This window comes from Schistosoma haematobium, chromosome 1 (genome assembly GCF_000699445.3).
Source record: "Schistosoma haematobium chromosome 1, whole genome shotgun sequence".
NCBI lineage: Eukaryota > Metazoa > Platyhelminthes > Trematoda > Strigeidida > Schistosomatidae > Schistosoma > Schistosoma haematobium.
This window is the reverse complement of record NC_067196.1, coordinates 12,986,104-13,058,192: the sequence shown is the minus strand read 5'-3', so window position 1 is coordinate 13,058,192 and position 72,089 is coordinate 12,986,104. Positions and strand designations below refer to the sequence as shown.

Below are 72,089 nucleotides of genomic sequence, written 5' to 3'. Positions count from 1 at the left end.
CTGTATTTATTTAGATCATTAATACTGATATAAAATGGCTATATCGAAGTAATCAGCACAGGGTACATATATACTGAAAGAGTCTGACCAAAATTCAGTCAACAATATCAACTACAGGATAGTTCAGACGCTTTTTAGTAATACAATCATATTTATTATTCTATCCTCATATATGAATCAATACATGATTTCTATGCTCAGTTCCAGCACAAGTAATAGAATCATAAGTAGAAAACCATTTTTTAGTAATTCCCTAGCATTAACGAATGATTGTAAGTTATTTGCATTATCTATTTTGGTTATATTTAGGAATGAATCGATGAGTCTTTATTGGTAGGTATAAAATTCATGATTTCGTAGACATAATAAGACTAATTTTTCCAGTACTTGATCTTTTACGTTTACTGAGTTTGTTTCTAATATTCTGATGTTCAAAAGAATACCATGAGCATTCAGTCACTGAGCACTCTTCTAATTTCATCTGTATCGAATGCCAACTGTTCTAGTGAGTTCTAGTGAGAATTAGTGACCAGTGGAGTTCAACCAGTTCTGTTTTGAGATAGTAGCTCACTGAAGACAATGGTGGGTGTGTCTCTCAATTTCGTGGACTAGTTGAAGTTAGACATTAACACCGTTGGATGTCTGCCGGCTCAGTGGTCTGGTGGTTAAGTGCTCGCGCGCGAAACCAGTAAGTCCTAGGTTCAAATCTCACAGGGGGCGAGGTCGTGGATGCGTTCTGCTGAGGAGCCCCAAAATAGGACGAAACGGCCGTCCAGTGGTTCCAGGTTTTCCATGGTGGTCTAGCTTCAACTGACTAATGATCTTAACCACTAAAATAATGGATATATCATGATTAGAAAAAAAGTAGAAAAAACAGTCTTATAACAATTCTAACTACGTAAAAGCACAGCTTAGGGACGAGTTTAAAATAAATGTGACTAATTTACAGTTACTTTCTAGCCTACCAGAAAATAGGTTTTGTAAATGGATAATTTATGGAAAAGAAAACAATACTATTTAAGCTGTAAATAGATTTTACATAAATAATAAATATATTAACGCCTTCCCGAAGTTACACTGTCAGTAAATAAAAAACAATATAAACTCGTCTTTTTGGACAAAAATTGTCTATCTTTTTGGACCACCTAAACATGTTTTTAGGAGTCCCAACATTGTATCTAGTTAGCGTTTAGTATTTAGGGTTAGGATTAAGGGATCGGAGTTAGAGTTCTCATCACGAACTAACATCAGTCATGATGCAGAAATGCTCTATAATCAGAAAGATAGGTGGAACTTTAATAAAAATCGAAGAGGAATAATCTGATTAGTTTGTTCATGAATTATAGTCCCACCGTCTTATGGTTTGTCGCAAAACTAAGGTGTACAGTTGAAAGTTAGCGATAACATTGATTCACTCGTTGAAAGTAATTGACATAGACAGAAATGGGCACTTGGTACATTTAAATTAATATTTTTTTTTCCATGGTGGCAAAAACTAGGTTCTATCATAATTTAAATATTTTGAGCATTATAAAAATGAATTTTGCACAAAAGCCTGTAATTCACATTCTCATTTTTGATTAGTTTGCCCCTATCTTATCCTTACACCTTTAACTCAGTTTTATTCTTCTAACTAGTTCAATAGAAAAACTAAATCATCATGCAATTATTGTGAGAACGTTCAGTTTTGTTGCTCTTGATAAATAGAAAGATGTTGTGTGTGCAGTATTGTATGTGCAGTTTTAACTATATGCGGGGTATTTTTCAGTTCATTTAATGAGTACTGCATAAAAGCTCATAATTCTCATTTGGGAAATTTCATATCACACTCTAACATTTATTTTATTTGTATTTTCTTCCAGTAATTTGAAATGTACCACAGTTGCGTGCTCATGGAAACAGACACTTGTAGTGTTGGATAGAAATAAAATAGAATCCCCTTGTAAAATGTTTGCTCTTTGATCAACGGAAAAATGCCCCAAAATGAATGAGACTGAACACGTATTAAATGTTGGAAAAATGATGCATACATCGCTCAATGAGGTACTTTTTCACAATTGAAATAGAATGGTTCTATAGGAAGCATTGCTAAGGTTGATTTTACAGAATTGATTATAAACGTTAATTATTTGTATTCACATAATATTATGAAATGCTTATAATGTGTTACAATGGTAAATACTCGAAACTTTAAAAGATTAGTATATTGCAGTTATTTTTATCATTTCCCCTCAGTATATCCTATGAAAAACATTGCATTTCATTCATTTTATATGTAACTAAAACATTAGTTTTAACATATAAACAGGTAGAGAACTTTCGTGACGGAAAACAGGTAGTTGACTCTGATGGTTAAAAATGTTTGTGAAATGTAATTCATTTGTACGAGTTGTTTCCACCTCCCTGATTTTGATGTAGTGAACTGCAACTGGCATGTATACAATCCGTAAGAATTGTCTCAATATTGCCACCAGTCACAAGCACTTTGAAACAAAGTCGGAAAGTCCTGTTGTCTCAGAATGAAATCAACCCTGGTTCGCAGACACATTCAGCTGACAAGCTCTATGTAGGAGAAAATGTAAATCCTATCTCTCTCCACTATCCAACTCTAAATCAAGAATTAAATTATGACCGATGGAAATATTGAGGCGATACTCTGAGAACAGATATATATAGAAAGCGACTGATCGATTGCAGTTCAAAACATTAACACCGGAATGATTTAGATAATTCTTACAAATAAACTGTTGGAAGTTGGATATTCTTTATCACTCTGCAAGGGATCATCATGGTTTAATCTTATCCTTCGTAAATATATAATGAATTGAAGCTAAAGTTATATGTCATTCAGTTAAAATTAGATAACATAGGAATTAGTATACACGTGAGACAGGCTATAGTGCCATATCTTAAATTAGCACAGCAAAAGGATATCAACATGATTAAAAATTATGGGACTGAAATAGTATTATGAGACAAATGCGATAGACCATTTATCATCCCAGTGACAGTGGCGAAAAATTAAAGAGAACAATTAGATTTGCAATGGTTTTGAACTTAGTTAGCAATATCAATAACAGAATAAACCAAAATCATCACAAATTGAGTTAAAATTCATGCCCTCTGTACGAGTGAATAACTATCGGAACTCAGTAGCTAAATGTATAATGCATAAGTTACTGGGTTAAAATTCTGGAGTTGCTATCAACTTTGCGGTGCAAGTAGTTGATGTCTCCTAGAATACAGTGATCTTGAGTGCTGTTAGCGGTATGAGGGCGGTTATCACTTCCCGGTTGCCCACACCGTGGAAGGGTTTTTCTGGAGGTATCTGAAATAGAACTTGGATTATAGGTTGTCTTATTAACCTGAGGGCGTGACCGCAATGCCCAAGAAAAAAACTGCTTGTGGTCGGTCACACACGACCTTTTTATAAGTAATTTTCGTGTTAGCTCCATACTTGCTGAGGCCTTACCGCCGAAGACGGATATCCGTGAAATAAGGCGAGATGTGCATTTTTAGGGTCGACCTTTTCTAACCCCACTCCTCCTTGTGGGAAAGCAGCATCGCTGTCATGCCGTATGTCTGAAGAAAACACATTACTGCTGTCACACCTATGTACAGTCAGCAGTACGACTTCGCCTTCGGACCTTAGGTTTGTTGCTTTTAGTCTTACCGCTCTTCAACCGACCTGTTTAATATAGTAGGACCTTGAGGAACGATTGTTACAGCCAGTATAGCTCATTTACTTCATCACGACTCCTAAATTGGACGAAATAAGTGTCTTGGATTCCACTACTAGCTACATTCCATCTCTGTTTTTTCGATGTATTTTACTTATCTCTTTTCATATTTAAAACTGAGAAATGGGTAGAAAAATGTATAATTTAACAGAAAATTCATCCAAAGAACTTGAATTCATGCATAAGAAACTAAAATTAAGTATCATTTTAATAAACAACCTTATTTTAAAAAAGAAACCAAAACAAAACAAGCACATTATGGGAATGTAATTAATCTGTCTAAATGTTTGGATACTTCGTTTATTGATGAATGTAGCAAACAAAATTTCAATGAATTTTGAATATCGGTTAGACGCATGTAATAAATTGAAACGATAATGCTAAATAAATGGTATTTCTTTTCTTTTTTTTGTTTCTTTTTAGAACTTTGGGATAAAAGATTAAGGCATGACTTTGAAAAAAAATTACGTAATACGACATAAAAGTAAAGTAGACATGTCTTATTTATTGTTACAATAGACAGTTTCCAAAGCGGAAATCTATCAAGGATAATTGACTACATAAAATATTGTTAAGACAAGTTTAATACTTATGTACTGATATAAACAAAGAATCAACGGATTCAAGTCAGTTCTTAGACTTGTGGTTTTTTCAAAATGAACCACAATTATACTGAAAAAGTATGACAAACAATTTTTGATTGAGATCATGAATCGATTGATGTTAGATCATCATCGAAAACCTGGAAGAACCATTTCGTCCTATTGTGGGACTCCTCAGCAGTAGAGACAGGTATCTATCTCAGTACAATGGAAGATGGTCGCTCAGTTTCGTGGACTGGTTGAGGTTAGAGAATAACACCGTCAGATGCCGGATCAGTGGTCTAAAGGTTAAGCGTTTGCGCACGAGACTGAAGGCCCTGGGTTCGAATCCCGTGAGCGGGATCGTGGATGCGCACTGCTGAGCAGTCTAACAATAGGACAAAACGGCCGTCCAGTGCTTCCGGGTTTTCAGTGGTGGTCTAACATCAATCGGTCCATGATCTCAATCAAAAACTTATTAATCTCCACAACCCTATACTGATGACAAATAATTTTCCGATTTCAGGGTAGGATATAAACTATATTTCAGATATGTTCTTAGTGGGACAGTCATTACCAATGGAACCTCATCATTTTGAGAATACATATTATTGAACTCCAATTAAATGTCTTCAAAAGCCAAGGGTTCAGCTAAATAATCGAAGCTTTATAGTAAAATTCTTGACAGATCAATAGGTGTATACAGCTGTGGATAACCCATCAGCCCCAAATATCTCGTTAGTATCCCTTGATTTTCAATATTCACCTCAAAACAGTATAACATAATTACAGATTGAAATAATCTCTACAAAACCATTTAATCTAAATAATAATCATATTCACTTGGTATTATTTTCTATCATCTGAAGTGAACATCAACTCTAGGATGCAGGTACGTCCAGCTAACGAGTCTCAAATAGAACGAAAAGCACGTCTTGGATTCCACTGCTAGCTACCATCCATTTTTGTTAATAATCATATTGTTTCTTAGTAAAGTACCTGATCGACTGATGATTGCCTCAACTCTTACAAATTATATAAATAAATAAAATAAATAATAATAATCATGTTCCATAATCATAAGTTCAAATTAACCACCAGAATTAGTGACTGATTTCCAGGTTTATACATTATGTTAAACATAAGATATAGATTTAGAATTGTTGACAAAATCTAATATGTTAACAGTCATACATGTTTAATTGAGCAGTATAAAATGTATATAATGTGTGGTAGTATGAATGAATGTGATTGGTCATTGAGTGTGATTTACTTTTCTCTGATTGATTTATACTCCGGACTCACTGAGAGTGACTGCTTGTAATTGCGTAAAAATAAAGTGTAGCATTATTCTGGTTCTTTATTTTTTGGTTATGAATTATGTATCTGATGTAGAATGATCTGATCTTTGTACAGTGAATCGTTTAAGTGTTCAATCTAGCAGTATTATGAAGTTGGTCACCCAGACTATTTTTAACTACCATATTATTATAGTAGGGTAGCATGCCACAAACAGAAAAATACATTCACTCCCCGTTATATTAATATCAGGTTTTGTAGATAAATAGAAATTATCAAATGAAATTTCCGGATAGCTATAGGTAATGTGAAGTTAGAGAAAAGTGAACGCTAATTTGATCCACTAGACTATCAAATTACAATATAATGTGTGAAATAATATTACAAAACCAATATCGGGCAAAACGCAACTATTATTTATGATTACAAATGCAATTCATTGAATACCATCAATTTGTTTGAAACGATGAATACTTTTCACCGAATATATTCCATTAACTCATCTGTATATTCAACATAACATTTCATTGGATCATCTTTAAATGAGAACATGTGTAACAACGTAGTGTTTTTTCTTCATGAATTAAATGAGATAACTTATTATAATTTATTATAAGTATGTGGTTTTGTGGAGATGGTAGAATTTTCTCAGTTTAAATCATGAATTGATCTTAGCTAGATCACCATTAAAACCAGAGAGCAAAATACATGTGTTTCGTCCGAGTACAGAACTATTCAGTAATGATCATCCACAATTCTGACATAAGAAATCAAAACCAAGGCATTTTATTACGTAAGCAAACTCCTAAACTCTAAACTACTGAATACGCATCCATTTGTGTACATGTATCACCTCAGTCAATACACGATATTATTCAAACATATTCCAATGGATACTATGCATAAATGTCTCATAAAATGGCATGATTAAACTCTAATTGTCACAGCTTATTATTATTATTATTATCACTAGTGACTGGCTTTATGAGATATTTCCTGGAGTTCTAGTGAGAACCAGTAACCAGTGGAGTTTAACCGGGTCTGTTGTGAGATAGTAACTCACTGAAAACAATGGTGGATATGTCGCTCAATTTCGTGGATTAATTGAAGTTAGACATTAACACCGCTGGATGTCGGCCAGCTCAGTGGTCTGATGGTTAAGTGCTCGCGCGCGAGACTGATAAGTCCTAGGTTTGAATCTCGCGAGACAAGATCGTGGATGCGTGCTGCTGAGGAGCTCCACGCTAGGACTAAACTACCGTCCACTGCTTCCACCTATTGAAATTATTATTATTATATCCACAAAACCCCTTCTGACATTATTATTACCTTGTAAGTATAAACAAAATGTTTTCAACAACACTTAACATGTTATTTTTACATAAACTTATTATAAACAATAATTAGTTGATCAGCATGAGATATTACATCATTATTTGTAATCTATTTTCTGAATACAATTATTACTTATGTATTCATTATTATTGTTTTGTTTAAATGTTGAATTCTATCTCGGCATGATAGTAACATTTGTTATTGTTGTATTGAATACATTAAAATACTACTTAGAACAATATATCGACATATTACAATCATTTTATCACATTATAGATGGACACTTATTTCAATGTATCATTTAGTGACTTGAACCAATTACTTTTATTTACTTATTCATCAAATAAACTTCATTATCATAACACATGGTCACCATGGTAAATATGAATAATGGAATTTTTTTTAATGTAGGAAATAATGAAAGTTAACATGATTTTGATTGATCTATTCCAGTTCTCTTTTCAATTAATGAGGCGTTATAAATAAATGATGTATTAATGTATTCATAACAGTGATCTAATACAAAGGATTTGAAATGAGGAAATCCCTGTAAAGATATAAGAACAAGATTGTAAGTTTGATTTACTATATTTTTGAAGTGTATTTGGATATAGAGTTTGTTGATTTTAGGATTGCTACTATATTCTACAAGACGCTAAGACGAAATCATATTTATTCCAATGCTAAAACTTTCGGACGTCATACAATTAATTTTATCGTCCTATCAAATCTCGATTTGTTGAACTAGTATGGAATACATATATTTGAGATGTTATTCATCGTACGAATTATATTTAGATGAACGTAAACAATTTAAGGACTGTGTTTTTATTGTAACTGAAGAGCAGTTACATGAGGCTAAAGTCAGTTGTCCAGTAGGTTAAGCGTTCGCGCGCGAGACCGAAGGCCCTGGGTTCGAATCCCGTGGGCAGGATCGTGGATGCGCATTGCTGAGGAGTCCCACAATGGGACGAAACGTCCGTCCAGTGCCTTCAGGTCTTCTATGGTGGTTTAACATCGACCGGTTCGTGATCTCAATCAAAAATTTAACAATCTCCACAACCCCTATACTGATAAAGTCATTTACTTGGAAACTTTGAAACCAGTGGACGTAAATAAGTAGTTTCCCAAAGAATCTCGAAAAATATTTATTTAATCACTCTTCTATCATCTTTTCGTCAATCGATATGCAGGCCCTATCATTAGGCCCCAAATTCCATAATATTCCAGTTTTATTAAACCATTGATGTGTTCATATGCTAAAATACTGTTTCACAACCCTTACTTCAATACGATGAACGAGACCATCGCTATTATCATTTTCCGTTATCCTACCGACTAGAGTTGGAAGTTTCATTATTGTTAACTATAACGAATTTCAGATAAATTTATATTATTCAATCATAAATTGGTATGTGACTTGTGAAGGTTATTTAGGTCACGAATCATCTTTAATTTGATGAACATTTGAAGCCTGAAACATTGAATAGCAGTCGCATCTACGATCACACAAACGTGAATCGAACCTGAAACTTTCGACCTCTTGTGCAAACCTCAAACCTCTAAACCATCGAGGAGAGGTACAGTGATGTAACAGTACGATTTCGATCAGTTTGCGATATACTAGAATGGAACTGCCGTCCAGTACTTCCAGGTTTTCAATAATTGTCTCATGATTTCAATGAAATCAAATTAATTATCGATGTATTGTAAAAATCATCATCATGATCAGTGCGACCGTAAATTATAATGATATACAATCCAAGTTATTTGAATTCTATTTTATACAAGTAAGATCGTCTTTTTACTGTGAAACATTGAAGATGAAAATGGCATTATTAATAATAAGTAAAATCAGAAGAATAAAACTTCTTGAGGAATGACACATTATATTGAAATGATATGTTGCTACTATGTTATTTACGATTCCGTTACTAAGAACTGTTTACCTTGTTTATTTTTTGACACTAAAACAATAAATTGATCGAAATTAAAGATTTACAATAGTGATTGCTGACTCAGTGGTCTAAAGATTAAGCACTCACAATTGATTGATCACTGAGTGGTGATCAATGTCATGTGTGTCAAGTCCTTATTAGTGCAGATCGAATACTATGGATCATCACCCAGTGATCAATCAATTGGGATTACATCTCAGTCCTACAGAAGGTCGGTCGCGGCTTGCATAGCTCAGTGGTAATGTCTCTGATCATGAAGCTGGGTGACACGGGGTCGAATCCGTCCGGGAGCACCAGTTCCCTCAAGACTACTGATACACCTTGCTGTCGAGTGCCAAGTAGCACGAATCCTGGGTTCAGCGTTTCCTGTCGACTACCTCCAACCACCATCTAAAGATTAAGCACTATAACACAAAACTGACGTTTATGGTTTATCTGTCAAATAACAGGTTCAGTGAGCGAAATGACTATAGAAAACCAAAACATATTATATGGGTCTTTCGTCCCAGCATAAGTATTCTCAGAAATGTTCATCCACGACGCTGATGGAGATCGAATTTACGTTATAAACTACCGTAAACTGTCAGATGGTAACTATTGTTCAGTAGCTTGAGGGTTACTTAGAAGTTGTGCTTAATAACAGTATTCTAAAGTCATATTTATACGAGTACATATGTAAAAAGTAGTTTTTATGGCTATTTTTAATTACAGCATAGATATATAGATAATGGCAGCCATGATTAAAACATGGATAAGTCGTGATTTGCTTTCACATATTAAATTGTAGGCATAAAATATGTTATTCCTGAATATATACATACTTCTTTAATGTTATATTTTATCTAATAAGATGCCTATTTCGGTATAACAGATTACTGGGAACTTGACTATTATGTAACATATAAATTGATCAAAATCGAATTCATTTAATTTGTTGTCATTAACTTGACTTTCTCAAAATAAAGTATTTCACATCAAAATCCGTGTCAATATTTCAAGTATGATAGTTAAACGCTATTGTGAATTTCACTACTGAAGATCGTAAGTCCTAGTGTAGTGAATGAGAAAACAAGTGGGGACAATTGAATGTATTTAAATACAAAATTAAAAGAACGTCTTAGTAAAATCTGAGAACTATACAGTAAATACTTTATTTGCAAAATGTCAATCAATCGTCTCATACTTGATTGTTCTTTCGTCTCTATACCAATCATTCTTTGTTCTCGTTCTCTTTTCTGACTCCAAGCATTTTATTTTTGATTGATGATACATACTACTTATATCTGTTGACATCAGTAGTATACACCACACTAGAAACATTTTCTCACAATCTAATCTACTTGTTTTTTTTTTCACTTTGTTCACTATGTCTAGGTCCTTCATGTTGAAGATTTGCACAGAACTTTATACAGATTAGACTACTATAGGATGAGGATAGTTTCAATCGTATTATTATCCAAATCTGTATTATTATTTCTGAAGACGTTTAAGGTTTCTTCTGTTAAACTGAAATGAATTGCATGTAATATATTTAATCATCATTACAAAGTTTTGGAGATTATTAAGTATAGATTGATATAATGAATAGATCAATGTTGGACCACCTATTGGAAACTATAGGAAGTGAAACTCAGTCATGGATAATCACTACTAATTGTTAGTGAATCGTAATTTTTTATCAAATTAAATCAGTTTACTTTGTTTTATGAACTTAACGACTTTATATAACCAGAAAAATGTCAAAAATGTTAAATTAAAATCAAGCTGCTCTTTGACATGTCTTCGGTAGACGGTATTTTTACAGCTGACTAAATTTTTCACTAATAACACAGTAGTACTAACGTGTACACGATCCTTGTTACTAACGAAATTGTTTACATTATTTGCTAAAATTGTGTATGTAAGAAAAAAATCGGATTTAACTCGTAAAAGTTGGACAGATAGTTATATGATGATCAGTGAGAAATTCATTATTTCGATAGAACAAATGCTTTGATTCGATGAAAGCATTTATCGTGGGATTGATTGTTGAACATGTATTAAAACAGTGTTAGTTGGTTTAAGAGAACTAATAAAATACTGTGAACTTAGAATCTGTGCTATTTAAAACTCTACAGTCATACGTTTATCTAATTATAAAATTAGCTACTTCTTCTGCCTTTTGCTATGCGACTGTGGAGTTCTATACATTCAAATTTCGTTCGTTGAATATCGTATTCCGTATCAGCCCCAAATTTTCTGGTACGACTGAGGGTGAGGAGGGTCCACTCTCCCTCTTGAAATGCTCTCATATGGCCACGCGTATACAGCCACTGTCAGGAAGGTCCTACCCACTTCCTTCTCATGGTGAGGATGCTGCTTACGAAAGTGAGAGGACGAAAAGCGAATGTCCGGTGCCTTAACCGGTTGATGGATACAGAGGATCCACTTACGGTAGTTAGGAAACCCTGATTCTAAACCAGTGGTGTATATGGTCTCCAGGATCATAAGGAAACAAATGACTTATGAACCAGTTGTTGGTCACTGGCTACCATGGGACTGTATCCCTTAACGTTGCTTCACTGCCTTGTGGATTAGACCTTTAGGTCATACGCTTGGGGTGTGGCCGTCTAAGAAAACCACCTGCTTCGGTTTGAGCACCCGAACAGTATCATAGCCTTCACACAAATCGAATAATTTATGTGGTGTTTATCTGTTTGGTGTCTCCTTGTACCAATGTTTATATGTTTATGTGTATTCTATATTAATCAAGTAAAGAACTTGACAAACACATTCACGATGAAGATTAAATAATCAATTGAGTAATCAAATAGATTAGATACTTTTATAAAGAATTTTCCAAAATATAGTTCAATAATCAAAATAATTAAATACTTTTTCATTAATTTTATAGATTAAAAACTGCTGTTATACTACACTATCTCTGAGGCAAGTCACCCTTTTAAAATAATTTACTCTAAAGTTCTAATGACGCAAGATAGTAATGATGATAACTGTATGTGAATCGTTATTTCTATAGAAATAGTAATTAAGAATAATTATAGAATGAAATGTGAGTGAAAGGTTTCATTTCGTCTATATTTTGGTTCACACATTATACTTGTGATGTACTGTATAAACAGTCTGACTTACATAAGTTTGATTAAATAGTTACATTAAATTTGATAACATTTATGTATATTTATGTAAAAATGAAATTCGAAACATGAAATTTAGCGTTCTAGATTAATCTACCGATACTAAGGAAATGATATTAAACTAGCACCTTTAATGAAATCAAATTAAACTAATTGTAGGAAGAGAGTTAAAGCAAAAATTAGTTATAAAATAGAATTATAGTAACTCAATAGTTGAAATCATAAGACCGAAAGTCCAGGGTTCGAATCCGCTAATTGGGATCAAGGATGCGCACTGATAAGGAGTCTCACAACAGGACGAAAAGATCGTCCAGTGCTTCCAGGGTTTAATCGACTCAGAATTTCAACTATTAAATTATAGTAACTCATTAAGGCTTTTCGCTGTTTTTAAAGAAACGCGAAAATTGCATAACACTACAATAGAATATAGACGAAATTGTGGTTGTCAACCTAATTGTCGATTATAATAATGATAGTATAGTTGAAGCGATTGTTAACGTAAACGTACATGTAATCTACATAAAAGTATAAAAGTACCAATCACATTAATATAACATAGGTGTTTCCTTCTAATATGGAAGTTGTAGACTTCTTCAGTGAATGGTCTCTAAGTTCATTCTTGAAATTATTTTCAGATGCATAATTGTTTTTAACTCATTCTAAGAAAAACTTCCAGAACAGTTATGTTTACTGTTACTATTATTATTAGTGGCTTTATTCACTATTATATCTTTGGTATAATATAGAATTCTCAGCACTAAATATTTCAACAAGTTTCCTTTTCTTATTTCTTGATCGAACTAGTGATCGCCAGTTAGATGATGGCAGTTCAGAAACTGACGTCTGAATAATGTTTATTCATTTCAATGAATATTGTCACTGATTGTACTGTTAGGAAAATGACACGTTAAACAAATATTGACCGATAAGATGATACCATTTCATGTCCATGGATAGCATTAGCCTTAACAGGATAATTTTTGGGATATTTTCCTGAATATCCCAACAAAGTTGTACAGTGAAAGGTTGTAAACTTCTCATAAACGCAGGTGTCATTACCAAGGTTTGATTTGATAATTTCGAATAAATTGAGCATTGGGTTGACGGTTATAAATATATTATTTTTATTTATTCTCATAAACGCGCCTGAATAGGTTATGTGATTAATAGACGTAATGATGTATTATAATAAACAAGCAAACTGATAACTTGATGAAATTTTTAGATGAGAGAGACAGGTAGCCTAGATATTCAAGTATGCTTCCAATTGCTGTTGCATCAGTATCTTAATTATCTTGACGAGTGCGAAAGTGAAGAACTGTGAGAGATGTTTCGTAATAGCACTACTAAAAGGCTTTAATTTATTAACTTAAGAAACTTCAGGACATGTTCTTAGAATTGAAAGTTAACTCTCCATTCTGTTCTACGGAAATAGTTACTTTGACAGATACATGTAAATTTATAAACGCAGTTGGGAGTAAAATGGAAGAGGTACCTATAGATCTTTTATTATTGTAAAAAACATATTGGTTTACACGAGACAAACAACTTGACTTCAGGAACTGTTCAGGTTAATGTGATTTTTTTAAATCTTCTGTTTAATGTCACTTCAGAGTTATTATCTTTGAATTCAGTTTGAATAAACATGAGCTTTTTTTTATGGTTCATGTGAGGATTTTGTCCTCACTTTTCCCATTTTTCTTAATTATCAGTGAAGCTTTGGTCTTTGAAGCTTCACATAAACTTAATATAAACGATCGATCTTTTTGTCATACTCGACTTAACAAAGATTTCAGGATAAAAGACTTCTAAGTATGATGAATATTGATAACTTTGTTCCATACCGAAAACAAGTTATATTCCGTGACGTTTAAATTATATTCAGGCTGATCAACAATCTCTGCCAGATATTCAACGATGAGTAAATCAGGGTGGAATTACGTAGGAACTGAAATTTCCTCCAGGATTGTAGATTCACCCTTTCGACAATTGAAAACTAGAGTAATCTGGATATTCTATCGTTCTTCTGCTTCAAACTCGTACCATGCATGCTCTATCAAGTCACTTAAACTGGTGGATAGTGTTAACATTTAATCGAGGACCTTGGGAACTCAACAATGATTGTTACTTACACATTATTCATTATTAATAATGATAAATATTTTGTTTTGTTTTTACTTAATTACATTTAAGGAACATTTTAGTCACAGTGAGTGATGTATTCTATAAGAAAATCAATTCTGGTATAAACGATTGTACTGAGAATAAGCGGATGATATATTCCTGATTTGCAATGGTGGATCAACATTCAACGATTCATGATTTCAATCAAAAACGTAACAATCCCCACAACCCCGTACTGATAATTACCATATGCTCACTGGTGAGTAGCTTCATGAGGGAATTCTCGGAGTTCTAGTGAAAAGCTGTGACTAGTGGAGCTAATCCGTGTTAGGTAGAGATAGGTATCTACATCAGTACAATGGAAGATGGTCGCGCAATTTCGTGGATTGATTGTATTTAGGCATTAACACCGTTGAATGCCGGTCCAGTGGTCCACAGATTAAGTGTTCTTGCATGAGACCTAAGGTCCTGGGTTTGAAACCCGCGTGAGAAAACATGAGTGCGCACTGTCGAGGATTTTCGTTATTTACTAGGACGAAACGGCCATCCGGTGCTTCTGAGTTTCCAATGCAGGTCTAACATTCATTGATTCGTGATCTCAATCAAAAATATTTATGTATATGCTAATTCATAGTAAACTAATGTATACGATTAATGAAAATTTCCACAGTTTTAAATATGATTGAAATTGATCTGTGCAAAAATCAGTTGGTTAAGTAAATTTTACACGAATAACAAACAATAATGTTTCTTTTTTCACGTCTATGATTCCTTATAGACGAATGATGAATATTGGTATGACGAAAAACAAACACACACATATAATGCAGATATTATTTATTTATTTTTCACTGACTGAAATCATGAGTCGATTGAAGCTAGACCACCATGGAAAACCTGGAAGCACTGGACGGCCGTTTCGTCCCAGTATGGGACTTCTCAGCAGTACGCATCGATGATCCCGCACCCCGCGAGATCCGAACCCAGGGCCAGTCAGTCTCGCGCCAGGCACTTAACACCGTTGGATGCCGGCTCAGTGGTCTAGTTGGTTAGAAGGATCTCCACAAAACCCTTCTGATTATTTATTTTTATCACTTACGTGACGTAGTCATTGACTAAATTAAACTAACAATCATTTGTTTATTTATTTATTCGTTGATTGATGCACAAAAAGTACCAGATTGAGTGTTTGTCAAATGAACTGTATTGTCTTTTCTATTCGTGTTATTGTTTTCCTTTTGAAAGCAACATTTTCTTTTCTTTCTAGATAATACAGTGATGGGAGAATGGATAAACAAGGAATGGACTAGTCATTTCTCATTATATTTATTGTTCCAAATAAGGTGTCTATACGATAGATAAACAGAGATTATGAATATAGGGTATAAGACAGATAATGTACATTGACCGAAGTTACCATGAGACAACAATAAAATGTGATAAAAATAATAGAAGAGATTAAAATAATGTAGTATTACTAATAAACGAAGACTGAATCATAGGAATATGTTTTGAAAGGCGTAGAATGAATGTATATGTATGAAGGGATACTGGAATTGAAAATCGAAAGGAAGATAAAGAGTGAATGCATCTGATCCATGTTATTTAAAGTCTTCTACTACTGATTACAGTAGTTCCAAGGATCTCGACAGGGTATTCTGTATGTTTATATAAGATTTAGACAAACAGTCATTAACTAAATGCTCCTGCCATGAAGGATTTCACATTGATCATTACAAATGATATGTTCAATCTGCTTTTGAGTAAAGTGTTAATACAATGTGCATTTTACATCCAACTGAAATGAACACCATATTATCTAAAGCGTCCATTATGCTGCAAGTCATCTTCATCGTTTCAAGAGGGAAATATGCAATTCAGTGATAATATATTTAAAAAACACCACATATATAACTTGATGGGTATAATACAATATATGGGAATTTGATGATTCTTACACTGTTTTCAACTTTATTGCACAACCAAATTACATGAAACTTGTTAAATGATTAAATTTTTGTAATATTATTTAAACAAGAAAAATCTATGATCAGTTCATGATTTAAACTATGAGAATATTGCAATCGCCACAAATTCTCCTATACTTATAATAATCATTTGCCAACTAGTGATTAACTTCAAGATGAAAATTCGTGATCATTGTAGTTCAATCATGTCGGCTTTAAGTCGGTTATTTATAGCAAGTAATAGATGAAAGTTGTGTAATATTGTAGATTGACTGAAGTCAAACTTGGACATTGTTAGATACCGTGTCAGTGGTCTAAAAGTTCTGGATCCTTGCGTGAGATCGAAGTTACTGAATTTGGTTACCGATTGTAAGATCGAGGATGTCCATTGCTGAGAAGTACTATAGTATGACAAAATGGTCGTCCAGTGCTTCCTGGTTTTCATCAGTAGTTAAGCTAAGATCAGAATATGATTTAAACTATTAAAAATTGCAGCTGATTTATGGATCGATAATTATAAGTGACAATTAATAATCTCATTTTCATTAAAACTGAAAGAAAATTAATGCCCGTTTCTTGTCTTTATTGAAACAAATGCCTGAATACAAGTAGTTTAGAGCGTTTAGTCACTATAGCATATATATATATTCTTATTGTTGTTGAGAATTATACTTTCATTATTGATGATGATTGGTTGGGTGGGTGGGTGAAAGAAAATGGGAAACAGGGAAAAATAATTAATTGTATTTCTTAATTAAATAATTATGGGTTAAAAGATGAATAAATTTAAAGTTTATATGAGAAAGAAAGCATTAAAATAATGAGTTTTTGAACATTAGTTGCTATTCTTTCTACCGTTTTTAGTTTTAAAAATAGTTTAATCGGTTTACCGTTTTGTTTTGTTCTCGAAATGGAAGTAAACTCAGCAAGTTTTTTAACCGTGTTGCTAAATTGACACCCTATTGTTAACATCAACATGTCGGCTTTTTTAAGGATAGATTATATATATTAGTTAAACCAATGGTAAACAATGGAAATCATCACAATAAATAAGCTCTTACGATTATGAGTGAATAGAAGAACCTTGTGAGATCTTTTATGACACTATTGGAGTACCTGAGAAGACAAAAATGTCAAAATCAGGATAATTCAAGTAATCTCAAATTTAATTAAATCTCACTCGTTGAGTAACTGAGTGGTTTTCTGGATTCAGTAGGAAACTGGATAACGTAATGGGATTTAAAGCAAACAATACTGATTTTGAGTCCGGGAGTGAGTATCAAATCTTGAATGCAGGTGCGTCCAGCTGGCGAGTCTAAAATAGGACGAAACATGCATCCTAGATACAGAGCTAGATATATTCGATGTAGTCTATATCAACTTGAGAAGGCTGCAACCATCATACCGCGGTTCTTTGAGAGACTGAATAGTGAAGTTGAGCATGTGTAGGGCAGCTCATCGATTGTGTTGAATCTCACTATTTTTTCTTACTGCATGTTATTGACTGGTTTATTAAAATGAACATACAGTCTGCTTGCAAAAAAGTGACGTAAAATTAGAAAAATTACTTCTAAATATTCGTGTACCTGCATCTGAGGGTTGATGCTTACTCAATGCTTGTATTAATTACTTTAAACACTATCGCGTTATGCTCTTAACTATTGAGTCCGAATACATAGTGCAAGCATAACCAGACGACGATTCCCAGGTTGAATGAAATGTGCGTTCTGAATTCCGCTGCTAGCTACCATCCATCTCTACTTATAATTTTCATGACTTTATGGCAAGATCGAGACAACCCACATAGAATGCACATATGTTAAAAGAGACTGATCAATTGCAATCCGAAACATCAACGGGAAGATTCAAATAATCAAGTCAGATGGGTTTTTTAAAGAAGCTTCGATAAAAACCACTGAAGTAGATTAGATAATTAAATGTTTAAATCAACTGACATCATAAAGCGTCATTTATTGTTGCATCATGACGAGATATTTGTACTTGGCTTCAATTTTAAATGTTTGTTACTGTAGCCATTGTATCTACCAAAACTGATAACGAAATGAACTCATAACCTACATCCAAATTGTTACTCAGACTTAAACTAAGTTGTAGTAGACTTATCATATTTATTAACATTACATTAGTCAATTAATGGTGCGTTATTAATTTTATATGTTATATTATTTGAGGGAAAGATTGTAAATCCGTCTTACAGTGTTCAATATATGTGCATTACTACAGATTTCGGGTAGTTTTCTGTTCATTTAGTGAGTGAATGCTGTATGTAAGAGTATTATTTTCAATGAGAATTTTATTTCAATCTCTGACTTGTTATCCTTCATTCGGCATTTTGAGTTGCGCTAAAGTATTCTGTTCTTGGAAGACATATGTAGTTAGCTTCAGATGACTGAAATCAAATCTCCAGTGAAAAATTCACTCATTTATTTAGCACTGTCCAACTAAATGAAAAGAAAAATGAGCGAAATTTCTTGATGTCTCATTTTCTTAATCCGTTTTATAATAGAAATCAATTTATTGTCTGTATGTGAACATGAGTTAAGAAGAGTGTATCCCGACGTCTTATAGTGACTCATTGTTGTAGGACGTCGTAAAACATTAAACAGTATTTACTACCTTTATAGAATTTTGCCTCAATTCCACTCAAATGAATTTCTAAATAATTATTCTTACCAGTTTAAATGACATGACCTTTATGTGAAATATGAGACGCACCCATGAATATGCAATGCACTCGTTTTTCAGTGTTCAATATATGCCCAATACCATGTAGTTCCCAGCAATTTTCCGTTCATTTAGTAAGTGAATACGTTTAACAGTATAATTTTCATTGAGAATTTTATTCGTTTTTTTACCCAGCAATTTGTGATGCGATTCAGTAGTGTGCTCATAGAAGACATATATAGATGGCTTTACATATTGAAATGAAATTCCTAGTGAAAGCAGTACTTTCATGTGTATCACTTATCCACTAAATGAACTGTTAAATGCCCAAATATACTTGATATTGCATACAAATGTTGGATATCTTTTTGATGAAGTTTTGTTCTCTGAGCTGGGTGGTTTTGTCTGAAGTTTGCGTTGATGATGTCAGTCAGAAAAATGATGAAATCTCCATGACCAAACCATTCAGCTCAGAGAACAAAACTCCGTCAAAATCATCATCCACCTGAGCTACAAAACTTCTCCACTATCTCAAGTTGGAAATCATCACACGGTTTACATTAAACAATTCTTTTTTTAATTAGATTCTTAAACAACAGGATTTCTGAACATTTCTCTTTATCATTTAATTTCATACGTACAAATATATTGTTTTGATAATGTTTGTAACCTAACGACCATTCACATAAATGTCGGTATATAAATAATTAATTTCATTTTATTGAATACTATATATGTATTAGATAGAAATAAAGCATAGTAATATCCAATCATAACCTAATATACATTGTAAACTTTACAAAATGAATTATAAATATACTACTTATAAAAGACCTATGGATGATGAAAATTTTGTATAATTCATATGCTTTAAATATTAATCATAATAAATGTTTAAAACAATTAGCATAGTGTTGTGATAGGTTTTTTAAAAGAAAAACTATTCTTTTGTAGTAATCTTAATGATCTACTTGAAGGTATTACGTCGTAAGATTACCTACAGCGTTTACAGTTTAGCATGAGAGGACATTCGTAAAACTACATTAATAACATACAAATTACATTTAGTTAAACTACATAGAATAGGAATTTATATATATCTATTTAGATTTTCCAATGATCTTTAGGACTGCAACTGATTATTTACTTTTATATTTGTGTATTCTGCGCAGGTTGTCTTGATGTTGTCATTAAATCATAAGGATTCTAAGCAGAGTTAAATGTTGGTCAATAATGAAATTGAGAACGCGTGTATCTTCACATTTGGTGCTCGTCAGCTAGGTGTGGTTAACTGAATTCAGCTGCTAAATAGATAACATGATTGCGTTTGAAGTGAACGGTGTCGAGTTCGAGCCCTGGAATGAACACCAACTATGAGATGCATGCATATCCAAGTGATGAGTTCCAGATAGAACCACACTGACGTCCTGAACTTCACGGATAGTCACCACTGATTTTTCCTTGAGATATGTAGAATATTGTTTCAATGAATATATATTAGTATTCGGAAGAAACATGTTGAAAATAGAAATTATGCAATTAATGGATATCATAAAGTGAAAAGCAGAGTACTGATGTTGCTGAAACACTTTGAGAATAATAAGATAATAACGTTAAACCTTTGTGAACATATAGGTCCAACGTGTTCCATCATTCTGTATTTATATGGATTACCTAAAGTACATAAGCATGTATTAACGTTACAACCTATATTGGCTATGTCTAAGTTACCGTACGATAGAACCACTTAACGTTAGGGTGAGAATGTGGAACCAGTTAAAAGACAAATGTCTAAATAGTCTGTTTATCTTACTTTTCAATTTATTGATAATATTAAGTGTGCTAATACTTCCGGAAAACTCATTCTTGCTTGATGTTCGTTTTCTGTTCACCAGCCTACCGTTAAATGAGATCATATGCTGCATATGTGACTATGTTGATGTTAACAACAAAGATGTAGGATTGTTGATTAGCCAATTAAAAGAATTATTATCACGTTGTACCTTCAGTTTCCAGTTTATTTTCAACAATCAAATATATAGAAAAATAGATGGAATCTCAGTGAGGTTTCCGTTGGGCTTACCCTTAGCAGTCTGTATCATTCCTAAGCTTGAAATCAATCAATAATCAGTTCTGTTATTGATCAATCCAACCTGTAAAATAGACACCACCTGCGTCATTTGTGACGTGAATGATACAACGTTTTTTCAATATCTGCCATCCTTCCATAGCTGTCAAGTTAGAAAATGAAATAGGTCATTCAATCTCATATCTCGATGTGCTTCTGAAAAGGAAAAGTGATGGATTACTAAGAAGATGCATTTCTGAAAATAGACATGAAACTGCCAACTAGCCAACTTGTATAGCTGGGTCCCAGGAAATAGAAAGAGGAATCTTATTCCCTTCCTATATTACTGAATAAGTAAGATATGTGTTATAAAAGAAGTTAAGGAAGAAAGGTTGACTCGAAATTGTGATGACGGACCACCGGTGAACTCGAGGAAGCTGTAAGAGGCTCAGAAGGAGCCGAAGACGTTTCATCCAATCACCTTTCGGAAGAATATTCTAGAATTCCAACGTGTAACTTCCCGATTGGGTAATGCTAATAACCCCCCTGTATGCGGATTGGAAGACTGTAATGATGATTTCGTTCTCACTAAAAACTATAAATACCTGACAATTTCGTACTATGAATGACACTGGTTGGAATAATATTCCTTTCATTAGTCTTCTGTCTTCTTACTGCGACTGGAAGGGTTTTGGTGTTCTAGTGCTCAGTTATTCGCGTTATATCGAGAAATCAACCTTTAAGATATAACAAAAATGGTTATTCATTATCAACTTATGAATTTTACACGGTTTCATATTTGTATAAACACTATTTTTATTGTTATTGTTTACAATGTGTAATCTATTATCCTAATCGCTGTACTGAATCATTATGTGTAATCATTGTTCATACAAATATACAATTGTACGGCTTGATAATAAATTCGTCCTAAAGAAATTCGTTTAAAATTGTGATAGAATTTGTTTTTTGCCATCAAAGGGTAGAAATGATAGTGTTATCGTTTGCTCCATTGTCTATGTACACTGCATTTAACAAGCCAATTGACACTCCTTAAATCCACCCATATGATCAAAAGATTGCGTTGTGTCACTTCGTATTGGGAGCTCTAACCCTACACGCTTAAGCCTAACCCTAACGAGAAGGAGTGTGAAGACTCTTGAAAATCAACTCCAATTCTCATCAAGGTTCGAGAACATAATTAACCTCCATTTTTATGGATATATTTGGGTCAATTTATATATCATTGTTTCTTCGATTCACAGGCAGATTAATTGTAATATCCAGTTATTATTTAACATCAATTTGCAATAGGAGATATTGTTTTTTTCTTTTTCATGAACAATCCGTTTAGAAAGACTGTTAGTGCATAAAACATGGTAGAATCAAATAGATCAAATTTTCAAGTGAATTACATATGTCTTTTTCTCTATGATCGTAGTGAGGTGAATGTATTTATTGAAAACAAAGTAGTTAAAAGTTAAGGAGTCATAAAAATCAATCAAGTAAAAAGTCATCATGTTAATTAATTTAGTTCCGTAATGACAAAATACGTTTTGAGGATAATTTTATCTTGTTATTTGACATCAACTGATATATCAGCAAAAAAACTGAAAGTGTTAAATAGTCTTTTCATTCTTGCCTGAAATTCCTAATTGCAATAAACATTTACTAATCCTTCAGGGATTTCTGTCATAAACTTCAGATTTTGTAGAGGCTACTATACCTTAAACGCCTTTCTAGTTGGACGCCACCTAGAGTACAGGCTAATGTCAAGTTGTTCAGCTGGAAAATGGTGTTTAGTGAAGTGCCCCAAAGTACAGTTTTTGGATCAATATTGTTTCTCTTTTATGTAAATGCTCTTCCCAAACTCTTATAATCATCGATCTTATTGTGAACTCATGATATCAAGATATGGAACAAAGGATAAGAAATTAAGGTTATAGTTTAGACCTTCAGAATTATCCGTAGAAATATTATAAATGATGTAGAATTAGACGGTTATCAACAAATGTTTTCTAGCGCTTTGTGATGAACACTGGTTACCATGGTACGGACACATACACAACGAGTGATCCAGAGCTACTTATTGTTTAGACAAAATATGGTCTTGCAGTCGTTTTCTGTCAACACTTGAAAATCATTGTACATTACCATGTAATATGGAATAAAGAGAGGTGATTTTATCCTTTTTTTTAAAAATTTGGTTACTGATTATCTTCCATTGCAGATTTTCTCACTTTCCTTGTCCTCCAAAACAGAGCTTACGTGGACACTCTACAGAAGTTCAAAAACCAAGAACAAATTACTTTTTAGCTGATCACTAGCTTTCCCATCGAATCATCAACTGATGAAACGTCTTATTTCAACAAGTCATTGAAACACTATCCACTGACGCATTTAAAAGAAAGTTTGGTCAACTGGGAGACCCATATCCACAGGGCTTACAGAAGTCCTCCAACCTCCCGCCCTTCTTATACTGTAACTGTGATTGTAACTTTGATTTAAAACAAGAACTTTAAGTAACGTACAAATGAACATAAATATGAACACCATGTATAACCATTCAATACTCGTAACATAAAGATTCTCCCCTTCCCAAAACATTAACACAAATCAAGATAGACAATTTTTCCTACCTTCAAGATACATCATTTTTCTACAAAATTAGATTTGTCATCGAAAAAGAAACGTTTTCTTTTACTAAAAGCAACATCAGTTAACAAAGACAACTAACAGATTGAATAAATTAAAACAATTGAGATTTCCTTCCATTTAAAATGAAAAGAGATAAAAAAAAGAAAATAAATAATTATTACTTGTATAAATGACAATTATCGATGAACATTTGAAACGAAGGGTAAAGCATTTATCAAATAGTACTGGCGCTAAGTATGAACAAAAAAACAAACAGTATCTCATACACAGTAACAATATTCAAATCCAGTTAATGATTGTTTTGAACAAATAAACAAGAAATCATGATTAGTATTATTAATTATGTTTTTGTTTTAAATTAATATGATGATAAAGAGAAGATAGAAGAAATCAAAGTTGAAAAACAAGAACTATGCTACTTATCGAGCAAATCTTTCTTAATCAAACAATGTATAATACCGTCTTAGCCTTTATAAAAAGAAACATGGATATGATAAGAACCTATTCGATAACGCCGTGGTGATCTTGAGAAAGCCCGTCTACCTAATAGGGCTAAATGAATGTTATAAACCAGTGTGAGAAATTACGATTAGGATTTACTGTTGATACTTAGCGTTATGAATTAAACTTATGGTTTTCATAACGAATTGATATCAGCTAAAATGCCAAAACGCTATTTGACCAAATGGATGAATGAATTTCAGGTTAAAATTCAAGACATGCTATCTTAAATCTGATTGGTTCGTCCCTAAATTATAGTCTCACCTATTCTTGTAAATTCATGAAATTCAGTTGACAATAGGTATCAGTATATGAAACAATTAAGATAACATATAATGGAAATGTTTCAGGAATTGTTTGATATTGTGAATGCAAGCTAATAAATGATTTATGGATCCAATCATTGATGGAATATCGATTGAAGACTATAGAAGAGTTCTGTTATTATGTCTTGAAACCCTGATTGATGTCACGTGCTAAATCATCAGTCAAAATCCTAATTCTAATTTGGTCTGTCACTAACTTGATAGGTAAACATATCTAATCTGGCCGATTATACGCTAGACCGACCCCATTGACTTTGAGCGTACAGCTAAGGTAATATTGGTTCGCTAATGGTAAGCTCCTCTCATTGCTGTGACTTTGAATTTAGAGGAAGCCACAAGCTTGTACGATATTTATATTTCAAACAGACGTGGTTTATACACGGAAATATATGACCACACTACATGTTAAAATGAAAAATAATAATTATGCATACTCAAACGGAACAGTAGTCTTGAATAAGGGATACTAAATAATCGATTGACAACAAATTATGTACAGTTAGACGTACAACAGAGTCAACCGAAAGCTTACGATGAATGGAATATATAAACACAGTAATTTAGTTACTCACTAATTATACAACAAAATTATAATTAATAGTAATTCGAAAAACCAGTTCCAACCTCTAGGATATATGTTTTGTAATAACATTTGAAGTCCGACTACATAACTATTGAATAGTCTGTATTTGTCAATGAATTTTTAACTAAATCTTGGAAGTCAACATTCTTCTGAGAGAAATCGCCCCTAGAAACATTTCAGTCTTAATAACACGAAGGCAAACAAGTAGATGAGAATATGGTTGTAATGCTTATCCACAGGATTCTATTAGTTCTGTGAAGTTTATTTTAGCTTAAAAATACAATCGATGATGTAGTAATATCACGGAAATTATGTGACAGTTAACTGTCAGAAGTATATAATATAAAATAAGGGAACATAGTATAATAATTTTAGTTTAAATGTCTACATCACACAAATAGAAACGATTCACTTTTATATTATCAAATCTGTTTAAACAAAATTATATTCAATAAAATGAAATCGAGATTTGCTATTCGAAAATTCGCATGACAGTACAATTATGAAGTATATACGATATTTTATATTGAAAAAGCATTTAGTTTTACCGTCGAATATGTTGACGGAACCGATGAAAAAGTATTGACATCTTTTAATGTTGATTACATCCATACTGTTAGATGTTGTAAGTAAATAAAATTTGGTATTTTATAATGATTAATTATTATGGTTCTAGCCGCCGATTTGCATTAAATAATTAGAGAATATTCATTTGGTTTCAAAGACTTATTGGCAAAGCAGTCGTTCATAATTTGAAATGATTTTTTTTTAAATATAGAGTAGATTAAATATTGCTAGCAGTAAAATCAAGAATCCTCGTTATTTGGATGCACCTGTATCCCAGAGTTGATATTCACTCTAAGATTAAAGCTCAGTACCTTTCATCTCAAACATCAATGCGTCATGAATTTAGCTACTGAGTCCAAATAATCATTCACTTATGTAACCTGTATAAATTTTAATATAATTCAGAATCGTGTTGCCCGAACATCTATTCCCTTTATTTGATGATGAGATATTCCATGGTTTAGAATTTTCTTTATTCTTTGTAATATCTATGCTGAAAATGTGTGAATGACACATTTTTCGGTAGACGTGATTAAAAGTGTTGGTTGTTGGATTCTAGATCATTGGTATGATTTTAACACATTGATTAAGAGTTCTGTGTTCAGTCCTATATCAAGTCGTTAGTGCTCACTTCCAAAAAATGTCGCCCTCAAATGCCCTGGTACGGCCGATAGTGGGGAGAGTCCGCTCTCCCTCTCGAAATGCTCTCATATGGCCACGCGTATATAGCATCTGCGAGGGAAGTCCTACTCACTGCCTTCTCGTGGTGGCGGCGTTGTTTACGGAATTGACAGGACGAAAAGCGAATGTCCGGCGCTTTAACCGGGTTGGTGGACATGGAGGGTCCACCTAGGGGAGCTGGAAAACCCTGATTCCAAACCAGTGGTGCGCATGGGCTCCAGTATCATGAAGGATCAAACGGCGTATGAACCAATTGTTGGTCACTGTCTACCATGGGACTGCATCTCCTTACGATGCTCCACTGCCTTGTGGATCAGACCTTCAGGTCGAAGGCTCGGGGTGTGGCCTCCCAAGAAAACCACCTGCTTCGGTTTGGGCACCCGGGCAGTATCACAGCCCTCACACATATCAAATGTGATTTGTGTGGCGCATATGTATTTGGTGCTTCCTTGTACCAATATCTATGTGTTAAAATAATATAATAAATAATAAAAATTATCCTAAAGTCATTTTGCTATTTCGGAATTAGTAACTATACACAAAGCTATTACATAAACTCAAAATATTCTAGAATTCAAATGTACATTTTAGATAAGGTTGAATGATAATGCTTCGAGTTTATTTCTACAACAAAAGATAAACATTCTCACAGTCATTTCATATCCGTTTATCATTTCAATTACGTTAATTAAGTAAATCAATTTATTTTGACTAATATTTTATGGTAAGCGTACTCAATCAAACTATAAATTATAATTGTAATTGATTCAATGAAGACTTTCCTTCTTGGTGAGTTCATTTTTAAAGCTTTAAACTCATAAATATAAATTAGAATCAGTAATGTGTCCATTAATACTGATGACAATAATAAGAATAGATCTTTATCAGAAAGAGGTTTTGTGAAGATTGTAGTAATTCAATAGTTGAGTTCATGATTCAATCAAAACTAGACCACCACGGGAAACTTAGAAGCACTGGACGACTGTTTCGTCCTAGTATGGGACTCCTCAGCAGTGCACATCCATGATCCCACTAGCAAGATTAATAATACATTTGTTAAACATGAGAATGAGAGAGGCGAAATAAGCAAAAACACAAAAGATGTTATTCTCATTAAAAAACTGAAAGGATAGTTGTCAAGATGTTGAATTGGCATCAAGAAACAATATAAAGAATAATAATTGTGAAAGGAAGGTTGCACGATATGACAAAATAAAATGTTAAAGTTCAAATGAAATGTTATTAAAAAAAGCTTAAAAGCGGATATAAATTTATCAAACGATCTAGTTGTTAGAAATAAGTTTTTTCAGGGTAAGAGGCCAATAGAGAAAGATATAGGATGGAAGGTAATGACTCTGGAAGACTAGTGATTGATATCACTATGTTAAAAGATGTTGAATAAGTTTCTTTTGCACGAATACTTCTGGGTTTTCTTAATATTTTGTGAAAGCCTACTGGCTTTAACAACTTTCCACTTTAAATTTAGATAGCTTTGAATACTGTGTCTGTTTTGATTCAATATTCTGTGTAAATAAGGTGTTCGACTATGAAGTTTCTTATTAACACATTCCCAACACATTTCATGCTATTCACACTAATCCTTTACTGTAATTCAGATTTTTAACCAACTGTGTATATGCTTGTGTGTGTGGTTGTTTGAATGTCAGTCATCTATTTCCATTTATTCTCGTAACGGTTGTGAATGGAGTCAATCAATTATTTAACACTTACTCGTGTTCAAATGGATATTAATACTTACAGTACACTCCTCCAGTGTCCGGTCTGACTGCTAACTTCGAGTCTGTTGAATTAATTCGGTCCCAATAAGATCGTTTCCAGCGTATCATATTTTTAACTTTTGGATTACTCGAGTGAAACTTAGCTTAATTAAACTCCCAGAATGAAACTAGGAATATATGCGACGTTACTTAGGTCAGTTATATATGAAGTTAACAGAAATGTAAGCTATCTAAAAATAATGGTAATCAGAACAAAATTTAAATGATAGAATTATAAATAATTCGGTTATTTTACTTTTTTAACAAGTTTATTGCTCATTGAAGCAGTTTCTCATCAGAAAACTAAGTAAACAACGTTATGAAATTATAGAAAAAGAAATAAGGATGATTAAGCGGTACAAGTTACTGACGCTATGCAGTTTTATATATGGTGATTTGACAAATGTATTAGTCAATGGAAAATCAGGTAGTCAGTGAAAGGCAACATAAAATCTGGCACATATATCTCGGTTCACGTTGCCATACCTTAATTAGAAAAGCAAAATCAAATTGTCTGTGAGAATCGCAGAATAGTAGAGACAGTAACAGTATTAATGGTAACAGGAAAATTTAGGCATTCAAGATACCATTCCAGAAGAAAATATAAATTAGTGAAATTACGGGAAAGACTTTGAGGAATTAACAAACTTAGGAGGTAAGGGAAGACAAAGAGTGAAAACACCTGTGCAATTACAAACTATTTTGAGCATTGTCATCCAGAGTCGCTAACCATTGGTTACAAAAATCAACCGGACCCCAACCAGGTGGTCGATATCTGTCAAAATGGCTCAGTTCGACTGGTGATGACTTCATGTACTGATGTCAGTTTTCGATTACACCACCTCTTGCTTCTTCCAGCCTACTCCTACATCAGACAACACCGCCTGTCGAGGTAGACGGTGTCTTAACATACATAACACATGTTCCAACCACTTCAGTTGACAAATACTTACTACCTCTCACAATCGATTTATCATCTTCACCTATTACTCTATTCTCGACTCACCGATTGCTTAGTCAGCGGTCCTAAAATGAACAAGCAACGCTTCGAAGACACCTATGATCGAATACTAGAAACCTACGATTACCCTTTATTCTTAAAGACTATTTTCTTCGCATATGAAATAGGACAGAACAAACGTTTGCATAATAAGCTCATCCTTTGGTGGGTAGACAGATATCTTGCCTACGCTACAATCGACGCAAGTTGGCAAAAGCTAGTCGAGTTTTCTGCATCCGTGCTAAGACCTTGCCAGACAACAGGCCATCAAGACTGACAGGACTTTGCGGATAAGCGAAGCGGTTGATATGCCCAAATACTTCACTCATCGCTAATACAGGTATTAAGGCAGGACAGTCGTGAAAACAGCATCTGGATTTAAAGGGAGAGGGTATATTTAACCTATGTCTCAAGAGTTACTACATCCTCCACTAATCTGCCATATTTATCTGGTAATTTCTGCCTAGCTTTAGGATTGCTCAATCAGTGCTCTTATACTTAACACATCATGCCCCGAAACGATCTAAGTTCACGTGCAAAAGAATATCTACTATTCCTAAAGGCAAAGATACACAACCGTAAAGTTGGACGTAACAAACTATTGCATAGTATACTTGTCCTTTGAGTGACTAATATGGCCAACAGAAGTTCTGAATCTGTATCTACATTTTGTTGTGAAATACCCTACTAAAGTTTATCGAGCATACAATGTAAATAAAATTTTCGACACTCTCAACTAGTTCAATTCCTGTCGTTGGTTCAGACGCTGCTGTAGATCAATCACGAAGCAACATTCTTATTTGGATGAAGTGAAATGTGTCCAAAGTGATCAGAAGACACTGGATTTTATGAACAAATTCGTTAAACTGAACTTTGTCACTTTAGTGTGCAAAATTAATAAGTAGACCTACTGTTAGATAAATTCTCGAAAAGTCAGAGTACAAAACATGACATGTATGACAAATTTAAACATAAAAATGAGGAAGGTGGATAGCCGTGACGAACATCAAATGACATTATCACTTTGTATGACAATTCATCATAGGCTGGAACTCTCTAAATAGTGTGCGAGCGGAGAAGCTTCACTAGGTTCATATATTTCTTTGGTACTCCTTTCACTGACAGACTCTACCATAAAACATCTTCTGTGGAGTTGACTACATTCTTCAAGTCAAAAATGCTTCTAAATAAGAGAGTCAGTAGGTATATATACCTCGCTAAACCTGGTGAGTGGTGAATATTTGGTTGACTTATTCTCATCCTTGTCGAAACCAGTTTGGCTTCGGTGGATTGTTGTTCACAAGCCCTAGTTAAAAGTTGGACGATTAATGAGGCTAATGTTCTAGAAAATACGGATACCTCGGTACTTATCACACAAGAATTTCCATTCTTCATTTTAAACTGGGAAGACCAACGATAGACACAATTAGTATAAAATTACTTCCAGCCCAACAGAATCTAACTGGTATCTCAGTTAATCTAACTGCCAATACTGAGTCATTAAAATTAAACATTTCCGGAGTTAATTCACCATGACCTGTCGCTCTTCTTAATTTTAATCTTTACGATTTCACTAAGAATTGAGAAAAGGCTTATTTTGACATCCATTTCCGGTTGTTTTGTAACAATAGGGTTACAAAAACCATTTAAACTAGTCCTTAAATCTTCGGTCATCTCACTTACTCGATAGAGAGGGTGGGTGTAAGTAGTTGAGCTACTAGTTTGATAAATAGTCAATTCGTACGATTAAAAAAAAATTTTCTTAGAAATGCTTTTTTGTAAACGATAATAATTCATTACACTTTATTTAACCTTTCGCATGATTTAATCTAATATATTTATCTACTTAATTAGATACAGTGTGCTTCATGTATTTAAAAAAATACTCCATTGATTGATGATATAAAAATGTTTGCATAACAGTTACTTCAATATCACTGCGTATAACCTACTTCGGACTGAAGTACAGCTATGCCATGGAAACTAAGCGCACATCTGAATGAATTAAATGAGAAATCTTGTAACATTTCACACCCTTTTCATAAATTAGCTACTTTTAAGTATAGAATATCTTTATTATGCAAGGTGCGTTGATCGTATTTCGTTATATTTCCTCGGAAATTTCTCATTAGTAGAACAGTAAAGATAATTCACATCAGGGGAACTCATCGAATTCGCTAATCCCAACAGTTTTTAAAAATGCCTATTAATGTATCTTTTTCTCAACTAAAACCAAGTGTTACAATCCCCCGACTAGTCTGTGTTGGTATTGCAAGAAAAGAGTTGTTTAGATTTAGTTTACAACCTTGACATGATGGATTACTTAGTAAAGCCTCAGAACTTTCAATGCATGAATTGAACTTGTGACTGAATGGCACTGAGGGAGGAAAGAGAACTATCTGACTACTGATCTATGGCTTACTTGACTGGAAACAGGAGAGAGAGAAGACAAATTCACTGGAAGGATCATCTGATTTATTACTGATTGAACTCATTCTAAAAAGTGACTGTACTGAACATATGACTCATAGAACCATTATGTACAAGGAATGATAAAAACACAATCATATTTATACTAGTACGTTAAAGTGGAATAAATGGAATAAAATAGTCACGTGAAAGCTGCAATAGTTTTGGAATAGAAGAGAATATGACAGTAATTTACACTTCAAAGTTGAATACACTAGTCAATCTAACCTAGGCCACCATTGAAAACCTTTGAAAATAGCACTATCTCCACAAATCTTCAAAACTGAAAGTTATTTACATACTAACCGAAGGCTTATAATTCATAGAATAAATCGGGCACAAAACTAAAGGTTTATGCATTACAGAATTCTAATTAAGGGAGACAATGTCTAGAAAAGTAGACCTCGTTGCTTCTTTATTTCTTTCTTCACATTAGCAAAACAATGGTGTAATATAAACAATGTTGAGATTTAACTGAAGATGCTACACATATGTTTCTTGAAACCCTTCTCTATTTCCTTAAATTATAAAACGTGTTTTTTAGTACTTGGTGACTGACTGAAAAGTAGACATTGATTAAAGAAAAGTGTGAAAAAATGCACAACCATGACTAACACAAGTGTGATGTAATTGATGCAATCTGAGCTCTATTATAAACTATTATTTCTGCGTATATTGTTGGTAGGGCTTTTAAAACAGACATATCTCTTTTATATTATTTAGCTGTGATGAATGTTGTCGAAACTCATGTAGTTTCCGTTCTGTTTGTTAGTTATAGAGGTTATCAACATTAGTGTTTATAGAATGCATCCCTATTTACAGCATGATCAGAGTTACATGTAAAGGTAAGAGAGAGAGAGAGAGAGAAAGAGTAAAGAAAACAGAGAAAAAGAAGATAGAACCAAAAGCGAAAAAAATCTCTGTGATAAGATTTGTCGTCGTAAATGCGTTAAGCTATTTTATGAACTAATGACTGAGATATACACTATCTGATTAGTTAAATTTACCATGGACAGAGTATGAGTAAAATATCTGGAGGAGGGGAACTTGAATGAATTCGCTTATTGATAACAATGATTACTCGTTTAATGTGTCCAATTCAGTTTGAAATTGTTTGGACTATCCCATAATCGGTAAATTTCACTAAACGTTTCATCGGTTTTGGTTGGCATACGGATTAGCACGATATAGCCATTATGACATAAGATGATAAACAATAGATAAAATGTGGCTAGCTGTGGAATTCTGGATAGGTGTTTCATCCTACTCAGTACTCGTCATCTGAATGCACCGGCATTCCAGAGTTGATATCATCATAATTTCACAAGTTGAGTAGTATACAGTAACAGATATAAATTATATATTATTCTATAATCCTAATATTAAAGCCTAATAAATAAAATCCCTGTGTAAACGGAAGGCTGGAGGAAACTAACAACCTAATTATCATTAACACTAATTTTTTACGTTTTTTTCTATTTACAACTATAAAAATAAATGTACCACTATGATTGGATAATTCAAAATAAACCAATGAAAACAAATCCGGTGAAAATGAAGTACATAAGTAATCTATTGTAGTTTCATGAAAGATTAATATTTATATTCTGCAAAAGAAAAAATCTAGTACTGTTGAAGTTCATATGGTTAAATCTCATTACCTTTCCTATAGAATATATCACTTCTTTTTTCCTTTATTATCTGTACAAAGAATCTTCTGAAAGAAATGTCTTGATTCATTCCATAAAGCTTCATTTGAGAAAAAAACAAAAACAATATTTAAACTGTAATAGTTTTATTATGAAAGATTCATTATGAATGAAGATTATCAACAGTGTAAAATCGAATCATCATCTTAATGAAGATTATCTAGGAAAGAAGGAAATTCAGTTGATTGACACGTATTTATGAGAATGATAAAATTTATACTAGAATCATGGTAAAATATTCATATTCCAAGTTCTTAAAAATTACCATGATCTCTTTAAAGAATAAATTACAAAGTGAGTATGATTCTTTTGTAACCATTATGTTTCTTTGTATCAGTTTAGTATAATTAAGAAATATTATTATTCGTCCCAAATAGGACGAAACTCACGTCCTGGATTCCATTGCTAGCCATTATTCATCTATGTTTATAATGCTTGTCAGTTAAGGCAATATCAAAGCAATACGCACAGTAGGCCAATAAGAGACTGATCAGTTGCAGTCTTTAACATCAATGGGAAGATTGAAGTAAACAATACCAAGTGAATTATGTGTGACAGTTTTGAATAATGTTAATTATTTAGAGTGTTTTTTTCATTATTGACTAATATTACTTAGATTAATCAGTAAGCTTTTTTGATAGAAAATGCGTTCCCAGTTATGTAGATAAGTTTATTAACGATGGAATATCACTTTACAATTCTGTTACACTTTGTGCGTATACACGAATACATACAATGGATACTAGGAGAAGTAGGAAAAATGTCAGTCAGGCATATTTTACAGTTTTTTTCCACTTATGTTAACAACTCTGAGATGCGGCTACGTCCAGCTAACATGCCACAGATTGTACGAAACGCACATTCTCAATTCCACGGCTAGATACCAATTAACTCTGCTTAAAAATGCTTGTCACTCAGGGAAAATATTATAGTAATCCGTCTAGGATGCACATATGTGAAAAGAGACTAGTCAATTACATGCCGAAACATCAATGGGAAGATTTAAACGACCAATACAAATGAATATGTTGACAACTGTTATTCACCCCTAACATTCAATCGATTGACATAGAGTTAATTAACTTATCAATACAGCCAGTTTTTACGATCATTTTGATCTAATAAATTCATTTCAAAAGTGATAATACTCTTTATAATATTGTTCAATTACAGTTATTAACAGAAATGTACATATATGTGTACTGCATCAAACAATTCATGAAAAAGAATTCTAAACGACATCGGAATGAAATAACAACAAAACTAGGTTAACTAAACGTAATTCTTCAAATGTTATTTAAAACTGAAGTTGGTTTCATTATTTTTGTAAAAGATTAAAGAGAAGAATAAGTAGAGCATATAAGTGAGCTAAAACATTGATGAGTTGAATCAAACTGTTCACATGTTTGGTACTGCTGTATTTTTAGATAGTAAATACCAGATTTTAAGTAGAGGTCAGTATTGACTAGCTTTAGATTTACATCTTTTTGCTAAGATTCATGAATAGGTTACAGAGATAGTTTATGTGCACCTAATTTAGACAGATTATATTTAATTAATTTCTCCAGATTGATGAAACACAGAATTGAATTCTATGCCAAATAACACTTTCTAAAATTCTTTATGTCATGCAACCCTAATAGTAAGTATTGTTCATCAGATTACCTATTGACGAACAAAAATAAAATAAAACCTAACAAAATCAGTCTTAATTAGACCATTAAATGAGACATGTCCTCATTCCATTAGTACAAATCAAATGGTAAAGTGGATGAATATATCTATGTTCATTAGGTAAATTTTCATGAAAATTTTCGAGCCAATTTTCTTGATGAATCTTAATCATTATCCTCAATTACTTTAGTATGTCCTTAGGGTTAAATTTATGTAAAGCAGAGATTAATAGCAAATGGTTGTACACAAATAGATATATTTTATAACATTTACGCGGATAATACAGCTGCTCACTTGCATTTAGTCATTGTACATAATATAGTACATACACAAAATATCCCATATCCCTAAAACTCACTTCTTATCCATTCACAATGTAAACAGATACTCTTACTTAACTGTAGTTTGAAAATTTATTTGTTTAATAGATCCCTTATATATAAATAATAAACTACATTAGTAAGAAAGAAGATTGTTTTTTCAGTGTTGTGACTACTACTAAATCCTGGTTACTCACATTAGTACGACTGGTTGCTATGACTACGTAAAAACTGCTATGTGCTACTTGTTGAAATTGAACAAAACTACTACGACGACCTGAGGAGGAAAACAAGACTGTAGTAGAGGACTGATTTATTCGCCAACCATTAATTCGAGGACTCCTACAATAACAAATTACATATCATTCTAAATGTTTTGGTCAATCAATAAATTTTCGATGAATTCGACTAGTGGTCAATCATTAATTAAATTTGTGTATATAATTTATAAAATTAATAGATCAACTGATGTAACTATGAGATATCAGCCATCAGTGAACTATGTATTTGTCCCCTTAATATAAACTTAATACAAAAGATTGTGGTTACTTCACCCTATCCAATCAAAACATTAGCAATAAGATCATCCAAAACCATTTCCAATTAAATAACAAATCATACCAGTTGCGCAAGTACCTAGTTTTCTTGAGTTAATAACCAATTATAATACGTATTAGGGTTTAAATCAAAAGACACTGAGTGCACATCAACTGTAAAATATAGGTACATCTAATTGATGAGTCACAAACAGAACCAAACAAAAGTTTTGGATTCTAATTCTAGCCACATTCTATCTATTGTCAATATAAAGTTATTTCTAGTTACCTTTTATGAATAGCAAAATCCATAATATTTAGTAGTATAGGTAGAGTTTCTCAGTTCGACTTCACTGAAAAGAATATTTAGTCAGTAATGCATACAATTAACTATTTCATGCACCAAATATAGAACTGTTAAACAATAAATATCTCATTCATTTTATTTGTTATCTAGATATACAATAACATCAATGAATAAAAGATTTTTATATATAATTGTACAACCAATTTGGTACTCTGATGTTGTTCAATCAAATATTAAGCGAGAATTTGATAAGAATATGACGTGTTGTTTATTTTTCATTACGATGAGATGACTCGTATTCTTCTAGTTATTACCTTAGTCTGTCAGTGTTTATTTTCTACTTATTCAAAGGAAACTATGCTTGATTCATTCCAGGTAAGTCATTGAATGATGAAAGAATCACTGTTTGAGTAAAAAAACGCCTAGACTTTTGACTTATTTCATTTATAATGTGTTTAATTGATTCACCTAGTCTTAATATTGTTTGTCAGTGAAAGATGTGCACTTTAATTAACTGTCAACAGTAATTACATGTGAAATGGGTTTTATTTTGATATACAACTAACGTAATGTTATGGTGAGACAGTAGTTTATAAACTAACCAATCAGAATTGAGTGAACAACTCCAAGGTCATGGGACATATTTGAATGCAAAATGCATAAGTACGATCACCATAGAGCTGATTTCAAAAAGCTTTTATATTTTAGCGTCTACGAGAGTTGGGATTATTGAGAAGATTCATTAATTTTGGTGGCAAAACTTGAAATAACTGATAGACAATGTATAGATTATCGAGCTGATGTAATATTCCGAAGTGATGAATGTCAAAAAAATATTCAGCAAGATCAGGTACAATTTCAGCGTGTTCTAGATCAATACAGAAAAATAAGTGATGAATTTATATCTATCTTTCTAAGGTGTGGAGAGTATATTAAAAACTTGATGGACCCATCATCAGGAAAGGAAAGTTGAATGGAGGAGATAATGTCGAAGAAGACCATGTAAGTAGAATTTCCATAAATCTTCGGTATTTGTGATGAAAAATTACCGAATGAACGTTTTCAAAATTTCAGAAGCCACAATTTAATAACCTCGGCACCAGTTATAATGGAGTATCTACAATCAGACACCTCAATATACACCGACGAATGGAATTCATATAGCCCCCTACCTGGACATATCTACGATCACTGTGTCGTGGTCAACGTAAGATCATCCGGGGATGTATATCAAAGATAATTGTCATGGATTTTTATATCATATCGTTGCTCTATATGAAATGTTTTCTAATCGGTAGAGATATTTTAGGATCGTCTAAGTTCCTCTCAAACTTCACCCATAGATCACCGAAGATTACAAACCTCATTTTTCTACAAAGAAGCACACAGTATTTATGGAGATTTCTGGATTATGTGATATGAGTTATGAATTGATCTTATTTAGATGACTATTAAAAGCAAGGAAGTACTGGATATTTGTTTCATCCCCACACCTAATCGGGATCGAACCTGGGACTAAAAGTTTGTCAACAATTCACCTTTCTATAGAAGTCAATACTTTTAAGTTGAATTTTGAATTCAAAAAAGAATCCTGTTTAAATTACAGTATTCTATAATCATATTTTATTAAAATCTTTCAATGATTAAGTAGAAAAATTAACATTATCTAATTGATTATACACGAAAGTACTTTGTGGCGTGTGCTACTTATATTAACATAAGTAGTATATGATGTTAGTCGTGGACAGAAAGTCTGGCAGCAGAGAGACAAGAGGATCGAACAGTAAAGAACCGAAACAGAATGCAATTTGTATGAAAATGCAATAACAATGTAATCTGAATCATTTTGAGACAATCGATGGACATTTTGCGAATTAAGCATTTACTTTATGATTGTTAGATTTTATTAACAAGTCCTGTAATTTTGTGTTAATTACATTCGATTGTCCCCACCCGTGTTCTGTTCACTACAATATCACTAGTATATTCCCTTCACTTGATGGTTAATGCTTTCATTACACCAGAGATTATTTAAACCTAGTATACTTTCAAGTGATCAATGAATAGCTTACTACTATATATTTCATTTTCACATAAATAAATCAACATTATAATTGATAGTAACTAAATAGTCAAGTACTTCTAAAAATAATAAAGAAAACAATTTAGGTAAATCACTAATTAAACGCATAAACAGTTTATGAACTAAATGTATGAATTATTTATGAGTAAAGTTTTATTGAAATTAAATAACAACCTAAATTCATTTATAAATGTATAATTATAGTCGTGGTGTACAACAATTTAAAACAACCTACTAATGATAGTTCAAGTGTTCTATTATTAGTTTATCAATGTTTATGAGATCTGAAATGATTTATTGACAATAAAATAACTTTTTGATTGAGGTCATGAACCGATTGATGTTAGACCACCACTGAAAACGCGTAGGACTGAAGGACATAGGTTCGAAACCCGTGAGCAGGATCGTGGATGCGCACTGCTTCGGAGTCCCACAACAGGGCGAAACGGTCATCCAGTGCTTCTAGGTTTTCATTGGTGGTCTGATAATAATAATTTCCACAGCCCTGTACTGATGATTAAATAACTTTCATATTGTCGAGATCAGCAACCGATTTAAGTTATACAACCATTAAATACGTTGGATTACTAGACAGCTAACTGATTCTAGCAGTGTGCACTCACAGACCCATCACGGGGAATAGAACACAGTACTTTCGATCTCGCTCGCAGATAATTCACATCAAAACGAACAAGCTGGAATCCAACACTGTACAAGTCTATCTGGAATAAATTCACGATATTCAGTGACCATTTATTGTCTTAAATAGTTACCGTCTGCACACCCAACACGGTTAAATATACAATTATTATACAAAATAATGAAATAACGTTACCTATTTTTTACCCTCTTTGGTTTCTTTTCCCATCTTTTAAACATAAACATTTAGATTAATCTTGAAAAACTTGATAATACTATGCAAAAGTTCAAGAATATAAGTCAAACATGTAATGTATGCCCTAGTTCAAAGAAGACATCAATGAATAATGGTAAGTACACAAATTTAAATAATTCCTTACATTTATACTAGTTTTAAATAGCTTTCATTTGATAATTTGATTAGTATGTTGCCTAATTTTCCATGAAAGAAGTTAATTTCTGTTCATTGAGGTTGTCATTCATGGCATCAAATATCTATTCTTTTTCCCAACATTTTTCCTTGACATTTGTTTGTTTGTATGAGTAATTTATTCCCTATTACATTAAAGATTAGATAATGATATAGGTTAATGTACATTGTGTTATGAGAACGTTCAAATATCTCAACAATATATCGAAATTTTTAGTATGTTTTGAATGTGATTGCAATGAAATCCAAGACGTACATCTCTTCTTATTTGAGACTGGTCAGATGCACGAACGTATATCTCGTTGTTGGCATCCATAGTGAAACTCAGAGTTAGCATCTTTTAATTTAGAGGATACGGCATTAGGGTCTGAAGCAAAAGGTGCTGTATTCAAATCTCAGTATAAACATCAACATTAAGTTGTACGTTTATGAACTCGATGAGTCCCAAATATGAAGAAATTTACGTCCTGGATTCCAGCTTTAATCACAGATATGCAAAAAGACTTGCAATACAGAGGTAATTTTCTTCTAATGCTCGTAGGGCTAAGAAGAAATGATGAGTGGAAGTTCTAAACATTAACGACGGAAAATTTCTAATCCTTGCTAAAACATGAAGTGTTCCAAGTTCATTCTTAAGATCGTTCGGTTTTAGAAATTTGTTAGCGACTACTATTGAGCTACTTATTGTAGCTATAAGTAGTATGAATAGTATAATACCTTGAAGTGTGTACAATATGACAGTTTAAGTGGATATATACATCAGTGTAACTTGAGACCTATTCGATACATATCTTACTTTCACTACCGAAGTAAAGTGGTATGAACTTCCGCTTAATCGTACACAATCTGTCAAACCATTCGAATTGTCATCGATTTCTTAGTATCCATAAAAGTTCAATCTGATGAAGGTTTTATAAATATTTAGGAATCAAAAGCACAAAACAATAAATGGTACCTGTTTAATGTTGATTACTTGACAAATAAATTGATGTATTCGAACAAATTGGGAAATGAGAGTACGTCTAACACTTCAGAACTAATCTTTCAGATGAAAATAAAGAAAATTTCCGTACTTCTTAAAGTTACGATTAACATAATAAGATATCTGGAATAAGAATCAGTGAGTTACATTCAATAAGTCCATGATATTTCGCTGTTTATTTTGATTAAGGAGATAGGCTTTAAATGAATATCTATGCGCTTTAATCGATCAACTATTTACGTAATGAGTACTTCCTCTTACACATGAAATACCACAATACTCAGAGGTCAATAAAGTTATAAATATTTTGTCACCGAACTTTATTACTGTATTTGAGTGATATATAGTTCACCACAATCTTATGATCTTGGATATGCTTTACCGAATAACCAAAAATATTGGGAAATCTACTGTCCAATACAGTTAATGTGAAGATTATAACCTCATTGAAATATTTGGAACCAGTTACCAATCTTAAACATTATGTGAAGTCTTTATCAAGTATAAAATGCAGCTAATACATAATGAGAAATAATACAGTGGTTTAGCGTCAATCGTTAACTAGTGTACAAGTTGAGTAGAAATATGATATAATCGGCTAATCATAGATTACTTGAATGATAAGTATAAATAGTTGACTAGGAAATGGGTTTCATATCTAAGTGCCGATGTATACATCATTGAAATCATGCTACCTCCGTCAAACCCCCATACTGATATAAATGAAGTAACTAGGAAACATTCTATACACTGTACTTCAATAACTTTAAGAATAAATTGACTAAATCTCTATTTCTTCCTCAAAGTATCTGTGCTTTGTATAGAATTTAATAACTAAACTAGAAACTAATCATAAGTATAAACTGTCTTCCAAATCATACTTAAGAAATTAACTGGTATGTAAATCACTTCTTATAAATGCTTAATTCATCTATATTTTCATATATAGACATATGTGTATTGTTGTGTAAGAAAAAGTTGAAACGACTAATGGTTATATTATGTATTTTATTTTACCACATACGTATCAGGTAATGAGATTACTACAACTAAAGGCAAGTTAAAAACTTTATCCATCATGGATATGTTTCACCGACAAAGATTATTAACAAATATACATAACAGTACAAATGCATTACAAACAACTATCAAAAGAAATTATGATAATACACATTTCTATTCTGTAACATTTAAAGAAGCTGATTGTTACTTACATAATCCAAGTATGCATCTTTATGAAATATTCAATGTACAATTTTCATTTCGTACATCACAAGAAAATGGTTTATTATTATTTAATTCAAACAAACAAGGAGTTGATTTTATAGCATTTGAATTGATTAGAAGTTATTTAAATTTTGCATTCGACATGGGAAGTGGTTCTCAACATTATTCTTTGACAATGTATGAAGTTACTGATTCCAGATGGCATCATGTAGAACTAAGTAGGTGAGTTGTGAAACTATTTTCTTAAAGAATTTTTAATGTTCAAGAAACTAAAGAAACTAAATAAATTTATGGGAAATACTGATAAGTTGACTAAAATAGAAGTTAGAGATTAACACCGTTGGATGCCGGCTCGGTGGTCTAGTGGTTAAGTGCTCGCGCGCGAAACCAGTAGGTCCTGGGTTCGGATCTCGCGGCGGGCGAAGTCGTGGATGTGCACTGCTGAGGAGTCCCCCAATAGGACGAAACGGCCATCCAGTGCTTCCAGGTTTTCCATTGTGGTCTAGCTTCAGCCGACTCATGATCTTAACCATTGAAATTACTACAATCTCCACAAAACCCATCTGATATTAAAATAGGTCTACAATTTTCTTCTAGGCAGTGTTTAACGTTATTATGATAAACTGCTTTAAGGGTCTACCTGTATGATTGTGAAAATATATCGGTTTCGTGAAGTGATTATATAAAGATGATAATGTCATACATTACTTCTTTTTTATATTATTACTAGGCCCTAAATTCAACGTGACATTGAGTGGTTCATTTGAAAGAGCATTAAAGATGTTCACAAATCTTCTGGTATTTTAAATCCTTCAAAAATCTATTCCATTCCTGATAGATCCTTTGAAAAATTTCTTATACTGTTTTGATCATAATTCATTGTTGTTATTTTTTTTTAAATATTATGAAAAACTTCCGATGATCTTTACAAGCGTAGAAATTACGAATAAGGTACTCATCAGATTATTTATCAGTTAGGTACTTGACGAACTCCCATTTATTGACAACTGAATAAGGATAATACTAGATTAGAGTATGTTATTCCTTGACATCTAATTGATTAATTATCCATGAGATAAGCTTAGAGCCTAATGGTTACTTTGAATACAACTAAAGTATAAGTGACTCGGAGACACATTGAAGGAGATCATGAACCGATCGATGTTAGAACACCATTGAAAACTTAGAAGCACTGGACGGCCGTTTCGTTCTATTTTGGGACTCCTCAGTAATGCGCATCCATGATCCTGCTCGTAGGATCCGAACCTAAGGTCTTCAGTCTCGCGCGCGAACGCATAACCTACTGGACCACTGAGCCGGCATCCAATGGTATTAATGTCCAGCCTCAACCAATCCACGAAATTGCGCGACTATCTTCCATTGTACTGAAGTAGATACCTGTCTCTACCACTGGTCACGGCTTCTAACCAGAACTCCGAGGATTTTCTCACGACGCTAGTCACTAGTGAGCACATGGCAATCACCAGTTTAGGGGTTCTGGAGATCCGTGTTGGGTAGAAACAGGTGTCTACCTCAGTACAATGGAAGATGGTCGCTCAACTTCGTGGATTGGTTGAGGCTGCACATTAACATCATTGGATGCCGGCTGAGTGGTCCAGTAGGTTAAGCGTTCGCGCGCGAGACTGAAGGCACTGGGTTCGAAACCCGCGAGCGGGATCATGGATGCGCACTACGGAAGAGTCCCACAATGGGAGGAAACGGTCGTCCAGTGCTTCCATTTCTTCACTGGTGGCCTAACATCAATCGGTTTATGATCTCAATCAAAAATCTAACAATCTCCACAACACCTAAACTGAATATAATGAATGACTGGGACTTTGAGAAACTTGGATTGAAGAAGATTCAAACACAGAATGTGTAACCAGTCTGGAACATGAGTAAGTGTCGTTTTATAAATTATACTATTGAAACAATTCAAATGAAACAACTTAGACATGTAAAAACATTGGTGACATTTAGAGAATAAACTAAATTTGATGAGTAAAACGATGTGATACTTTATTGGTAAACATTTGAGTATACCTGATAGGATATATCAGATTCGGTATATATGGAATGAACGAAGATTTAGTGGGACAAACCAATGACACGATGTCTTACCAAAATATAAAAATCATACATTAAATATATCATTTTCACATCTCTTTTGAATTGTTCTTTGTATACTCCAATATTCCTCTAATTCTGTTGTAATTTTGATTGCTCTCCGATTTCATTCCTCTTCTCTTCATTTCAATCTTTGCCTGCCAGGCATTTCATTTCTGATTGACGCTACATACTACTTATATCTTTCGGTTTAAGTAGCAAATACAACAGCTAACTGAATCATCCTATTTATACTGCTTACATCTCCAGAGTAAAATTAAATTCCTAGTTGAGATAGATGGACTTGATAGTATTGGGTTTTCTGTCCTGTACAGTACAGCCCTTGCTTTTACTGTCTTAATGCATTTGTGATTTCTTTAATAATTTTGTTTAATCCATTCATATTAGGCTGAATAAAACACGTATTGAGATTAACCAGAGAACCATTGAAAACTTGGGAGAACTAGAAAAATATAACAAAACTCTCTGACAGTACTTAGCTGTAAATCTATCACCTTTCTAAGGTCACTTAATCAGTGATTAAAATATAGACCAGTCAACTGGAATTCTACAATTGATATTTTTGATGATGAAATTTAACTTCATTAACCTCAAAGGAATCACAGACAACAAAACCAGTATCTATAAAAAGCATTTAGAATTTATTCACATTTGTTGAACTCAAATTGCACTATACTTTATTTCATCATATAGTTATCTACAATATTCGTATCTGAATAATAGTTTCCTTTATAAGTTATACTTGAGAAATGTGAAGAAAAAATAGAAGAGGTAGTTAATAGTTCAATGATTTTATTCTCGAATTTGTGTGTTTGTAACTTTGTACATAAAATCGATAGGGTTCGATCTACAATAAGAAGAACCTGACATACATGAAATCGATCACCAGTTAGTGACCAACCAATTGTAAATACATCTCAGTCCTACAGCGGGTCAGTCGCGGCCTGGATAGCTCAGTGGTAACGTCTCTAATTGTGAAGTTGGTTGACACTAGAGCAAATCTGTCAGGTAGCGTCAGTTCCCTCAGGATTACAAGTACACCTTGCTGACGAGTGCCAAGTAGCTCCAAACCTAAATCCAGGGTTTCCTGTTGATAACCTTCAACCACCATCTTATCTCAATATAGTGGACACAATATCGAGTCACCTAGACTACTGGCCACATTGCATTCACCCTCATATCTCTTATATGTTATGTAATAAACTGGATTTGTGGAATTCTAAAAAAATCATTAACGTTTTCAATAGTATGAATGTCTTTCAATAAATATACACATCACATTATGTTTGGGAATTCATTGAAACTGTAACTTTTTGATTAGGATAGATTTAGAAAACAATACCTTACAGTTATACATCGATCGATACAAATTCAATGAACAATCTATAATGATACCAGTTATTAATGGTGATACTTCAAGAAATTTCAATTTAAATGATCCACTTTTTATTGGAGGTACTCCTCAGTACACTTTCTTGAAATGGAGAGAAAAATTAAATTCATATCATGGATTTCAGGTAATCAGCTCTTTACAACTTTTTTTGAGAGTAATCAGGTCATGTATAAGTCATGTACAAATAGATATAACTAGATAAAACGTTTTTTTCAAGTCCTAATGGTAGTTATCGTAATTTTCAATTACATAACAGATTAAGCTTGAAATGTCTTAGAAGAGTGGTCTTGAGATGACGTTTCTGCTATTATGTTCGATAGTGGATAATGAACGGATTAAACAACTTGTTATCAGATTTTTGGTAGAAATAAGGTCCATCAAAGTGGCAGCTAAAGACTCTGGCTATTGGGAATATCGTTCAAATAAAATGGTTTGCTGAACTTAAATAACGGACCTGTAGTGTAACATTCAGTTCCTAAATCTTCTCAATGAATAATCGGTAAATTATTCACCAATATTGTAGATACTTCTGGAGAAACACAACATAACAATTTATCAAAGGCATAAAGTGATTTCATATATTTTTGCTCTATCACTCTTATTGATAGTTAATATACATATATTCGTATACGGATTTTGCGAAGGCTGTAGAATTTCCGTAGTATGAATTGTGAAACAAAATTGGCTAGATCATCATTGAAAAACCAGGGAGTAAAAGATTTTTGTCCTCATACTATTATCAGACTCCACAGTAGTTTGCATGAGCTACCTTACCACAACGGAATAAATATAGGACCCTTAATCTCATGAGACGACGTCTAAAAAATTAACAAATAAACCAAAATCCAATGCTATACATTTCTAATTCCTCTCATCTCGTCATATTGTGTGACCATCTCACATTGTATTTCATGTCTGACCTCCACACACACAACACGATTGAACTCAATTTGTCACGACATCTCACATGAATGGACTGTATGAATTTCGTTGAGAATTGTATATTTAGTGATCAAATGGTAATTCTCATTGTAGGTGGCTTTATCGAGATTGTTAAATTTGTACATACTGGATGAATAACTGATGTTATTTGGACCATCACTGAGAGCTAGGAAGCACTGAACAGCCTTTTTCGTCCTAGTGTGGTACTATGCAAATAAGCCCATATTCGACCGTACCGTTAAGGGGATTTTAAATTCATTAGAAATATGAAATTCCCCTTTCACCCTCGTCGAAATAACACTTGGACATGTTCATCCTATGTATCTTGCTCCTCAAGAGCATGTGAACTGATTGGTGGATAACCGAGGGACTATATTCGTTTCGATCACAGAAAATCAGTTTATAATCTTGAATTTTAATCTCAGCTTTGCCTCATAGAATGTTCCCTAAACAGCTATCGGCATCCGATTTTTTATTATATAAGGGGTTTGATCATCTTTAAATCCAAGATGCACACTGTTGTTTTTTTTAAATGGAGCCTCTTAATGTCTTGCACAGACTTTTCCATATTCTGTTTCACGAGACTGCTTGGATGGCTAAATTCACTTGGTTTTGTTTACTTGAATCTTCTCATTAATGTTTAGGACTGCAATTGATCAGTCTCTTATTGGCATATGTGCATACTGTGAGTATTGCATCGATATTGCTTTAATTCACAAGCATTATAAGTAACTCTGAGATGCACGTACATCCAACTGATGACTCCCAAATAGAACGAAAGGCGCATCCTGAATTGCACTGCTAGCCACTATCCATCTTAACTTATAATTCTTGGAAAAGTGTTTTCAACCAACTGTTTTCCTGAAGAAATCGAATTCTCTTCCAATGAATTCGGTATTACAAATCCTACGTATTCTGTAATATTAAAAGGATAAGATATCACTTTGTGTTTACTGTGGTCTCAATGAATGCACTTTAAAGGGATCCATCAATCACTCTTGATAGAACAAATTGATCTTAAACCTGGTTAGAACATTCGGGATTTCTAGTTTTTGTTTTGCTTGTTGATCTTTTTCGAAATTCTAGGGATGTTTCGGTAACTTCTCTATAAATGGTTTACCCGCTTACAATTTGTTAAATAAAGCTAAACAAAAGTATATTTCAAACTGGACTATTCCAGTGTGCTATGATCAAATTATTCCTGGTTGTTTTGAACGTCCAAATTATGCTTTAAATTGTAATGAAATTCAAAGATATCCTAAACATCATACTATAAATAGAGATGGAAAGAAAGAAAAATTAAACAGTCAAATGTCGAAACCATATTGTTTAAATGATGGTTTATGTTTACACTCTTGGACTACGAACAAATGTGCCTGTGAATTAACATCATTTGAAGGGGATCGATGTACAAGAGGTTAGATTATGTTTAGATATTTTAAATTTAATTGTATAATTACTTAATTATGTTTTTAATGTATGAGTATTAGATATGTAGTTATGCACAGAACTTAAACCAATTTGAATCATAGCTAGCAGTAGAATGCAGGACAGGGGGTTTTTCTATTTCGAACTCTTCACCCGGATGATATCCACACCTGGCCTCGAACCCAGTGTCATTCGATTTAAGCGGCTCTTTGCGTTATCCAATTAGCTGTTGAATCTGAAACACATAAGGTGTATATTCTTGTATAGAAACTGAGCAATTGCAGTTCATAACGTCAATAGGAAGATCCAAACAATCAAAATACATGAATTCTGTTTAGCGATGTCATTATTCGACAACGATAAAGGATTTTACAAATCTTTCAATAAGGTTATTATGTTTCATTAAAAAAAGATCCACGCGACAATGGACAAAACTGTCGCCAACGTTTTCCAGGTTTCCATTGGTGGTCTAACATTGCTCAGTTCATGATTTCAACTAAAATTATCAATTACATTAGTGTTGGATCGATACCATCTGAAGACTGAAGCTGGGAGTTAGTAGAATAAGATTTTGAATGAGTTGCACTGTTTACTATATTCTTTTGTTACTCAGTGTTTTCATTTACTTTCATACGATGTGAAAGTATCAAAAGAATGTTCTCTAATGTTTTAGATATCACAGTCAGAAAACACACAGTAAAAGTAACTGGTGTAATGACTTGAAACAAAACTGATTTGAACTAGACTCTGACTGCTGCTACCTATAAGACTGTTCACTATAACTGAAGAGTAAATGCTACTTGCTACCTGTTGAAATGGCACGAAATACCTGAGCCAACACGAAGAAGACTGATTTATTTACCAATCACTTATTCAGAGACTTCCACAAAAACACTGATTATAAATTACATATCATTTTAAATGTTGTGATCAATCAATATATAATGAATGAATCTTACTAGTGGGCAATCATTAATCTAATTTGTGTATATAATTTATAAAATCAATGAATCAACTAGTGTAACTATGAGATGTTAGTCGTCACTGAATTATATATTTGTTTTCTCCTAAGTATACTGTTGCACAGATTTATATCCATATCGCCACCTGATCTTAGCTAGACAATTTTAAGTCAAAAATGTAAATCATTGAATGGAGGCCCAGTGGCATTACGTTTAAGTGCTCATAACGAAACTTGAATGTGCTGGATTTGTTTATCGGTGTGATCGTCATTGTACACTGTCGAGAAATCCTATACCAGAACAAAACAGCTTCCTGATCTTAAATGGTTGCCTAAATAAGAGAAGCCCTTAAGTAGAACATAAAATAAATATGTCGAACTAAGTCCGTAAAGGCTGCGAAACTATAAATTACTGCTGATAAGAATAGATACAATCAGTAATACTATAGAAAAATAATTGTTTGAAAGTGTTATACCACAATAAATAGGATAACAAATATTGATTGAACAGCTAGGTTAATAGAAATCTTTTAACAAACACAGTAGTAATTTCTATCAACCATCCACTGATGCAATAACTTGTTTGTTTATGGTATCTGTTACACTAATCACGAAGATTCATATTCAGTAAGATAATTACGTTTATTGATTGTTACTTATATACTTCTACAACATTATCTTATTAGCCGGTACAACTTTCCTATATGGTTCTAATCAAGATCAAAGGATCAATGTCAATATTAATAATTGGACTATGACAACCATGAGTGAAACTATAGGTTACTTACGTTTTATGTATAAAGATCGTTTAAGAAATACAAGAAAAGATGAATTTACACTTGGTATTCAAATGCTTCCAATGAAAAGTAACAGTAAATCTAGTCATTCTATTTTCACCATTGCAACTCTACTATTTATTACAAACCTAAAACAAACAGGTGACTTTATACATTTATTTTTAGTAAGTACTATTTTTATGTTATACTTAGTATCTTATTATGTTAATTATGTTGAATAATTTAACAGTATACTAAAATGAATATTCGATTTAGGTTGTCTATCGAATGTCATGCTGTAACATAACTATAACACATATGTTTATGGAGGTATTTGCATTTCTATGACTAAAAATGACGAGAAAATTCAATTAAATTAAAAAGTCATTAACTGTTTACAAAATGACCAAGTTTACCTCATTGAAGACTTGGTAAATATCTATATATTTCTCAAGACTTATTATTATATGGTGTTGTTATATGGTTCTGTGGTCCACCATCAATACAGCCACTGCCAGGAAATTCCTACTCACTGTCTTTTCGTGGCAGGTGTGTTGTTGACGAGAATGAGAGGACGAGAAGTGAATGTTCGGTGCTCTAACCGAGTTAGTGGAAACGGAGGGTCCACCTAGGGGAGTTGGATAACCCTGATTCTAAACCAATGGTGTGCATGGGCTCTAGGATCCTGAGAAAACAAACGGTGTATGAACCAATTATTGGTCACTGACTACCATGGGGCTGTATCTCTTGACGTTGCTCCACTGCCTTGTGGATCAGAGCTTTAGGTCAAAGGGTCCAGGTGTGGCTCTTCAAGAAATCCACTTGTTTCGGTTTGGGCACCCGTACAGTACCACAGCCCACACAAACACATTTTACACTATGAAACTGACGTATTTAGATAGTAACTAAATATTAGGTCAATCATAGGCCAATAAACCTTATGAATTATATACATTCTTCGAGTTAGTAAGTTCTATGGATTAAATATTTGTAAAAGATCTTTACATATTTAGTTATCGTTATTGAAATGTTAAAATAACAAATTAAATTATTTTATGCTCGAAGGCTAATTCAAGCATAAACAAAACTTAATTATAACAAATTACAGACACTTATATAATATCTCATCAAACTGTCTATCATCTTCTCTAGTAATCTTTATAGGCAATATGTTCAAAAATACTCCAGTTAAAACCTGCGCACAGCAATTTTCAGATTATTACTTACAATAAAGCTTAATGCAACATAGTGAGCAGTTCATTTGATAATCATTGCAACAGGAAATACATATGGATGTAACTGGTAATTAAGTGGGTTTAACATTTCAAGAATCAGACAATAACAATAGGGATGTACGTATGTTAATAAAAGACTAATCAAATGCAATCCTAAATATTAATGGCAACATTCCAACAACCAATACAAAATGAATTCAAACTTCACCACAATCCATAGACTAACAGCTATCTGGACTCAGTTGCTAGGTGGATAACGAGATGACCATTGAAACGAACTGTACTCCGTTCGAGTTCCAAAGTGAACATCAACTCTAAGGTGCATGTACATTCAGTTGACGAGTCTCGAATAGGTTGAAACACACGTCTTGGATTCCACTGTTAGATACCATCCATTTCTACCTATTACGTATTTGATATGAGATAATATCGAGACAATCCGTACAGGATGTATATATGCGAATAATAGACTGATCAATTACAGTCCTGAACATCAATGGGAACACTCAAACAAACGATACCTAATGAATTTAATATATATTATCGTTTCGATTATTGCCATTACTGGTTTATAACACGAGAATCGACAGATTCAAACTGTAGAGTTGCATGGTTTTACCACTGCAAAGTTAACAGAAATATTCCATATTCTATGGTTTTCATTTGTTCATTAGACAATATTGAATAGAACTAATTCCCATGAATCATTCAACTAAACATGTTTCATTTTTTTTTATAAAAAAAAGGTATTCTGAACGAAATTATACTTCACTGGATAATATTTTAATTGTGTTTTAGGAATCAGATAGATTAAAACTTAATTATGATATGGGCGGAGGTATCATTCATATTATTGGTCCTAACTTACCAGTGAATGATGGATTTTACCACAGAATACGTGGTTATCGATTGGATCATCGTGTTATTCTAGAAGTGGACAATACAAGACAAATGTATGAAGTGAACAGTAAGCAAAAAGTGAATTCATTTGAGATAAATTAGATTATGATCGCGTTCTTTTAGTTTTTAAATAGAAAATAAATATTATAGAAAATAACCCAATTCATTCAGTAACATTAATTAGGTCAGTAGTGTATGCGTTTCAGAGTTTATTATATATATATACATATATATATGCCAGTTAACTTGTCAAATAGAACACTGTCACAGTAAACTTCCAGAAATAAAATTAATCCCCACAAAAGCCTCTTAAACATAGTGTTAGTAATAATAATAGTAAAATATCAAGGTCAAGGTATGACATAGATTTTCTGCACACATACTCCAGGTCTTAATTAACAAGTAACTGTGGCGTCAGTTAATTTCGGTTGAGGATCTTGACAGATTTAAATGAATTATGTGAGAAATCTTGAAATCAGTATAAGATTTAGCTTAAGTTTAGTCAATCACATGTTCTAAGTTCCAATTGTCTTCATCTCTTACTTTGATAAATCTACTGTTTGTGGGATTGTTACTGACTAATTGGCCGCTTCTTACATCCCACAGACTACTTCAATACTTCAAATCAAAGAATAAAGTAAAAGCATGAAATATGAGTAATGTCTTTAACCTAAGGTTAATTATTTGCAGGAAACTGAGTGCATGTACAGGGTTGCAAGCGACTTTGTTCTTCCAGAGACTTGTGGAACCACTCAAAGTATAGTAATAACATAAGCAATTTTCCAATCAAAAAGAGACACAATTCTTTATTTTTCTAAGTATTTTTGAAAAGTTTCTACTCAATACTGACTAGGTAAAACATTTTCAGCCTGTTTCTGTGATTTTAAAAACTTTATTGAGAGAGATATTTGAAATCCCGACATACGAATTTGACACTTTTAGGCAACTAAATTTGTTATCAAAGTGCTTGAACTGTTTATCATGAAATTAGAACGCTTCAAAGAATTTCAAAGTATTGACTAATATCAATATCAGTATCGGTTAATTGTTCACCCTGTCACTGATAGCAATATATTTTGTTGAAAAGAAACTCTGAGTATTTGTTTTGCAAAAATAATTCACTTACGCTAAACATAATTCATAGTATTTCAAAACTGTAAGTTATTCACCCATACACTTCACTCACAAATGGTTAATAAGAACCAAACAAATGAACTTCTATATAGATTCTGTGCCCAAATGTTATTCGTATTTATGCTTACGTAGTTTTGCATAACCATCATGACCACTATCGCCTAGTAGATAAACCATTATTATCTCTTGAAGATATGTTTATAAGCGAAGTTCGTTCTTCCTGTGGGTAACCTGCAGACGATTAACGGTTGCTTTTAAATTGGAGTTTATAGCTGATATATTTCGTTAATATATTGTAGAATTTTAGCTAATATATTTACGTCTCGAACGCTTAACCTTTAGCCTGTCCTCCATTGTCATTAGTGATTAACTGCCTCACATACGACACGTTTGAACTTCACTGGCCATGGATTCTCACTAGAATTCCAGGAAATCTATATTGAAGCTAGTCACCAATGTGCACATGATAATTATCTGTATATGATTGTGGAGATTGTTGAGTTTCATAAATGATTGAAGTTTTAACTCAACAAAGAATACTCCTTTTATTTGTTTCTGATGTTTATGTGGTCATACATCCATTATGTGTTCTTTTTTAAATCAATCGACTTTGTAGGGACGTATGGCAAAAGTTTCAATAATCAAGAGGTAATTTGGATTGGTCACGCACCAACACTGAATAAAACTGATATATTTCACGGATATATGACTGGTAAGTAATACGTTATATGTGAGAATTCATGAAAATGAGTGTTAGTCATTATATTATATATTTTTAAATAAATAGTGATGGATTCCAATCATCAACACTTTCGAAATCTGTTTTTCCTATTTCCGTAGTTCTTTTTATTTAGGAGGCTTTTAATGAATGTTGAGATGAAATTTAGATTGTTTATTTCAATCAATAAAGTGTAATTTGATGGATGAATGCAATGAAATGAAATGCCAACATAGAACAAACCTGGTGAAATATCATGTGTACTTGAACGAAGTTAGCTTGCTGAGCACTAATTTCTTAAGACATTAATGTTAACCCTAATCTTTTGGTATCGTATCATAAATTCGACAAGACACAGCAATCATTGTAGGCTTCGACTCCCTTATTACACTAAGAGTATACGTTTAGAAATTGTTTAATCTAGTCAATTTTCCACAATGAATAATGGTTAAACAAGAAGAAATTAAAATGTTATCATTCAAATACTTGTAATTTGAGATAGTATCGAGGCGATCCGCATAGGATATACGTATGTCAATAAAAGACTAATCAAATGCAATCCTAAATATTAATGGCAACATTCCAACAACCAATACAAAATGAATTCAAACTTCACCACAATCCATAGACTAACAGCTATCTGGACTCAGTTGCTAGGTGGATAACGAGATGACCATTGAAACGAACTGTACTCCGTTCGAGTTCCAAAGTGAACATCAACTCTAAGGTGCATGTACATTCAGTTGACGAGTCTCGAATAGGTTGAAACACACGTCTTGGATTCCACTGTTAGATACCATCCATTTCTACCTATTACGTATTTGATATGAGATAATATCGAGACAATCCGTACAAGATGTATATATGCGAATAATAGACTGATCAATTACAGTCCTAAACATCAATGGGAACACTCAAACAACCAATTCGAAGTGAATTCAAATTAATATGACTTTCATGGAAACTTCTGAACGATTAGTTTTTTTGAATCAATTTTATTATAACTTGTCATAATTTACTGATTACTGCTATACTAAATGTGGTTGTTAATTGTTATTACCTGGAAAGTAGATTTCTTTCTACTTCTTGTTCAACGAAATAAAATTGAAATGGTTTGATGTAATGAATAAACCTAGACTGTTAAATAAATATTTGTTTATTAACAAACAAACATTTAATAAAATGATATCCAAAATATTCATAAAATATTTATCATTCTATGTTTGGTAAATCAATAGAGTTGAATACATTGAATTAACAATACAGTAATCACTTCTAATGATGTCTGGATATTAAAGAAAGTAGCATTAAATTAAACATCAAACTTACTTTACTTACTTACGCCTATTGCTCCTCGTGAATGAGCATAGGCCGCTCACCAGCATTCTCCATCCAACCCTGTCCCAAGCAATCCTTTTCAGCTCTTTCCAGTTGTTATTCATTCTTTTCATATCTGCTTCTATTTCCCGACGTAATGTGTTCTTTGGCCTTCCTCTTTTCCGCTTCCCTTCCGGATTCCAAGTCGGGGCTTGCCTCGAGATGCAGTTTGATGATTTGCGTAATGTTTGTCCTATCCATTCCCATCGTGTTTCCTAATTTCTTCTTCAGCTGGAAGCTGGTTTGTTCTCTCCCAGAGTGGGCTGTTGCTGATGGTATCCGGCTAATGGATGTTGAGTATCTTGTGTAGACAAGCATTTATAAATACTTTTACCTTCATGATGGTGGTTGCAGTAGTTCTCTAAGTTTCAGCTCCGCGCAGCAGAACTGCCTTGACGTTCAAACTGATGATATAAAATTCACCAGAGATCCTCGAATACACATTTGTGTTGTTTTATCACAATGTAAAAAGATGATCTTTTTTACGAATACTCATTTTGCGATTTATTTCTCAGTGACGGTCTAAGTTTGATATATCATAATTTTTACCTTAATTTAAGTAAGTAGTTTGATGAATAATAATCCATCTTTGAATGATTTCATTTTGGATAAATCAACCTCAAACGTTAGACATATTCGACAGTTTTTTTATTATGGCTTTTCGCCGCTATAGATAAGTTTTACGATAAACTGAAAGATAAAATAATCATATACACTTGGTGTTTATATCATCATCCAATAATTTAAAGAATGCTGAAGTGGTTGATTCTCAATGAATTTAATGATCAACATATTCTTGACTGTTGAAACAATTGCAATGTTTAAACTAACTAGACTTTAAGCTTAAGCTATCTAAGGTAAACACTGATTAAGTAGTCAATGAGTATGAAACTGTATAAACATTTTCATCTTTTGAAGATAAATAGTTTTGAAGATTGAACAAAACAGTTGTGTCCGATCTACTTTGTTTTCAGTAATCTACATTACTATGTGCAACTTAACAAAATTGTTCATGCTTGAAATCATGCAAGAGGTAAAGACGTTTGCAATGAAATTAAAAATCCCACAGCTTTTTATTCCAGAAAAAGAGCTGCTGGAACCGAATGACAAGAATTGTGTACATGATTAAGTGAAAGAAGCAAACAAATGGGAGTAAGCAGTCTTGCTTAACAATGGTCTTCCTTTGGAATGCATCTGTGAGCTGTCTCCATGTACAACTTCAAAGTGAAGTCTGTCGTCAGAATTCCGTATGATAGTCATAATCTTCCGGGGTACATCGTAGTGAGGAAGAAGGTTTCATAAGTTTCTCCTATCCACGCTGTCGAATACCTTCTCACAATAAATGAAGCTGGTGCACGATGATGAGTTACATTTAATTGGTTGTTTACAAATTATCCGGGATATCACGATTTGAGCGATACACAATCGATCCTTATGGAATCCAGCCTGTTGATCTCGAGGTTGGGAGTCTACTGAATCTTCCATTCAGTAGAAAAAATACTACTGAAAATTCTGCCTGGTACCGATGTTTTGATGTCTTTCTAGTTCTCACGCCTACTGAGATCTTTCTTTGGTTACTTGATGAAGCGTCCTTCTTGTTCTTCCTCCCAAATCTTCGTGAATATAACGTAGAGCACCTCTGCAATTCTTCATGGTGTTCTACCAACCTGTTCCTCTGTTCTTGAATTTCAGTGATTGGCTTGCCTTCTTTGTCCTCGACTGGTCTCTCTGGTTTACTATATTTCCCTGTTAGTTTCTTCGTTGTGTCATATAATTGTTTCATATTTCCTCCTTTTGCAGCTTTTTCCACTATCACTGTTAGGCCTTTAACGTATTTGTGCTTGTCGGCTCTGATGCCCTCTTTACTTGCTTGTATATTTAGCTACTGCTTTCACTTCCTCTGTTCTTGTTTGGCACGTTGAAACTGGTGCTTCTTCAACCCGTTTCCGGTTATTCTCAATGGTGGTTTCCTCTTCGTTGAGTAGATTTTGTAAGTCTTGGAATCTGTTGTTGAGGGTTATCTTGAATTCGTCGGGTTTTTCAGTATTTCGAATAAAGGCTGTATCAACCCTTCATACTGTTGTGCTTTTTTGGCTTGATCTGAAGCTATGTCAGCTCCATCGTTAGTTCTCACGCCTTCTATTGATCTTCTGAATTTTTTGGTGATAAAATATGATTGATATAGTTCTACGTAGTGTGATCCGGTAAGATCCATATACTAAATTTTAAAAAATGACATTCCTTAATGATTCACACTCAAACTTTAGTGTAGTCATTTTCGTGCAATCTATTGTAGAATCCTAGGTAATCGATCTCTGAATAGTTTTCACGTCAAATTTGCTTAGATCGGTAAAATGGAGTATATTTTGATAGTTCAAACGTCTTGGAGAACTGTAATCTCACGATGTTAAACGGCTATATAAAGAAACATTATGAGCAGTTGCAAGGAAATTACTCAACTTATCGGCGGATTATGGTAGGGACTGACATAAATAAAAATGAATTCCAATGCTTGTAAGGATATGTTTAATTACTGTAGTCATTTTACAGTAAGAAACATGCTGAATTTGTTCAATTTTGATATGCCAGTTCTTCTAACATACCAGTTGGTTTTAAGTGTATGATTCTAAGGACAGCTATTAAAGCTGTATAATATAAAGACTTGTATTCATGGTTTTTCTGTTAGCAAGTTTCTAGCAATGTAATTATATCAATAATGAAGTTAAACTTAGAACATTGAAGATAGTTGAGTGGTCTGTTCATTCCGGTAGACCACTTGATATCGTATCTGATAGTCTTTAACGAGTAATAGAATAATCTCTCACCTTGAATTGTCGCTATTTCTATGCTTGTATGAGTCATTTTACATAATGTACACTTACGGTTTACATTTTCATGTTTAATCTCATAGTCCCTGTTTGTTATTCACCTTTAGGTGTGTACTACAATGGTTTATTATTGAATGACCTAGCTGCAGGTCTATCATATCTACCATTTATTCAAGTGGCGAGATTTGGAAAAGTTGAATATGTGCCTACATTTCAACCACTTTTACCCACATCACGTTCAGTTGATGAGTAAGTTAGAATTTAAGCCAAATTTATTATGTAATTGCCTATATATTGGATATTTTATTTTTATTTTCCAGGATTATATACGAAATTATCGAAACAGTTTTTTAGTTACCACTCAAATGAGGCTGAACGGGTACTAGAAAAGATTATAAAGAACAACAAGAATAAACTATATTTTGAGAAACACATTATATCATGTAGTTTGTAAATTAAAACATTTAATGTTTCTATTTAATAAGGACAAAGTTGGACTAAAGGTTAAAATCTTTAATGCTGAGGTCATGTCTAGACTTCAGGGTTCGAATCCCGCGAGTAGTGTCGTGGGTGCGTACTGCTGAAGTGTTCCATACTAGGACGAAACGGCCGTCCAGTGCCCTAGGTTTTCCGTGGCAGTCTAGCTTTAATAGACTCATGAATTCAACTATTAAATTACTTTTTTAATATTGGGCTACTTTCAAATACTTTATCATTTTATCTGTTTTAACCTTCTATTCTAAGTGATCATGTTTCACTTGTCGCTAATAAATATTACCAGTAATAAGACCATTTTAAACAAACTAAAAACGACAACATTTGCGGAATATTATGAATTCGAATAAAGCCAGAATAAACATGGATGCAGAATTATATGAATTCATTATATTTCATGATTTCTCATCAATTGCTCACAACCATATATGAAATGAATTTTAACATTGAACATGTTCCAAAGAACTTGAGACTGAGAAGCACAACGGCTCCTTACAATGCAATAGCTCAGCATTTATCTAACACCGAGCACACTATTGACATTCTTCAAGCCTTCAAAATTATTAGTAGACAAAGAAATACAGCGTCTCTTTGGTTTGCTGAAGCAATTACGATAAGGAAACTCAAGCCTGATTTGTGTATCCAAAAAGAGACAACAATAAACCTATTATTACCCCGACAAATCATTTTTGGTCATTATCCTTATTTTGTTAGTGTTCATTTTGTTATGTGATCTTTCCTTAGTGAATTATTATTTTGTGTACATTGAAACCACTTCTTTACCCATACATTTCCACTCAATTCTCTCAGCTTATGTAAACTCTTAAAATCTTGTTCAATTAGTACACAAACCATCTTATCAACTTTTAATTCCAAGAATCATGTGTAAACCCTTCATAACGTCTAAAATTATAACACAGTTCACCTTATCTTCCTTTGAACTTCACTCAATTATTACACCAGCCACCACTCATGTTTCTTGATTCTAACACCAAATGATCTACGACCTGTTCCTGCACATTCATCTATGTCAATTGTTTCACACTATATCTTACCTCAATGTTAACTTTAAATACATATTTCGTTATGAACAGCTGATGAGAAACCACGAAGTATAATGAATTCTGCATCTATGTTTATTCTGGCTTTATTTAAATTCATAAAGGGAACCAATTGTATAGTGAATTCATTTAATTTTGTTGCTTTTTCTCCAATTACACCATACAAGCTAATATATTGAATTATTTACAACAAAATATTTGAAAGTGGACTATTCATCACCACTAAAATAAGTGAAGTGTAATGTGAAAGAAGTTAAGAATTAATGTCCTACTGTTACTCGAGTTGATAGTTCTGAAATATTGAGAACAGTTTATTACGCAACTTATATTTTACAAAATGTTTCAGGAAGTTTAGAAAAGAAAAGAGGTCATATGAGTTCAGTTGAGCAGACTGTGGTTACATGTAATTGGAGTAACAATGAATCACAAAGTTATCAGGTCAGTTGAGAATTACTAAATGACTTTTTGAACACAAAAGTCAGGTTTATGGCCTCAAATTGTTATGACTTCTGAGAATTCCAGTAACATAGAATTGGACTGTTTATGGATATTTTCAAACGAATTACATAAATCCGCTTTAAAGGTCTTGTCTGAAAAGTGGAATTCTGTAATAAATAATTTTCCTAATTTATAGCAGCATTTCGTACATCAATGCTTCATATCATGACATTATCTGATAACTTAGATTACATTTACATAGTTTATTATGTTCAGTCTAAATCGTGCCTTCAATAAATAGTGGGTGATGGTAAAAAGAAAATGATGACTACTAAATGTAATCATATGATTTGAGTAGTTTAAAATTAGTAAACATTTAATTTTATAAATCATTCTACCAATGGAATGTCTCAAAAAGATGTTTCACAGGTGATGTTATAACGTTTGCTAGTCTTCACTTCCTTGGCCAGTATCTCAAGGAAAAATCTCTCTAGTCAAAATCCCGATCTGTTCTTCTCAAATTCGAGTACACTTGTCCGTCTATAGACCAGTTACTAAACTTAACCAATGACACTTTTAGGCTAGAAAAATGAACCTTGAACAATGACGAATAACCTCGACTGTTGTTGATCCGCTGATATAAACAGCTCCTTCTTTTCTTTAAATAAAAGAACCCCACCGGAAAGCTTCGATAATTGTACATCATGCACACATGCATTTACATACAGACATAATGAGTAACATCAAACCATGAAAAAAGTCATAGTTTACACATTAACTAGCAAAAAGCGGTAGTGAACAGGTCAATTTATGAATAAATAATTAATAATAACTGAAGGACACTGAACTGTATTGCAGTTGTTGGCAGGATGAATAGTAACTTATAAGAAGGGGAAATATAGAACCATAATAGTTCAGTTATGCGATAATTGTACAATAAAAACTCAAACAATGACAATCGGTGAAATAGCTCCGAAATTTCCAAAATCTTCAGTACTCACCCCGTAATAACAGGTGAAAGAATCATTTGGAAATCATTCAATGATCTATTCCCTTGATTTCATGTTTGTTTTTACCTGTTATTATCTGTTCTACTATTTGTAGGTTAATATCATTTGAGTCGAAAAATGTTGATATTCAAAGTACATCAAACATTCCCGCTGACAGTGCAACAACATATATCAATCAAGATGACTACAACAAAGACGTAATTAAAGATGTTCTAAAAAGATCATCACAATCTTCAGAAATTACCAATTCCATTTTGAGATTTCCATTGTCGAATTTTAAAAATTACACCAATATTATTTCGAATGATTCATCAAATAATAACAATAATAAACATACAGATAATATTAACCAATATCAAATGAATCGTAATAAATGGAATTTAAAGGATGTTAATAACCATATTAATATATGGTTATTAACTGGTTTAGGTTGTACTGGCCTTGTTTTATTTATCTTCCTCACATTCCTAGCATATAAATGTCACTATACTAAATATGCAAATACTCGCTTTTTACATCCAAGAGAAACTACACTTGACAGACAATATTTTTCACATAAATCTGTAGATAATAATCCTAGTCCAACTGATTGTTTATTAAAATTAAATGACATTCATTTTAATATAGTCCCCAATTATTTAGAAGTGTATACAGATCAATCTGTTTCAACTTCAAATAATACCCTTAAATTATTAGACAGTTCAAGATATCCATCTGTATCCAATGTTAAACCAACTTCTTTAATTTTTGTTAATGAATCCATTAAACTTCCAATGAATTCATTGATAACTGAAAATGAATGTATGATACATAACAATCCTATATCACATGTATGTCATATCAATGTAAATAATGCTCCAATAGATGATTCAGTAAAATCTACATTATCTCCTATTAAGGTCAGTCTCAGTTAAACACTAGATCTAACTTATGATTATATGATTAATTCATTTTTAAACATACCTAGTGCATTTTATCAATGGTGAATGAAGCATTCAATATAATGAAATACATGAACTATACTAGAATCGCACCAAAACATTCCCATTTATCTTCAGCTATGTATATTAATCATTCAATCTTTACACATGAGAACAAGTGATACCATATTATGATTGTTATTATTTCATGATCAAATGTACGTTTCTACAGCATAAACAAAAACGAAATTATTAATTGCTCTGCATTCAGTCATAGATACATGCATAGTAGATAGACTAAATCTAATCAAATACGTATATTTACCTATTCAGCAGTATAATATGATATATGATATCATCACGTGAATAAAATAGGCTAATAATTTGATATGAATGATAAAAAGTAAACGTAGAAAAATTACAAATTACATTTTATTACATAATCAAAGTAGAATTGAGATTTTGAAGTTTCTTCAAATACGTTTAATGTTCTTTCAAGATGAACTGAAGAAGATTCATATTTCTTTTTAATGATCTAGTTCAAAGGATTATGAATCCAACAGATAATTGATTAAGCTTTTACTAAAGGATGATGTCATTATTCATTTTCAAAGTCTTATGTCATAGTACTGTTGTAGATTTTCTCTTTGTATAGAGTATTCTGTAATAGTTCTTAAATGACATTCATTTGTTTCATTAGTCAATACTGTATAAACACAATCATTTATAATTGAGATTACTTCTTCGATAATAGAATTCTATGTCCTGTTTATATTTATTAATTAGTTTTATAGATAAACTTGTGATGAAGCTATGGCTTCACCGCTGATCTCTTTTATGGCTGATTGTTTCATGGTCAATCTGGAGTATACGATACTTCAATCAATCATCAAGAGCGTGAATGCATACAAAAAATGAATAGATAATACGTTTATTATCTGGGGCGAAAATATCGACCCCCCTATCACATTGGATAAATTCAACAATTATCATCGTACAATTCAGTATGAATTACAAATATAGGTGAACTCGAAGTTTCACTTCCTTGATGCCCTATTAAAATAGTTAGATGATTCACTCTGAAGATTCATAAACAGAAAATTAACATGAAATAATCAATACATGAATTTACAAAGCAGGTCTCGACTTATCAGAGAAAGGAATCCAATACACTTTTTATCTTTGACAGTTAGATAAACAATGTACTATCCCAGATCAGATAAACATTGATAAAAAATGATGATTCATTTAGGTTCATTTAAACTAACTTGAAAACAAAGACAAAATGTGAAAGAACATTTCTGGTTCAAACGAAAACTCTTTGATGGCGATACTACTATTGTAGAAATTCTGACACAGCGAGTAACATAATCTCTGAGGAAAATATTTTATACTGGTAAATTTTTTATCAACTTCTTCATTTGATCTATCATTCATGGATGTGTATGGATGTACTTTCATTTTGGGCCAGATCAATATGCATTTATATGCTAGCTTGCTCTTGTGAAGGATATTATATTGACCACACAAAGCGAATACTGTCTAAACACATCTTGGAACGTTACCCAAAGTGAAATTTAAAAGGAGAATGCATAACAATCAACAGCTAAAAACAGGAACGTTTCATTATTTCTGACCATGTTATCCCACCAGGATCTTTCTTCAATATAATCTGTACACTAAAACAATTTGTCTCAAAGCCAACACGATAAAAATATTGTTTACTGAAGAATTTTAAACATTTTAGCAGTTTAAGCCTCAACTTTGTATGCAGTCTCATAACCATTTCCTTAACACCCCTTACATTCTGTTTTTTATCGTTTACATTTCAATGAGTTATTATCACCTTCTTATAACATATAATTATCACGCAATTGTTATCAACAATTGTCCCCCCTATTTCTAACCAGTAAATTATTTTCATATTCCTATTTTTCATTAATTTCTAGATCATTACGCAACTATCTTTTGGTACTTGAAATCTCAGAACGCTTTAAGATGTAATATTTTTCTAAAATTCCATAGAACTATATATATTCTTTAAATCATTATAAATATGACTGTATGACTTCAGGAAATGATATTGTGGAAACGAAGAAACTTTTTTTGCTGATCTGCATTTTTCCTCAGTGATATAATAGGTTACTCTTATATTTTATATTTATGATTAATACTGCCCAAAACTTTTAATGAGAACTTCAAGATTCAATCATTCAGCCTAGAAAACAAAACACCATTATATCTTATCATTCCTACATAAATGATTTTAGGCAATTTTACACACCGGGGATTAGAAAATTACTTTTAAATGTAAAAGAGTTACAATTACCACCGAACCGAAAATCTGTTAAACTGTTGTGAAAGCAACATTCATGTACATCTGTTTTATGAAGCTAAATTTACATGAAACTGTGAAGTAACTAATCAGTTTATTTTCTGAAAATAATGAATCGAGCGACCAGGTAGTTGAAAAAGAATATTGTATTTGGATCGTTGTGTGATATCTGATGTGTGGAAGTAACAGATTAAAAAGCTATACCGGTTTATGTCCCTCATCTTTGTGACCGTTCTATTATGATTCTGGATGTATAAATTCAAGCTTACAACACATAAGTGACAGCAATCTTATATCTGTTTTTAATTAGAATACATATTAATTGAGCTAAGAAGGACTATTTACTAACGGTTACAGTGCTTTTATACATGTGTTTGGAAGTTTTTTAAAAACTTTGTTTAAAAATACAACAAAATGCATAATCGATTTTCAATGGCCGAAACTAATCTTATTCACTGCATTCTGCATAGTAATCTGAAGTAAATTAGTACTATCTGTATATCCATCTATTTCTATGGTTTTTCTTCACATGAGAATCCGAAAATTCGCTATGCTTTAGTCACGACGGTGATCAAACAGTTTGCCCAAACCTTTCGGGTCAGGTTTCCAGATTCACTGGCACCGTCTTTATAGTGCACGTGTGGCCCCGGACATCTAAGGGCATTACAGATCTGTTATTGCTCATTTTTCTGAGACTTAAGTGTGCCGCTTGTCCCTCTAAGAAGTAAAAACTGGCACCGCACCCGCCGGGTCACGACCACACTACCAAATGAAAAAACAACGGAAGCCGCGCCCTAAACGAACACAGAAGACCGGTCTACTATTTAACAGATTGTCGGAATTACCTGGAAAAATTGCTGCACCAACAAAGAATGGTTATACACCACCACCGATTAAATCAAGAAAGAGCTATCAATCTGTCAATCTTCACAGTGTCCGAGCCGGGTGAGTTTTCCCGTGTTCAGTCGAATTGAACAGCAGGCTCTACTCCTGGTGGTGCCCTTCCGTCAATTCTTTTAAGTTTCAGCTGTCGTACTTTAGTTTGTCTTCAGTACATACTTGTCTGCGGTTTACACGTGTTTTCTTGTTTATTGACACATCCAAGAATGGGATTTTGTCGTCTGTACTTCTCGTGTGGATTTGATATCGTTGAATATGTTGTTTATAATTTTGTCTGCATTTTCAATTTTGTTTCCTTTGGGGATAACATTGATTTTATCAACACAATGTATCCATAGGTTTTGTTTGATTGTTAGCAGAACTGTAGCTTCTGGACTTTGTATCAAAGTTTCTAGGATTAGTTCTGATATAAATCACGTTTGTAGATTTGCTTGTTGAACTGAAGTCAAGTTGTCGGACATAAATCAATGAGTAAGATTAAACTTGATATTAAAGATTCCCATTGTGAAAATTAGAACAACACATATAAGTGAACAATTGTTTTCAATTAGATCGTCATCAGGCTTTACTCTAATATACATGAATATTTATGCGAAAATGTAAACCAATCAAGGCAATATGAGTCAATAATCACAATGAAATAGAATAAGTCTCTACACATAATAGGTAAAAGTACAAGTTGATAGTAGTAGGAAGACAGGTGAACTGATAATAGTAAGAATAATAAAATACGATAACAAAACTCTTATCAATAGTTAAACGTTGGGAATAGAAGGTCAAACAAACATGGGTAAATAGACTAGGAATAGTAATCACAAAACATTAAAATCATTACGTAATAAGATGTGTGTAGATGATTAGATAGTGAAGAATACAAATGGTAAGAGGAGGAATATTACAAACAAATAATGGATGTGGAAGTAAGGTTAATGATAACACAAATAGAATAAAATAAATAATGATAATAATAAAATTTTAAAAGAATTCGTTAGTTAAGTTATAACTGGCCATGGAAGTGATGGGGGGGGTTACGTACTTCTTCTGTACACATAAATTGGGGTTAAATGTATCATGCTTCTTCATCTTTTTCTTCCAAATGTCGGTAACATATTGGTATTTCGATAATGATATTAGAAGACGAAGATTGTTAGAACTATGTGATATATTAGCGCAATACATTTCTAACAACCTGGTCACACATATACTTGTTAAGAGCATTGATATAATATTACAATAATATTATTAATATTACTCTTATCATTATCATTATCTCTTCTTACCGCGTTTCCTGTCTAGTTGACCTTTTATTTTTATATATAAATGCTCTTAACAAGTATATGTGTGACCAGATTGTTCGAAATGTATTGCGCTAATATATCACATAGTTCTGATAATCTTCTAATATCATTATCAAAATTTATCAAAGAGACTAATTGTTTTAAATATTGGTATTTCCTTATTTAGTAGTAGGCGTTTGTGATTATTTAATTTAATTTCTTCTTTCAGATTGTTCAGTCAGTTTCTTTCTCATTGAACAGTTGATTTTCGGTCTCTATCGTACTCTGATCGGTAGAACCTGCTGGGGACAGCAATTGTGAAGAAATTATAAGCCCTATCTTGTAAAGGTTTGTCTATTGGCAAATTTCTGGTTTCGAACAAAAGAAAAGATATTGCACTTAGGATTTTGAATTTTAAGAAATTTGTTATATGCGATTATAACAACTCACAACTAAATTCATGCTCATGCCACTTTATAAATTGGACTTTTAAAAAAATACAATTTATAAGCGCCTGATAAAAACCTGATGAAAGAAAATGAATTGTTGTTGTTGCTTTCTTAAAGACAATGAAAAGGGAACTATAGTGACCTCCAATTGGTAACAGCATCTGTTTACCCGATGCAGTCGCACACCAGTTCAAAATAAGCAGTACATTGTATTATCTGGTTTAAAGGAGTAAATAAATTGTTTTGAAATTAATCAGTTATTTATGTTCGTCAAGAAAATACCGAAATTGGAATGTATGGAATGACGTAGATCTCTGAGGTAATTTACTTCTCTACTTTAAATATATATCAAAAATCTACGCTTAAATCATGCGAACTTAAGGAAAGGCTATAATCTATGAACGAACCAATCAGATTTAGGGTAACAGGCTGTTGAGTGCACAAAATGCTACTTGTGGATAACGATGCGATGCACATAATCAAGACTATGTAGGAGTCTGTACGCTCTCCAAACATCCGTATATATTATAGTGCCTGGCTGCAGCCAATGTTACTGGTGTTTTTATTATCCAGTTCGCAATAGTTGTCACAATTTGCCTTAGTTCGGAATTATATATGGGGTTTTCATCACGAACTGATATCAGTTATAATGCCAGAAATTTATTTAGCCAAATGGATGAAAGGCTTTCGCGTTAAAATCCGAGATCTATTATCTTAAACTTGATTTATTCGTCCACAAATTTTAGTCTCGCCGTTTTATTTGTTATAGCCGATCAATTATCACGTTTTGTACAAAATTCCCTGTGAACCGATCGTACGTTAGCATTAAGCACTGAAGTTGGCGCCGTAACCTTGAAATCTCTAAAACTCTTCTGATTGGCTCGTCCATAAATTGGAGTCTCGCCATGAATCTAAAGGCTAATGCTATTCTATGACGAAAATCAATATCTGTTCGTACTAGTCTCTGAAGAATATGTAATTAAACGTTCATGCCTTTTGTAATATATTCTCAAGAAAATCAGTGACATATCCTTTCTCCATCATTCATTATTTATACTAAACACTAGGATACAATTATATACATTCCCATTTGGCTAACTTTTGAACATTTTACATAGAAAAGTGAATCTGTAAAAAAAAACTTTTATGTATCATCAACAAAATGTTTTACAAAGAAACAACTTTACAGATAATTATCTTATTAAGAAAATTTCGAAAGTATTGCGTAACTCATTTGAATGGGAATGGCTACTTATGATTTACAAAGTTATTTGTTTTTGTAAATTATTAGAAACAATTCTGTCCTGATAAGTCTTCTAATTGAACGTTAGATTCGGTTTCTAAACTCTTCGAGTAACCTCATGGCTAAACATACACAGCGACCTGAACACAAGAGAAAAGGCGCGAAATATGGAGCAAAAAGACGTTTTATGTACAAAAAATTTAGAATTTTTAATAGTATTTTAGATAACTTCAAGTTTCCGGGAAGTTTTGGAATGCTACTATACATAGTAGCAGTATAGATAATCATCTAATCAGAAACTTGATATGTGACTTTTCACTTCCCAGATATTTTTCACAAAACGTCTACTGAATGCTGATTAGATAAGATGATTCTCAGTGTTTCCGAAAGCCTTTGTTGGGTTTTTTTTCGTGGAGTTTTCTTGATCTCCCTAACATGTACAATATCAAATCTACAATAGAATGTGTAATGATTACGTTTATAGTATTCGTAAGAGATTCACTTTATCCATACATGCGTTCTAGACATCAGAAGTTAAATAAGTTTGTCAGTGATAAATAATAGACATTTTTTCTAAAATAACGAAACAACAAAACCCAAACTTAGTCACTATTTTGACAGAAATTACATAATCTTGCTTGAAATAAAATATAAACATTTATCATTAATAAATGAAATGCATAATATAGTACGTTTGTAAAGGAAGCATGTGATATAATGAATATGGTTTAATATAAATAAATAAATTGATGGAAATATGTAACATTTAAATTAATGTCAGGTTAAGGGTTTAAGTGTTTGTTTGTGGGTTCAAATAAATTATACAATAATGATTCTAGATAAAAAAATATTCCGATCCTAATTAATTTTTCATATATTCTGTCAATTTAAACACGTTTAGAACAATAGTATACCAAAAAATTGAATTAGATGAGTTTATTTCATGTACTCAGTTTAGGAGATGAATGAAGTGAAATTGATGGTAATTGGAGTGCAAGTGGAAGCTTATTAAATGAATAATGGGTGGCTAAGTCTTTATATGAGATGAATGATGTATAAAGTACAAACAAACAAGTTAGAGCATACATGCCAGACATGTATAAGATAAGTATATACACAAACATATAAAAGTACGTTTATGACCCAACAGAATTCTGAAAGATTCTATGGAAATTTCGAATTTCCTTCTGAATTACTTTGGGTCAAAATAATTGTTTTAATAAAACAAGAGAAATTAACTTGTCGAATGAAAATGCTTGAAACTTTCAACGTTTCATATGAAGGTATTTCATCGTATACTTTATCTAATAGGACATAAGATTCACTCACTTTTGAATTTTGAACAAAATCTTGAAAATGGATTGATTCATTTTGATATACTGATTCCTGTATTATACTTTTGCTGAAAACTGTTTAGTTACGTATAATAATTAATACATAAGAACAAACCCTTAAATTAACAAACTGATGACTTTTCATTATAATACACGGATATCTTTGCAGGTTGTTGCCTTTTAGAGCTTCTATTCTAACCTTCATAAAAGTGTCTTCTTGTCCACAGATGAATCTATCCATATATTGTCTTCTCAATTAAGCCAAGTTCATGATTAGAGCATATATATATATATATATATATATATATATATATATATATATATATATATATATATCACTTACTTGCTTTACTTTACCTACGCCTGTTACTCCTAATGGAGCTTAAGCCCCCCACCAGCATTCTCCAACCCACTCTGTCCTGGGCCTTCTTTTCTAATTCCATCCAATTCTTGTTCATTTTTCTCATGTCCATCAACATTTCCAGGCGTAATGTGTTCTTTGGTCTTCGACTTTTCCTTTGACCTTCAGGATTCCATGTGAGGGCTTGTCTTGTGACGTAGTTGGGTGCTTTCCTCAATGTGTGTCCTATCCACTTACAGAGCTTCTTCCTAATTTCTTCCTCCGCTGGGATCCGGTTTGTTCTTTCCCACAGTTGGTTGTCGCTAATAGTGTCCGGCAAACGGATCTGAAGTATTCTGCGTAGACAACTGTTAATAAACACCTGTATTTTCTGGACGATGTCTTTCGTAGTTCTCCAGGTTTCCGCCCCATACAGTAGAACTGTCTTGACATTTGTATTGAAAATCCTAACCTTGGTGTTGGTTGCTAGATGTTCTTCAGTTGTAAATATGTTGCTTTCGCTTTTCCGATCCGCGCCTTCACATCTGCATCAGATCTACCATGTTCATCAATGATGCTGCCCAAATATGTAAAGGTTTTTACATCTTCCAAATCTTCTCCATCAATTGTGATTGGATTGGTGCATGCTGTGTTGTATCAGAGAATCTTGCTTTTCCGTTTGTGTATATTGAGACCTACTGCTGCTGAAGCTGCTGCTACACTGGTCGTTTTCTCCTGCATTTGTTGTTGCGTTTGGGATAGAAGGGCCAGATCACCTGTGAAGTCTATATCGTCCAACTGCGTCATAGATGTCCACTGTATCCCGTTCTTCCCTTCAGATGTTGACGTCTTCATGATCCAGTCGATCACCGGGAGGAAGAGAAAGGCTGAGAGTAAGCAACCTTGCCTAATACCGGTCTTTACTTCGAACGAGTTTGTCGATACTATTTAAACCAATTATGTTTCTTTGTTTGAATTGCATTTTCTATCTCACTTCCATATGATTGATTCCATGGTTCTTATTAACAGATATATGTGGGAGGAAATTTCTGTTCTTGTGCCATATGGTATGATCATGTCATGGGCTTGATATTGGGCGTTCATTATAGACTTGCAATACTCATGGAACTAAGATCAATTAAACTACTACGCATTGATCAGTGAATGAAACGAGAACACGATACTTTAACGCATAGTAACTAGCACATGGATAATGCGGATTGTAAGGAAACTCAGCATTCAAAGTAGAATAAGCGGAACAAAACGAATCGATACGACTCCGTATAAATAGCATAACAAAAATATGACTTTCAAACATACAGAAGTTTAGCAAACTTAAAGTAATGTCAACCAAGGAGATAAAAGTGAGGTTCAAGAGTAGAACTGATTTATTATTTTCAGTATGATTCTAGCATTCTTAACGAAATTTGAGTAATCTTCTGATCACCCTACCAGATCATTGCCGCTTAAACAAATCTCATCTAGTCATCATTTATTCATTTATTTTCACAGAGATTAATTTACAAGGTTATTTTGTACTGATGTTTAACGTTTACAAAGATTTGAATAAACCATACAAGGTAAAGACAAAACAAAACTGTTTGTGCGCTTCCATTAACATTATGATCGGTTTAAATGAAAAATCAAATCTCATATAAGTCTGAATAAGGTGAAATTAAACAAACCAATAAATCAAATACGCTTTTTTGACAAAAAACCCAAACGAAATGACTTGTATGTATGTATATGTACTTACTTCCATACGTACACATCATGTCAGCTACATTATACGGTGTCTAGTAAAAAGCCGAAACAATCATAAATAGCATATAAATTTTTGGGTGTATTTTCTTTAAATCAAATTGAATTAGTTATCAATAAGTTCTTAAACAATGATCATTCGATCTAAGAAGTTCTTCTGGATAATAATAAATCACTAGATAACACCGACACATTTACAGAATGAATGCCAGACAAGCAATTTATTAAGATTTAAGCATCGCGATACAAATAATAAAGATACGAAAACGACTAATATCTAACTGAATAACTGAAAGAAATATAGTGTTTCTTTGTTGAATACTAATGTGACAAGGTTTCATCAGTTAAAGAGTGGTTTATTGGTAAACTTGAAATCTTCTGTTTCACACGTCTAACACTACAATGTCAATCATAATCTTTAAAAAGTATCCATTCATATTCTAATCACTGGACTTTATTCAATTAGGAAACCATAGCACGAACTTCTTAGTATCATATCGACAGAATAATAACGCAAAAGAATCATTATTTTTAAGTGAACGAATTTGGCTATTTCTTATAATGGTTCTATCATTTATTTTCAGTGTGACTTAGAAGTTCTGCGTTAGATAAATGTGACTGATGTTTTGATTTAGTTCATCTTCACATATTCTGTGTATGTAAAGGTTTCAGTAAGATATTCCTTTATATTTACCTTTGAATTATTCACTCATTCTGAAGTATACTCCATGTCCCTTGGTACTTGGTGTTGCTAGTATTTGCGAATGCTCTTCATCTATCGGACTACAGTCCTTTACTTTAAAATTGTGCAATGACAAAATGTGAGTTCATGTGTTCTGCAATGAAAGCATCCTTTCAAAGGAAAGAAAAATCAATAAAATCTGGTTCAAAATTTATTCATGCATTGATTTTGTTTTGAGTCGATGTTTAACATTCTATAGTTTCTAAGTAAGTGCTTGGCTGCATAAAAATGGATTCAAATTGTTACTGATGTTCTAGAATAGTTTCTTGTTTTATTTAAATTACAATAGCCTAAACACAACAAATTTTAGAATGCAAGCAGCTTATAAGCAGACATAAAGTCAGCGTAATATAAAACCGAGTCTTAGAGTGGTTAGCAACTCTTTGAGATGCAGGCACATCCAGCTGACGAGTCCCGATTATGACGAAACGCGCGTCCTGAATTACACTGCCAGCCACTATCCTTCATTACTTAGAATGCTTGTGAATTGAGGCAATATCGAGGCAATCCGTACAGTCTGCACATATGCCAATAAGTATGTAGTGGCTGTGCTTCGATAATTAATCACCCTCGAACCGTTATCGTATAATCTTCAACGATA

At 32.8% G+C, this 72,089-nt stretch overlaps 1 protein-coding gene across 2 annotated transcripts; it reads left to right on the top strand.

Moving 5' to 3' along the window:
- Positions 1-36,360: 36,360 nt before the first annotated feature.
- NRXN3_2 (Neurexin-3-beta) lies at positions 36,361-69,937 on the top strand (the record flags this gene model as incomplete). Of its 2 annotated transcripts, XM_051210519.1 has the most annotated exons (11): positions 36,361-36,378; positions 38,976-39,075; positions 41,169-41,586; positions 44,813-45,008; positions 46,913-47,243; positions 48,902-49,176; positions 51,025-51,193; positions 56,238-56,345; positions 57,291-57,432; positions 60,282-61,086; positions 69,476-69,937. In XM_051210519.1, 11 exons carry the CDS (start codon positions 36,361-36,363, stop codon positions 69,935-69,937), a joined length of 3,024 nt encoding a protein of 1,007 aa, XP_051073174.1. The 2 variants fall into 2 exon arrangements, with proteins under 2 accessions (XP_051073174.1, XP_051073175.1); XM_051210518.1 differs by lacking the exons at positions 36,361-36,378; positions 38,976-39,075; positions 41,169-41,586; ... (3 more) ...; positions 56,238-56,345; positions 69,476-69,937 and adding an exon at positions 52,877-52,972 and having other exon boundaries at positions 60,282-61,606.
- Between the last annotated feature and the right edge of the window lie 2,152 nt (positions 69,938-72,089).